At 39.8% G+C, this 69,724-nt stretch overlaps 4 protein-coding genes across 4 annotated transcripts; 3 read left to right on the top strand and 1 right to left on the bottom strand.

The window, feature by feature from the left end:
• Window positions 1-16,400: 16,400 nt before the first annotated feature.
• Window positions 16,401-34,463, bottom strand: dnai1.2 (dynein, axonemal, intermediate chain 1, paralog 2). Its single transcript, XM_062442713.1, has 20 exons — window positions 34,425-34,463; window positions 34,207-34,266; window positions 33,936-34,034; window positions 33,656-33,736; window positions 33,229-33,355; window positions 32,854-32,909; window positions 32,609-32,764; window positions 32,425-32,484; window positions 32,166-32,294; window positions 31,654-31,738; window positions 31,428-31,545; window positions 31,244-31,287; window positions 30,834-31,081; window positions 30,412-30,501; window positions 30,163-30,250; window positions 29,917-29,996; window positions 26,382-26,530; window positions 23,742-23,841; window positions 19,923-20,108; window positions 16,401-16,502 (listed from the first exon to the last, which is right to left on the bottom strand). The coding sequence occupies exons 1-20, from the start codon at window positions 34,461-34,463 to the stop codon at window positions 16,401-16,403; spliced, it is 2,097 nt and encodes a 698-aa protein (XP_062298697.1).
• A 699-nt stretch (window positions 34,464-35,162) lies between these two features.
• Window positions 35,163-43,696, top strand: fam219aa (family with sequence similarity 219 member Aa). Its single transcript, XM_062415693.1, has 6 exons — window positions 35,163-35,348; window positions 39,424-39,520; window positions 40,387-40,480; window positions 41,189-41,269; window positions 41,892-41,946; window positions 42,413-43,696. The coding sequence occupies exons 1-6, from the start codon at window positions 35,289-35,291 to the stop codon at window positions 42,569-42,571; spliced, it is 546 nt and encodes a 181-aa protein (XP_062271677.1). The 5' UTR covers window positions 35,163-35,288; the 3' UTR covers window positions 42,572-43,696.
• Window positions 43,697-46,709: 3,013 nt separating this feature from the next.
• zgc:109965 (Nicalin-1-like) lies at window positions 46,710-51,389 on the top strand. Its single transcript, XM_062416171.1, has 15 exons — window positions 46,710-46,857; window positions 47,495-47,685; window positions 47,945-48,089; window positions 48,414-48,511; window positions 48,650-48,727; window positions 48,868-48,971; window positions 49,295-49,383; window positions 49,492-49,631; window positions 49,723-49,901; window positions 50,013-50,100; window positions 50,220-50,258; window positions 50,648-50,820; window positions 50,921-50,974; window positions 51,057-51,135; window positions 51,293-51,389. The coding sequence occupies exons 1-15, from the start codon at window positions 46,710-46,712 to the stop codon at window positions 51,347-51,349; spliced, it is 1,662 nt and encodes a 553-aa protein (XP_062272155.1). The 3' UTR covers window positions 51,350-51,389.
• A 3,690-nt stretch (window positions 51,390-55,079) lies between these two features.
• On the top strand, window positions 55,080-62,254 carry myorg (myogenesis regulating glycosidase (putative)). Its single transcript, XM_062416442.1, has 3 exons — window positions 55,080-55,162; window positions 57,531-57,909; window positions 58,230-62,254. The coding sequence occupies exons 2-3, from the start codon at window positions 57,647-57,649 to the stop codon at window positions 60,019-60,021; spliced, it is 2,055 nt and encodes a 684-aa protein (XP_062272426.1). The 5' UTR covers window positions 55,080-55,162; window positions 57,531-57,646; the 3' UTR covers window positions 60,022-62,254.
• The last annotated feature ends 7,470 nt before the right edge of the window (window positions 62,255-69,724 follow it).

Raw genomic sequence — 69,724 nt, 5'->3', positions numbered from 1 at the left:
GCAGGGAAACATAAACATGCATTCAGGTGCCTCATACACAGGATGGTAAAGGTCCCTAAAGTTACTTTTTACTTTTAGGATGTATTCTACTTCTACAATGAAATAATGTCTATAATACAGATTTTGCTAGAATGACCTGAACATTAAGGTTTCCATCGGATGCTTTACCACAGCCGTTACGGTAGGATTGTATTGTGATATATGGGTGCCAACAGATTCAATACTGATACTAGATGTTGTTTTGTTGATGCAGTCATTTGAAAAACTGTCATAATATATTTGTAGCTGTCTGCCCATCACATGCTTTTCAGTTTCTTCTTGGTGTCAAAGTTATTTTTTGACTTATGTCGACCCATATCTTTGTTCTGTTGAAGTGGGGTCCGCTAATGATAATAATAATAATAATGTTTTATATCATAAAATATTCTTAATTGTATGAATTTAGGCAATGTATAACCTTAATATGATACTATCAGAGCCTCATTATGCTTTTGCTATAAGTTTGAGGATTTTAAAAATAGGATAAGACTTAAAGTCAAAAACCTGGATTTCAACTGTTTTCTGATTTGTCACTATTTCCAACACATTGCAGAATTTAAAAAACAACTGTGTAGTCTGTCTGCTTGTCCCCGGATGTCTTCCAGTGGCAGCTATGTTTGAACACTTGTGTGGCAACTCTGACTGATCCACGCTCTTAAGTCTATGTCTCAAATCAGAAGGAATAAAAGACTAAATAGTGATTAAAAATTGACATGTATTCACTGTGATCATCAGTGATAAACTGCTGTGTTTTTCTGTCGAGCCCCTTTACACACAAAGATCATTTTAAACTCAAGTTGAAACCATTTTGAAACTATCAGTTTTGTGTGGGAATGTTTTTGTTTCATTGTTTGTATCTTGTGGTGTTGTATGCCTTTACTTGTTGAGTTTTGTATATTTTAAAAGTACATCTAGGGACAGGTATTGCTAACTAGCTTCAGCTATAATGCTTTGGTATATATATAGCATTGTTTCATGTTTCTATACACACACACACACACACACACACACACACACACACACACACACACACACACACACACACACACACACACACACAGACACACACACACACACACACACACACACACATTTATTAAGACATATACAAATACTCTGCTTGGAACAGCAATGTGTGTCTGACATGGTTTTTCCACAAAAATGTAACTACTATCTATACTCATTAAAAACTATTCAAAAAATCTATGAATATGTAAATATATTCAATTTCAGCAGTTTAACTGCTGGACACAAAATGTCTCCTACTTCACTGGCATAGTTGCTTTTTGTTTATCTTTACATTTTTATGACCTTAAATAATGCATTATACCTGTTCAGCCTATTAGTCACAGTCTACTATATTTAAAAATGAGTGTATGATAGAGAGTAACCTATAAAGAAATGCCTTTTCTGGCTGTCTGCTGCAATTTGTCCTCCGAACATGAATGACCTTTGAAAACACATGTGTGGCAGAAACCTCATCGCAATAATCTGGGTCATGCGCATTAGAAAAGAATGGATGTTCAATCTTTGTCATCACAGAAATTACATCTGTAAACAAAAGATACCCCTTAATGATAATGTGATGACTGGTAATCATGTACAGTATGTAGTAATGGCATCGCTATATCTGTAACACGCTGTGAGAGTGTGTGAGATAGACTAAGCATGTATTCCTGCTGCCAAGTCAACAACACACTCCTGTCAGCCAGCTCACTGACTGATTTACACTTTACACTGAAGACAGCACAGGCTGAAGCCGAGCACACTGTTTCACACATGATCTACTAAGACTTTATCAATTCAAAACGTCTTCCTTTCTAAAAAGTTTCTGGGGTATTTTAGTTCCTTTTTGACAAGTTATGCTATTAAATTTACGTGTGTGGTTGTGTTTCATTCAAGTTCTCTTTACAGCAGCCACTCATGTCTGTTACAGGTATATTAATCAACAACTATGCTGTAGGGAGGAGGTTTAATTACAGGTTCACTGCATTCATCTAGTCAGGCTGTGGATTACAGCTCCGACAGACCTTGATGCTGATTCATTCAAGTTTGGATATGATATGGCACATGGTTTATGTGTTCTAAAATCCCTGAATAAATCCCAGAGATTTGCATGAGGAATTTTGCCATAATGAAATTCCATATCAAGCTACAGTTGAAAGCAAATGAATCACAGCTGTTTGACATAACAAGTAGCTTTTGAAACAAATACAAAAATGAAATTGTTAAAACAGTTATGAAGACGCATCATTATGCACTAATAAAAATTGTTGGCTGAGTATTCCACCACATGAGAAATAGTTGGAAAAATGACACAAATCACAAATCAACCAAATCTCACCATTTAAAAAAGTAGCGAAGTAGTTGATGGTCAACCATAGTCTCATCACGTTTAATCTATTCAAAGTATATTCAATAAAGAAACTAATTAATCCAAGACAGTGTTTTGATACGCATCTCAAGTTCATGAATGGAAAATAAATATTGGATTTTTAACTATTTTATTTGACTACTTGAGAGCTCTCTGATACAACTCATGGTAATGTGAAGCTCATGGAGGGCGTCACTGATCTGGTTGCAAAATGTGTTTCAGCCATTAAAGCTGTGGTATCTTTTTATTATGAAACTATTTGCCATGTTGCAATGTTTTGATTAGGAGAAGGTCACAGTTAAAAATCAGTGAATCTTGATGGGGCCTAGAATATATTTATCTAAATCAGGAGTCAGTGAATGAAGTAGAGATAATTGTTTATTGTAACAGATGATGTAGTTAGTAATTAAGTCAGGAAAGTCTCTGGCGCTTAGACTCTGCAGGGAGATTTTTAATCGAGGGACATTATCTGGCATAATCTGCTAAGAGATGAAATGTAATAATGGAACATTTAGAGCTTAAGTGATTGTATGTACACTGTGGTGCAGTTGTTAGCTCTGTCACTTCACAGCAAGAGGATTCTGGGTTTGAATCCACCAGCTGGCTGGGGCCCTTACTTTGTGTTGTCTGCATGTTCTCCCCATGTGGGTTCTCAATGGGTACTCCGGGTTGCTCACACAGACCAAAAACATGCAGGTTGGTTGAACTGGTGACTCTAAATTGCCCAGTTGTAAATATGAGTGTGAATGGTTGTCTGTCTCTATACTATATGTTAGCCCTGTGATTAGTGACCTGTCAAGGGTGTATCTCATCTCTTGCCCAATGTCAACTGAGATTGGCTCCAGCTCCCCCACGACCCTCTAGGATAAGTGTAAAAGAAAAAGGATGGATGAATATATATACAGTACCAGTATATAGTGTACCAGTATAAAGTGTACCATAAATGAATAGACAGAAACAAAATACAGCCAACAATGACCTGAATAGCTAATCATTTTAAGCTTAGCCAGCGATGGCTAGAGGTCAGAAATGAACTGTTTGTAATGTACGAGCCTTAGCCAGTAATGGCTAGTGTTTAGGATGGACTTAATTACTAATGATTAGGCTTAGTAGCAATAATACATAGATGACCTGAAATTCAGCAATGATTGAACCTGGCCTAAAAGGGTCAGTAGTGATCTGAAAATGAGTAATTAGGTGAGACAAAACACCAAACACAAAACCACCAGTTATATACATCTGCTTACCAGAAGCAGTGGCATCAGGACGCACATAAGAAGCATGGGCAGAATGTGACGATTGGCCAATTTGATGAGCTGAGTTGTTTACCTGTTGATAGACCTTGCATTGCTGCAGAGGTTTGCGGCACCTATTCTAAACGAATGCCCTGAATAATGCTTTGGGGGTATGTTACATCTCAGAAGAACCTGCTCTAAATGATAGCTCAACCAAGATTTGGACATGAGGGTTGTTATTTAGTTTCAGCAAGAGGGGGGCACACAAGTCTGTTTTTAATTTTTTTTTTAAAACACATTTTAAAGAACAGAACTGAGAATCAGTGCACGCAATGATTACAGTGCAGGCACCTTCAGCTTTACAGTGTTAAAAAAAAGAAGTCTGGGTGGGTTAAATCGGCAAAGGTAATATCTTTAGCTGGATCAAATTAATTAAGAAAAGTGGTAAATTCAGCACTCCACAACCCACAAAAAGCTAATAAAAAAGAACAATTCAAAAGAGAGTTGACATAGGGCGAAAAATTACCATGTTTCAAGAGTGATAGCACTTTGTGCAAGATGGAAAGAGTGATAGCGAGTCTGTAAACTTTTCAAATGCTTTTCAGTAACAGTTTAATGACAGAATTGGGAACAGGGCAGGGAAAAAAAGATAGATCAGAACATTTAACAGTAAACTGGATACCAGCAACCAGACCTCTTACATACCTTGGCTTAAAGTGACAAACATCCATGTAATGACAAATAAATGCATAAGCAGCACTAACTGTAGCATTTTTAGTGGCAAATTCAGAGAAACACAGAACATGGCAAAAGTTTTTTAAACCTTTTCTCACATAAAACCTGGCAGATTCTGAATATGACTGCAGGGAGAACTGGTTTACTAGAGGGCTAACATTTCTAGAGGGGGGTCTGCTATGGGTGTTGGGCTGGCTTCTGGGCAAAGACTCTTGAATACCAGGAAATTAAGGTATCAGCAATGACACTAGCATGACATGGCACATGATGGTCATACCAATGTAGCTGTTACTGTATCATAAAACTCCTTTATTAATGATGCCTACGACTGCTTCATTGTCACACTGGACTGTGAATTGTTTACCAGAGAGCAGAAAGACTCTGAATAACCTATAATGTCACAAGTAATGCATGACACTGCTTCTGAGCCACCCACTAGCATGACCAACAGGTCAGTTTCCAAGACAGACCAGTTCAAGCAGATTCTTGATTGAGCAATGTAGAGTGTTGCTTTGCTGAAGAAACCTTTGTGGTATTGGTTAAAAGAAGTTTAAGTTGCTTATCAGAGCCAAATATGCGTCTACTTCTTGTCTACACTCTGGGTATACAGAGCATTTCACATCACAATAAATACCAAAAGTAACTACAAATTCACCAAGTGAATGTCTCTTTAACATGCTGTGAATTTCTATCGGCAATCTGGGATCGGCAGATTTAATGACAGCTGTGAAGTTTTCCCCAGTGGAAACCTTGTTTTCACATTACCATGATGAGAGTGTCAGAGAGATCGACAAGGTTAATGTCTTCTCCCCGCCAAATGTTTTACCTTAAGCAAGGAGAGATGTTGGCTCTGAAAGGAATGTAAAGCTGACTTAGCATAGGAGCAGAGATAGAAGAGGCCAGGAAATGCTGTGGCACGTCTAGGGCACACAGGTGCAAGTTCTGATGTATTAATCAATGAGATTTGAAAGGTAATAAGCGTTGCAGAGGAAGATGATAAGACTTGGGCAATCTCTAGACACTGGATTGGAGCATCAACTGCATGAATGCCATTTACCAGAGACTGGAGAGTTGATATGAGGGCATTACTTTATGGATGAAGTGCAGCATTTGGTTGATCAGGATGAGCAGAGCTCAGACATTCTTATGTTTGGCTTTAGGAGCTAGACAATGTGTTTTCTTTGTGTGTTTGCGACCAGGCGCTGCTGTAGGGCCAGAGATGCATGTGGCTCATCCCAAACTGCTGTTTTTGCAAACCACTCAAGCTGCGATAGCTCCAGACCCCAAGAAATACCCTGAGCTTTTGACATCTCCAGAATTTCTGAACGTAATTCTACTTGACGAATAGCAATCCGTGCACTGTGCCAAGTTACCGATGATGAGGTAGAAGCTGATTCAAATAAGTCAGCATTCATCAGCTCTGTTTCTGTATCTGACATCATAAAATAAGATGACAGTCTAAGAATAAGAAGCAAAGCACAACATGAACGCACCATACTCAACTTGCACTGTGACAGATGAGCACATAAAAACATGAATGCACTATAGGCACAGAAACATTTTTAAAAAGACAGCAGCAAGATGATAGTCTAACAATTGAGGTGTGTTTCTTCACTACTGCTATTGGATAGATGTGAACAGCTGACAGCTCAGCTGACAGCCTCAAACAATGACAAGGCTAATTATGAGTGAGCCTGTGTGAGAGTTTTGAATGGCATAAAATGAGAAATATAATTACAGGCTTATGCATGCCAAAGATAGTGTCACACTCAGTTCTCATTAACTGCTGGTAAATTTCCATTCACCCCACCTCTGCCAGTCAGCCACACCCACCTCATCAGCCAACTCTGTTCACCTGGGCACTCAGCTGCAACTCATCTGTAATCAAGCCACCTTATAAGCCTGTCCTGCTCACTCACACATTGCCAGATTGTTCTTCGACTTTATGCCAGACTTTCCAGCACCTATTCACGGACTGATTTTCTCCTTATCTCTGCCCCGGTAAACGCAACAGCCTTCTGTCCATGACCACGAGTATTGCATGTTTACTTCCTGGTTCGTCTCTGTATGGCCTCCTCTGGCTTCAGTCTTGTCAGGAGAGCCCAGAAACTCCTGCCTGGTCAACCTCATCTCTGAGTGCTACTGGCATAACCAGTACCAGTTCTGTGTCTTCAGTGACCCTGAGTCCAGCCTGCCCCCCTGCGCGTTCTGCCAAATACCTGTTCAGTTACCTTACTGACCTGTATAATAAAGATAATTTTAAACTGCTCCCTGGTGTTGTGCTGTAATTGGGTCCAGCTGCCTGTTACAGATGGTCTTCCTGACTGAACTTTCACTGAAGCTCCATTTGTATGCATGGCAACATTGAGTTTCTGTCCATTTGCAATCTCAGACAAGCTGCTGAGCAGCAAGTGACATCTCGACACATATGTCAAACTCACTGGTCAAATAGCATCATATGAGGATTGCAGCAGTTTAGATGGAAAAAGAACTTTCTTTTGCAGATCTGAATTCACTGTGAAACACTTGATGTCTCTGGATACCTTTCATATCTAAGCCACAATGTGTCAGAGGAGTTGGTGCAAATTCAGTTGATCTCCCTGAAAACAAACCCCCTGCTGATATTGTTTTCTGCAGTATTACCAAACTAAGCTTTGAGCAGCTGTCTAAATCCAGCAGTGAAACGAGATTAAAGACAGGTTTCCCTCCCACATATTTTCATTTCTATTTTTTATGAATTAAATAATCATTCCACAAGTGCGTGGAATTTGTATTTATGGCAAACAGATGACATATGAAAGTGTTAGAAATTTTACACTCGGTTGTTGCAGGTGTGCACAGCTATCCTTTCTTTTCCTGGTTCTCTTTTGTTCTAGGAGAAGCTTCTCTTAAGAATATGTCAGTGTGCAGTGAAAATGTTTTGGGAGCTGAAAGAGTTACAATATGTCCTGCCTACGCACAGCCAAGGTGCCAATCTGTTTTGCATCAGCTTCTCTCTGTGATAACTTACTTCCAACTCAAATCCAGGCATTTTGAGTGATTTATGATTAAATGTGAGAGTGTGACAGTTTCTCCATGAAAATAACCTCAACTGTAACTCAACTGTCTAAATCATGCTTATTTTAGCACTAGTGTGTCTCTTCTGGGTTACTATGTCAATCACAGTTTTGTTTTCAATATGATTGAAGGATGTTGTTGAATTCATGTTTAACAGTACTTTTATCTTTGCTGCACTCCCACAGTGCTACAAGGAAAGCCTCTGAATATTTGTATTGTTACTGTGAAGCTTGTTAGTCAACAGAGTTCTTTCCAGAGTCAATCCAAAGTTGTATCCTAAAACTGCTGCACCTGCTAGTAATACTTTTCCTGGCCAGTAGAGGGGCCACAAGCAAAATGTTCCAAGGTGAACCCACTCCTAATCCTGCTTTACTCTGAGCAGTCAACAATCATTTGTTTCATTAAGCAGATTGTATATTTTCAGTCTTGTCACTGGGTTATGACCTATTTTCTCTTTCAGAACGTTTTATCTTTCTGTCTACTGAGGTTTGCTGGGATAAGCAGCTGTCTTGATGAGGCTCTGTGTCCAATGGCAACCTAGGTCGGGTGGAGATATGCTGTGCTTTGTGGTATCCTCATAGAATGGATTGCATGTGACCTACGTAGAGACTACGTGACTTAGTCATACTGTTAGTCAGCATAGTGTCTTGCTGGCATAGAGTAAAGAATAACCTTAAGTATAGGGTAAAGATTGTGTGAAGGGGTTTGCTTGTCTGGAGGTAGATGGCAGAATTAAGTGGCACTGCACAGTGTTTCACCTGTACTGTAACTTTGTTCTCCTCGACTGAGCTTCAATAAATGTTCTGCGTAAGACATCCTGATGTCCTCCTGACAAAAAATACTTTGGGTCTATCAGTTCCTTCATCACCATGGAGGTTTTTTAGGATATACAAAACAAAATCAGCTGGTTACACCTCAATAACCAGCTGGTTACACCTCAATATGAAAGTCTCTCTATTAGCAATCCATAATGCTACCGTGCTTTGTAAATTACTAAAGTCATTTACAGGACTCACTCACAAAAGTGAGATTTTTGATTATTTCATTTGTGCCTGAAACATCACTAATCCTATTTTCTTTGAGAGGACTGGATTAAATCTGTCATATCTGTTTGGAAACTTCTGATTTGACATTTGATTGATTTATTTCTATTTTTAAAAATTTGGCATTCTACTTCTTCCACACTAGCCTGATATATGTTCATGGCCTTACATACAAAACACTTTATTTTTTTTTCTCCCTCCAAATAACTTGGAGGAACAAAAAAACATTCCGTGAGAGATACCATTGTGACTTACAAAGAAGAACCATAAATCTACCAGAGAAACCTCAGAAGAAAACATCCCAGAGCTTTCATTAGCAAAAGACTACAGTCCACACATGCTGCAAAGCTAATTGTTGTACTCTCTCAGTCTTGAGTGTTTTGAAATCAAATTCTAAGTGTATGGTCTTACTGGAAACCCAACCGCTGCAATGACTCTTCAGCTCACTTAGATCTTAAACAGGCCTCATATTAGAGTATCGATCAGAGGAATTAAATAGAAGGCTTACTGCGTGTCCTGACTTTAGAAAGTTTATCGTGATCTAAATTACTTCTACTTTGCAAGCTTACATTAATGCCGCTTCATTAATATCTGAAATCTCACATAACATGATAAAAATGTCTGCAAATGACCCCCACAAGGGCTATCCATTCATGTGAGCGCTATCAAACCCCAAAGGGTGCATCAATAACAGGACCAAAGGACGCATTGTGGGGGTGGAGAAAATAGAAGCATCCCCAAAATGGAAGAACAAAACAGAACCAATCACCACACTTGGACAAACAGGGAAAAGTTCCAATTATAGAAAACACATAATTTTGCCTTTTCCTGGATGTACCATTTCCAAGAAGTAGACAAACAATTCCCTAGATTGAGCCTTAATTGAGGCTCCTTTCATAATAGCTCAGTGTGCCTTTCTCTGTTCCCAATCCTGTGCCGAACAGCTGAAATAATTTATTTGGCCATACACTGCACTGCAATGTGAGGCGGAAGTCATTGTTTTGGCTGACAGGCAGCTTTGCTTGTTCGCCGTAACAACCCCCCCCCCCCCCCCCCCCCCCCCCCCCCGATCCTGTCTGCAGCAGGAGCCCTGTGTAATTACATCCAAACCGTTCCCCTCTCCCATACGCTTGATATCACCGCTGACATCCACTAACACAGCCCCTCCTTTACTTCTCTCTCTCTCTCTCTCTCTCTCATATTGCTATTGGAGAGCTCTCTCACAAGCAGTGTGCAGTCATGCCTTGTCTTCAGTTGTGTGTGTAGTGCAGTGGAGCAGATGGGGAAAGAGAGGAAGAGAGGGAGACAGAGGCACAGATGACAAGAAAGGAGAAAGAGCATGGCAGACAGCTGAAAAAGGAACTTATATCCATGTCAACAGAAGCACCACAACGGAGACTGTTGAGCCGGATATTGATTCAGAGGACAAACTGCTGGCTGAGTCTGTGGGGTAAGAGAGCAACTAGTATGAATCTACGACTCTGCTCTGGAATGTGAGAATATGAACAGTAGGATAAACCAAATTCAGGATCTTGGTGATGTGAAGTTAACATTATTATTAGAAGGATTACAGAGCCTCATAAATTGTGGCATAATTAGACGGTGAAAGATGAACGGGGGGAATCTCTTGTTGTGATTGCTGCATCTTCAGACTCTCAGGGGAAGTTTTGCCATGAATAAAAATCCTCCTTAATCTCATAAGAGCGAAAGAACAGAGGCTCCTTTCTACCTGAGGGTTGAAGGCTGCACCACAGACAGATCAAACGCTCTGTGACTTTATCAAATCCACCTGTCACACTTTGCAGGCAGCCAGCTTTTCCATTACACCCTGTGAGGGATTCCCTCTGGAGTCGTATTAGCAGATCAGACTCATTGATAAGAGGTATGTGTGTGATTATGCTGTCACTTGCATGTGGATGTTATGTTTTTTTTAAGTATGGCTTTCTAGGAGGATTTACAAACAGTCTGGTGGACCTTTTTGTGTGCGTGTGACAGTGTGTAACCCAGATAGGGAAAGAGACAAACGGATTAAAGACTGGCTGATAGGAAGAGAGATTTAAGTGAGTTAAGTGAGAAATTCACTTGGGGTTATATCCTTGTGATAGTTTTATAGGGTTTCTAGAGAAGATAGAGTGTTTTCTCACAGCAATTGACCACACTCACTCCCACTGTTTACCACTGATATTAGAATGCAGAGCACATCTTTATTGAGAAGTAGGGCAGACCCTTTTTAAACAAACAAGATATTTAACGTCCTTAAAAACTCACCAATATATTTGTTACAAACAAAAGCTCCTACCCTGTGCAATCCTGCAGGTTTTCTTTACAGTCATTGAAGCTGTTTTTATGTCTTTATGAAGCCATGTTACTTTAACAATCAATTAATCCTAATTACATTACAATCTAAGATCATTTAATTAATCTAACCCGATAATTTATTTAATAGAATATGAAACATTCACAATATTACTACTGTTATTATAACATGTATTACAGTATCACCACATCAGTGATGTTAGAATAAGAAATATTTTGTCATTTCTATTCTATCTTTAAAATCCAACTGGTCACAAATAGCAAAGCATTTTTTTCTGATGTGTTTTTTTTTTTGATAAGCACTCTCTTGCTCACTCACTTTGACATAAGTTCATTGTTATTCACATTACAAGTACTATTCCAATGTAAATGTATGGATATGCTAATTTACCAAATGCAAAATAATAGCATTGAATTTTCAATCTAGTTCCTGATATTGTGCATCCCTTTTAGCATATGACCTGCCTGTGCTGCAGATGTTAATTTGAAGGATTTTGTGAAGAAAGGTGAGCACATCAAGTATAGAGTGGCATGGTGCATATACAAAGAAACCCTCGCAGCATCTGCTTTGACGTAGAATTTGGGCTTATTTTGATGAATTAATGTGCACAGAACAAGGTGCAGGCACACTTTTGAGGGATAAGTGAAAGGCTTGCAGTGCACCAGCAGCACACATAGAAAGTGGATAAGATAAGGAAGAATCTATGGTCATAGTGTCATCATCATTGGGTGTGCTAAGAACTGATTCAAGGCAAGTAACAATCACGGCTATTGGTATTACCACTTTAAAAAGCAGTGCATTCTCCAATCATATTCATAGTTATGCATCTTCTAAAAGTAAAAAATATTCTTGTCTGTCACTTTCCTGTGAAAATACAACAATCAAAATATGAATGTTACATTTTTAAGTAGTCAAAAGCCAAATTAAACACAGTGGATCCGGTCATTTCAACATGCACACTACACACTGCAGAGAACATACAGTATCTCTGCCTTCAAGTGGCTGTGCAGTCAGTCAATCAAAAGCGAAGGTCTTCATATAGTCCACAAGCAGCATGTCGACAACAGATGCTGCTAAGAATCTGCCATTCATCTATACCAATGGTGATCCAACCAAAGACTCAACCTACCGATCAGTACATCTTCAATTAAAGGTGAAAAAGTGGTGAAAATGATTAATATCATTTGATATGGTGAGTTGGAATGAAACCCTGCAGACGGTTGGCTGACCATGTCATATGGTTGGCCTCCCCTGATCTACTCTGCTCTACCGTTCCAACAGTTCCAGTAAGAACATTAAAGATGCTTGTGCTATTTTGGAGTGGTTTGCATTTAAAGCACAAATTGCAGTCGCTTTTTACTTCACATAATACCCGCTACTTTGCCCATACTTTTACGTCAGTGTAGGGGTGAGTTACTGAATCAGTACATAGGTGCAGACACAAAAAACTTTCCTCTAGAAATGCAAAGTGTCAACACAAAGATGGAGTTCATACATTATTTTACATGTAAATTAAATGGAGCGTTCTTGTGACTTTATGGTTAAGATTCAGCTGATTGTACGCATAAATGTCCAAACCAACAACAAATGAAATCAATAATGTATATCTATTAACTTTTTCATTTGGTCAATTTCTGTTTGACACAGAACATCAAAAATATATTTACTGAAAGATTTCTTCAAATTGATGTTTCATCACCGGCTCAGAGGAAGCCATGTGGAAGGCTAATAATGCTGTTCTCTCACTGTGCATCTGATGAAAGTTGATGCCTTGTGTCATGAAGAATGATATGTTAACTAGCTTGTTCATATATCCCATCTCACACTCCATTTGTGTTAAACTATTCCTAATTGTTCTGTTTGTTCCTCTCTTACAGACACTGGCAGACACCCACTGGAATTGAAAGCAGTGTTTTGATAGCACAGACTGCTGTTCCATCAACATTACCACAAAATGCTGCGAGGCTCATCTGTATGGTGGAGAGGTTGCGTATCACCCTAAAGACACTAAAAAGAAAAAAACAAAGGCATGCATGAGGAATAAACATTCATATCTGCGGTGAAAGGCACAGGCAGATGTTTCTCCTGTCATCTAATCTAAATATTCAGTAAAATCTGCACCGTGCCAAGGAACACTCCCTCTTTTACACACACAATACATACTGATTTTTTTTTTGCCTTACGACGCAAAATGCATTTAACTGTAAAATGGAATTATAATCCATGAAGTCAATCTCTGTACAAGTAATCATAAACCAATGGATTCAAGACTAATTCCTGATTCTAGAAATACATCTAAACTCAAAACACAGGTGGTGATCAGTCTCACTCAAGTCTCTATTAATGGACTAAATACATCATGGAACCTACTTAAAGCTAAACCATGGGATTTGTACGTATAAATGAACGTGTGTTACATCTAAACCCTTGCCAAACAAGTTGATGCTCCAGTGCTGATCAAGCCTGTCACTGCCAGCTAAATCTCTGTATTTCACAGTATACCAGAGTTTTTAATCTGGTGTCGGTGGCGACATTCCCATGCTGGAGCAGCAGTAGTGATGCGCTTCACATCATCCAACAATGATTGGTTTGCCAGAGCTGAAGGGCACACCTAGAGCATGTGCACCAGAAACTCCCAGTTTAGCCCTCTGCTAACTTGATAAAAATGGGATAAAATAATTTAATGGTACGGCCCTTCTAGACTTTCCAAACGTTACTGGACCAAACAGACAAAATTCCGATGGTGAAACGAGTCATTTCGCAGGAGCTGTGACACTGAAAACAATTTGTCCACTGTTTTAAAGCCACAACAGTAGCAACAAGGACAGGCTCACATATGTGCCTGAACTGTAGTTACTCTCACTGCCAGAAGGGGGAGACAGAAGTTCCACACTGCAGGTATAAAATATAAAATATAAAATATAAGCTAACAGACACTGCAGTCCAGTCTTCATCATGGAATCTGAAAAGAGTATGACAGGACTGTCCACAGCTGCATTGGTGGCCATAGCCTGCAACACATTAGTTGCCATCCTCCTCCTCCTCCTGTGTCTTATCCTTTACCGAGCCTGCAGAGTACCATCCAGCCCAGAGAGGCTGCCAGTGTTGGCTCCAAGTGAAGGAGAAACCCAGCAGATGAATGAGCACAAGTACCTGTTGACCTCCTGACTGCAGAGCGATGAGTCAAATGTAGCGATGAGTGATGGCCTGGGTGCAATCCCCCACAGAAGAGAGGACTGAGGAACTGATCGCAAGCAATCATCAGGCTTGTCCTTTATAGTTTTTCAAGTTAGCTGCCAATCTGATGGTAGAGCCCTCGGTTGTGATTTTAAAAATGGATGAATTGTGGCACAGTGAGCAAACTATTTTTAAGCAGCCATCACTTGTCAGATCTTGTCCTTGATTTTTGGCAAAGCGCTTGGAGGAGTGCTGATGTGAATGTATAAAGTTGCAGCAGTTACAGCCTGAGGAACAGGACATGGGCACATGGATGGATGCAGGTTACACAGAAACAGAGAGAATGAAATGTTCAGTACACAAAGAGCGGTGGGGCTGTTGTTGTAAGTTTCTAAATATATCCTTTCATTTCATACTTTCGTGAAAAAAGAGAAAACCAGTCTATTGCAGAAAACAGGGACGTAAGCCTGTATGGAGTGTGTGTGTCACTGTCACTCATAAATACCAGCGATCTGTGAGGCATAACGCCTTGCTGAGAGTGTTACATAAGGACTAGAGAGGCTTAGTTGAGATTTGTGTCCTCTTCGATACTGACATCTGCTTGTGGCTGTCCGCATTGGCCCACACACTCTGGACAGGCGAGAGGGCTCATTGGAGGGAGGGGATTTATTGTATGGAAACCTACAGATTGAAAACAAAATATCCAGATTCCACCACACATTAGCACCTAAACATTTTAACTGTATTGCTGGTTCTTCAACTTAGGATTCAACAAGGGATGCTGTCGAGATTTTATGATGTGTATTAAACTTTAGAGCACCTTTCAGGCATTTAGCTGAGTATAACACTGGGTGAGGAGTCAAACAGAGTTTCAGAATATATTGGTGCCGCATACATGTAAACAATTGTTGGTGAAGCTACTGTGATCCCAGCTGGTTGTACAGAAAGGACAAGGTGACAGACAATGACACACACCAGACCAAGACAATTTGCAAAGGAGAGTCTTGGTCTGTTTCCAAGTAGACTCTGGTGTGGTTTGTTTGTGGTGTGAACCAAAGGATTTCATGATGATAAAAATGTGATTTTAGCATGAATTCAACAGATAAACTACTATTAAATCTTCTAACCTGAACTTGTGTCCTACTCTGTGTGTTTTGGCAATTATTTAAAGTTATTTAAAAGTCAGTGACACATCACAGAGTAGCTATTTATCCGATATTTATTACAATAATAAATATTTTAAAATGGCCAAAACATAATTTGAGTAAAAGGTGACTTTCACTTCTCTCAAGAAGAAAAGTTTCTCTTGGCTTTATTGTGTTACTCACTGGATAAAAGAAGGTTATACTCCTCAGAGGAGGTTATTTGAAGAGTCTAGTAAAAGAAGAGAATCCTGAAGTAAATCTCAACAATAATACAAAATAATAATACCACTTCATCACAAAAATAACTGGAAGAGTGTCCAGTGGTATAATTTCCCAAAACTGTGACATTTCTTTTACAAGTACTCTCTTTATCCGCTTGACCCAACCCAAATGAGATGCATGTGGCGACAACAATCTATAAAAGTGCAACATAAATATAAAGACATCTGACAAACCGCAGAACAAACCCTGGGCTATGCTTCAAATTACTGCAGTAATGAGCTAACTGTCTGGCAGCTGAATTCTCATTACTATCATGGTCATTTGTGATGCATTATCTGTAAAAAGGATGTGATTGAACAGCACTTTCTTGCTAAACTTGTGGAGATGAAATAATGAATCACACTTAAGGGAGTGCTGCATGTGTTCGTGGGAAGACTTGAAGGGCAGAGAAGCTCTCTGTGGCAACGAGAAAAAGAAAGAGTGCCCTAGACACTATGCGAACATTTGATTCCAGTAGAGCAACGGCGCAATGGGTGGTACTTTACTGAAGGACAAGATCAAGTTCTCCACGTTGATGGGATATTAAAAAGCTCCTAGCTCATCTCTGGATGGCTGCCCAGGACTGTGTGTGCCAGCCAAGATAAGTCGTCTGGACATGGTCCATAAATGCTCAATCTATTATGCTAATGTATCTCCTTGTTCACTTGCAGTAACTCTCCCCCCCTTCACTTTTAGCTTTATCAACTTGTACAATACACACGGAATAGGTTTAATAAATCCCCGCAGAAGAAGTCAGCCAAATCTAATGTCGCCTGTCTAATACGTATCAAATACTTCAGTATAATAAATGCATTATTAATTGAACATAAATGATTTATTAACAGCTAAAGAGAGAGCAGAAGAAAACATTTTTAATAAACATATACACATTTTTTTCTTTTCATATCGATGTTGTTACTGATGCACAAACTGAGCAAAATAAGTGTGACTTTAATGAATGGGAGTGAGAGATTGTACCATTCTGCTGGGTTGGCGAGCAAAGCCATGGTGGCTGCTTTAAACTGTGCTTTGCTCTGGTTCCCTCAGCAGACTCAGTAGCTTCTCCATCTTGGCTACTTCCACTTCTGGACCCTTAGGTAGCTCCTGTCCCTTCTTTGCCTATAAAAACGCACAGACACACAGAAATCAGGATTTACTTGACCTTATGCTTACTGAGCACTGAGGGAGACCACAAACCCAGCAGGCAGTTAGCATGAGGAGAACACAATCAGAAATGGAAATTGATGCAAGGTCACCATCAGTAGCAAACTGTTTATAATACTCCATTATATAATCATTTCTTTCCATTACATTGCCATTATATTGCCATTCCATTATAATGTGCCTTGAGGGCACTGAGCTACTGCCTAAATGACACGATTGCAAACAGCAAAGGGATCTTCCAAAGCTGCGGTGTGAGTGTTAAATACTCCTGTGTGTAAAAAAAAGCACAGCTGCTTAAGAGCCGAATTATGGCTTAAGATTTGTCTTGTTTTGCTGCAGGAGTTCACTCTGCTTCTGTGAGTGGATATTTAACAGGCTTCAATATTGTTACAGGATTTCCTCAGGCTCAGTTGGACCTTGATTGAAGAAGTCTGACACAATCCACCACAAACCATTTTAATCAGGAAATAACACATTTGACATTTAGGACTTTAGGAGACAACCTGCATTACAGCTTGTATGAATTAATTAATAAAACTGTACAATCAGCTAATGTTTGTACGATAATTTAACAACTACTGGATATAAATATGTCATGGACTTATATTTTCAGAAACAAAGAGGCCATTTGTTTCTTGTATCTTTGCTGACATAATAGGTTACTAATGATAGTTAGCATGGCATTATAGACACTGGAGATTTCCAGGTTGAAGACAGCACAACAGCCTAAATCATTCAAAAGCAGCAGGACACTTAGACACTCACCAACTATTGATGCAAATCTTAAATCTGTTTATAATTATTGTCAAACTAGCGCACTATTAACATTAGTACATCATTTAGTGTGTATAGTATTAGTATAGAATTAGGACATAGTGACTGATGTGAAAAGGGTGTCCCAACATTTTTGTACAATGAGGGATGACATGCTAACTCCTCCTTGGAAGCTCTAAAAATTTTAAAGTGCAGCTTATATAACACACTCTGTTTACATTTATATTTATATTTTGGTTAAACTAATTCAAAGTTCTAAATGGATACAGCGAGGGGGCTGGTGCAGACAGACAGCCTCTACACAAATGAGCATCAAATCCCGATGAAACATAATATCGCTGCGATGATGTATGGCTCAATAAAGCTTCCCACACAGCAGAGAGAAAAGCTGACAAAGCACAAACCTGAACTTAAAATGAATAAAACCTTCTAAGTTAATCAAAATCATATACATTCAGTATAGCTCAACATGTCCACATGGGTTCTCATTTATTATCTAAAATCCTATGTTTCCCTGCTAGTTTGCTTACTGCAGCAGTAAAATCCTGGAGCTGCTCTGTCTATAGACTTCCTCTGTGTTAAAGTAATGCATACAGATAGGAAGCCCCGGTTGTGCTGTACGGCTCAGAATACTGTTTGCCCTCATTTTTCTGGTGCCCAAAATGTAAATGCTATGATAGAAGTTATCTTGTGGGAGGCAACAGTGATAAACAGATTATCACAAAACATTACATAACGCTGCTTTTATATTGTGCTGGTTTGTGGCAATAAAGAATGAGACCAATGAGACGAACACATTGATGTTGTCACATTTGAAGAGAACAGTATACAGTCAGGGGACATTTAATGCTTGGGGCCAAAGTACGCAAAGTACACATGATTAAAGTAGTGTGCAATTTAGTGACGTAATAGTGAACAAAACCTCAGACTTACAAACATATAAAGTACTGGTGAGCGTTGGGGGATTGGGGGGCAAATGGTCACACGCTGACCCTTCACAACCACATTACATATCTACACAATCCAATGTGTGCAGTATGACAGAACATAGATGTATCATCACCTTATTACTGACTTTAGCCCTCAGGCTTATAACTGGGAAATAACTGCTCGGATCAGCACAATGGACAGCACTCATGGCAAAGTACAACCTCCAATGAATTTCTGTTTCATGCATGAGCAACAACTCCAGAGCTCTCTGACCCTGGAAGCTCAAAATAATCAATTAAAAACTATTTGAGAGGCACCACAAGACAAGAGAGACTGTTTTATTGAGAGTATGAAAACCAGGGTGTTGGCTTGTATTGTCACAGTTTGGCTTGCTAGGCCACTGTGCCAGTGCTTTAGTTATATTAATGGACCACCATGGCAATCGAGCTGGTTTTAGTGGGCTGCAGTGCCAATTTTATGGAACATATTATTGATATTATTTGCTGTGGGTGTTTGAGCCTGATGCTTATTTGCCACACTATGCTGTTAGTGGTGCTGAACTGTGCAGTTATTCCCCAATTGTACGCTCGAGGGCTACAGTCTGAGGTCGCTAATGAGGTAGCACTGGGTTTGTGTATGCGTCGTTATGCTGAACTTATACAAACTGTGTCTGTGTGTGGTTGAAGGAGAATAGTTTATGTGTGTGGCACCCAGCCTGGCCTTGCAATGCCGTGTATAATAAAAAAAGACTTGTAGTGACAATAAATATGTATTACTCTAGTTATTAGAATTTCTGTCTGGTTAACATGCACTAACACAAACAACCTAAAGGACAATTGGGGATGCTGCAGGGATGACTCTAAATAGGCCCTGATTAAAGTGTTGTGACTCACTGTGCTATTTGGTTTCCTCCTGTATTTAGTAAGGCCGGTGATTACTCCACAGCTCATTAACCACTGTCATCAGTGGCAACAGTTATGTGGTAGGCATCTTAAACAGTGGGCCAGCTGAACACTCTGTTTCATCATAATTTTCAAATAGCTTTTTAGTAGAATTTCCAATAAATAATCATTTCTGTTCTGCTTCTCCTACTGGTGATATTTTCTAACAAGTTTATTTAATTACAAAGAACACTTGACTTCTCTGTTGCTAATTGTTAACTGGCCTAAATGAGAAAGGGAGAGAGAAATACAGGCGATAAGTGATGCTGATAATGAGCTGCTGAGGAGAGGGGGAGAACTGCAGCCTTCATTCCATTGTTATTTAGCGAAATTAGCTTGAGGTCAGGGCTGAGTAAAGAATGAATCATCCGACTGGCTTTCATTGATGTGGAACATCAACAAATTGTTTACAGATAAAACAGTATGTAAAAGAACACAATAGGCTGTACATGTGCAATGGTATCAGAAAAAGACACTACTCCACTGTGGTAGAAAATTTGGCACCTAATGTGTACAAGCTCTGTTTGTATGTGCTATAAGAGCCTAATTAAAGATAAAGAGGCAAGAATGACATGTAATGGTTAAGAAATTACATTTGAAAAAGAAGTTTATCTATTTATTATTTACAGGTAGGCTTAAAATATGCATAGCTCTGGAGTAAATAAACTGAAATCACTGTAATGTGATTGAAAGACAAAGTCCCTCACTGGTAACTTGATAAGAAACTTACCTTGGGTTTCTTCCGGAGGTTAGGAGAGAGTTTGAGGCTGGTAACATAGCCTCGGTCATCACCCACGATGACAATGGGATAAATGGGATTAAACTCGACGTGAGTCAGCTTGGTCTTCTTTTTGGACACCACTGGCTGCTGGCAGATAGCCTCATATTTGTTGATGTTGAGGTCAAAAACGTGAACCTGAAAAAGATGAGTGATCACACCACTTAATGTGTTTATCAATCTTTTTTCCCCTCATTTTTGATTTGACAGTAAGGGTCTGCCCTACACATGCAGCTGTCCATGAGTGAGTGAGTGAGTGAGTGAGTGAGTGAGCGAGCGAGTGAGTGACTGACTGATAAAGTTACAGCATTGGTCAGCTAGCCGAGCGATTGAGTTTCCCCATTGGCTGTTGCTCTTTTAAAATTAATTGTTCCAAACAGTGTTCTATTACCTCATCATGGGGTGTTAACAGTGCTTCCACTCAAAGCCCAATTTGCACGGGATTACCTGGGGAACTCATGATATTTAGAAATCGGCCTCCTCTCCTTCCTGTATCCTGTAGAACATGAGACTCATGTAGGCTGTTATATCAGTTTAGTGTAGGTGTGCTTGCTGTAGGCTAGGGGCAGTAACTGGGTGGAGATGAGCCTTCTGAATTTGCACCCACTGCTGTCAAAACTTGAATTTATAATTTCCACCACAGCCTCCAGATGAACATTTAATCTCAAGGAATTCATTTTATAGACACTACCACTGACTATCCGTGGAAAAAATTGGCCACAATTCTGCACACCCTTACACGGTCCAGCCCTATATTAAATTCTGACCTGGTCTTCTTTACATTTACAAACCTCGAATCAAACTGACATTTCAGGAGTATGGCAATAACACAACACTGACTAAGGATGTAAATAAAAAGCAAGTTAAGGCTGACCCATCTTATTGTAAGTCTTCAAAATGTGTCTCTACAGTGAGTAAGGGAAGGCTAAATCTGCGGTACACTGCCTTTTCTCATCATGTGAGCATGTCGTCTTTGATGTGAGAGGGAGCGCAGTGTAGCACAAGCCTCTGCAGTGATGCAAGCCTGACCATCTGGTGCAAGGAGGGTGTTCCCGGTAATTCAATGAGTGTACACTTCTGCCCATATGTGCGTATTAATGTGTGTGTGGGTGTGTGTGCGTGCATATTAATGTGTGTTTGTGTGTGCGCCCCACGCTGGCAGCCCCAATACACAATCACAGGCAACTTTATCCAGAAGGAATCAGATCACAGATATTATTCTTTGTGCCTAAGTGCATTTAGACAATCTGTCGACAACAAATGAGCCCACTGCAAAGCGCAGCCCACTCCTTTTATCAGAAAGATGACTGTGACCGAGCCGCTAGGGTTCACGCTGTCTGTATCAGCCCCGCACAAAGCATCACAGTCATCACTTGCAACTAATCATCATATTCTAACAGGGTATGACTTTCAGTAACCTCCATCACTATACCCATTAGCTACAGTGTTTTTGTTGTTGGTATATAAGCCCTATTAGTCACGACTGATTTCAGTGCACCGTGACTACGTCTGCAGATTGTGCAAGAATATAGATAGTAATAAATGTAAATGAAATGTATCCAAATTATATTAATACACTGTTGTAGAGGTTTAAGTTTAATATGTTAACAAATGTATTTAACCCATTGCAAACAGTTAGGTAGATTATGATATCAGTTGTGCAAAGTTAATTGTCAAAAAATTAGAAAAGCATCTTGAGGTTTTGTAGGTTTTTGAGGTTAAGTATCAGATCTTAAAATCTGTCATGAGCTGATGAAAGCATACTAACTGAAATATGTGGCAGTTAAAGAGCAGAAGGTGAAGGCGAGCTCTACAGTGAGAGTGAAATCACAGGGGGCTAAACCTGGACTTCTCATTATTTCCTCCTGACACTTTAGTTCCTCAACAGTCAGCTCAGATGAAGAGAATATAGAGATATTTGTTTGCACTGCACACCTCAGTGATTCTTACACCTCAGCCTGTGAGGCAAGTCATTATCCTTGTGAGCACACGCACGCACGCACGCACGCACGCACGCAGACACACGCAGACACACACAGACACACACACACACACAGACACACACAGACACACACACACACACACACACACACACACACACACACACACACACACACACACACACACAGAGCAGCGGGCCAGGTTGTCATCAACCGTAAATGCAAACACGTCAAGGAGTGCACAACTCACGATGAGTCACTCGAGCTCTATCAGACACTTGTCACAGATGTACTGTCAGGATTCTGCTATGATGGGGGAAGATTGTGCCAACTGATGATGAGTGATGAAGTTACATCACTCAGCTGACCCACTGATAAAGGTACACCATTGGCTGTTTAAGAAAAAATGGTACAACCACACTGACTAGATCTGTTCCATGTTAATATTTTTGTCCATCCTGCTCATTTGAAAGGAGAGGATGTTGTGCTTGTAGATTTTATGCCAACTGATGAGCTTTTAATGAGTTTTTTAATAAAAGTGCTTTTGATCCAGTTTAGAGACTAACTTAAAATACACAAGACTTAATATGTTTTGTAGCAAAGTCATTTCATGTGATTTCATTTCTTTAGAAGATATTAAAAAAAGTGCTGTTATTATTCTTCGTTGAAGCAGCAGCTGTTTGCGTCATCTGTTATTTTCTTACAACTTATACACTATAAATGGGAACGTTTCCTCGCTTCTGTGTCTTATTAAGACTGATGTTTGGCTGTGTAATAATTTGCGTAATGGTGGGTAAACTACCGTATCTATTCTGCCTGTGGTGACTGTAGACTGGCATTGGAGAGGACGGGACACACACACACACACACACACACACACACACACACACACACACACACACACACACACACACACACACACACACACACACACACACACACACACACACACACACACACACACACACACACACAATCACACAATCACATAAGGTGGCTCTCAAATTGCTCAGCTCTCATTTCCTCTCTGTCACACTCACTCGACTTCACTTGGCACACTGGACAGGAAATGTGTCAGACACAACACTGTGGACTTTTATAGCGAGGCACAGACTGGTGCATAGACAAACAGATGGGGACAGCTTGCAGCCATACTAAGAAAATATGTAGAGATAAGCAACACAGCGTCTACTGAAATTACTTTTGGCTTGAATCAATAACCACTGGCGGGGCGGGAAGCTGCCTTTGTTACAAGAAAATGTGTTTGAACAAACTAAATTGCCTGAGGCTATTCTGCATTAATCTGAGGTTTAGCCCTTGACCATGGCGAGGGTTTAGTCTGCTGAGTCCATAACTATATTATATGGTTGATAATGAAGTAGGCAGCAGGTGGTAGATGGTGCAGCTGTTTGTCATTTCATATGTTCTGTCAGGTAAATGTTATCCGCTTGTTATCAAAGACAAACAGCAGATGTGTGGTGGTAATAATCACAGCCATCAGACAAAGCATTCAATAAATCCTCATATAAATCAGCCCATATCACCTGGAGCCATGAAAATATCTTATATTTCAAATGTCATGATGTAGACACGTATCAAGAATTAAACATGCAGACATTAAAATATGAAAACAAAGTAAAATCACTAATAAGGCAAAACCTTTCACTGTACAATGGATAATGTCAGGTGTTTTACAAATCTCATGCACAGATTATGCACTGTAGCTTCGTCCAGACAATTCAAAAGGCCATAATAAGCACATACAGTTATGACTACTAAGCTCCTCAGTCAAGGTGTGTGTTCGAAAAATAAGGTTTAAAATGACTCTTACTGTTCCATCTGTGGTCACAGCAGCAAATACAGTGGAGGAGTATGGAGACCAGGCAACATCACCAACAGCTGCATTCAGGTCAAAGGTGAACATCGGAGTGCTGGAAAAACACAGACACAAAGTCAGACAGTAAATCTCTACTATTTCATTAAACTGCATGGAAAGCTACGTGCTTCTGAAAATGTATGTCATCCAGCGCAAACAAGAACTGTTACTTGTTAGGTAAAGCTTTAAATAGAGTCTAAAGTTTAGAGTATTACTGAGACTGTGCACAATCAATCTATCCTTTGTTTGATTCTGCATTATAGAAATAAAAACACAGAACACTTCATTTCTATGGTCTTTGCTATGTTATATCTGTGATTTCTTCCAGCAAGTTTTCAGTTTTTTGTCCATGTTGATCAGTTACAACATGGCGGTACAGTGATGCCTCATCAGGGCTTTACAGAGAAAAAGAAGGCTCTTGCACACTGTTTCTTCATATTATTATCCTGTGAAACACCACTGAAATCACCACTGAAAGCTAAATGTAAAAATGAAATATTTCTAGAAGCTGCTACCAGACACATACACGTCTTCTTCAAATATTAAGGAGTGAGGGTTTGTTTGTGTGTAAGAAAGAGAAACAGAGTGAGTAAAACTTTTTCTTTGATAGGTTGTAACTTTGGCAACACTGTAGGCCAGACTTTCATCTATGACAATGATTTGCACTGACACTCTGTGGGTAATTGGTGTTGGATTTACTAAGGCAACAACTAATTATGCAATCAACAACTAACTAAGACAGCCGTCAGCCTTCTAGGCACATTCTGCAAGCTAATGAGGAAACTCTTTATCCCCTCTCTGTTTGGACTGGAAACACATTGTGTTCACATTCATTTATGTGCTATTTATTGTTTTGGACCTATTTCAGTATAGCTCAACTGTATACTTTTTGGAGGTGTGCTCACACTCTCACCACTGTCATTGAGATTTCTACAGAATATTGTTGGGTTAAGTTTCATACCTACCCACCACAACTTCTCTTAAATAAATTATATTCACACAGTTGCACAAGAGTTGGAGTATTTTCAGCAAAAAACTGTATGAATCTCAGTAAACACCTGAATGCACAATCAGCCAACTCTTGCCTTTATTTGGACCGGCCTCCCTCATTGATTTTGTGCAAGATGTGCCTCAGATGACAGACAAACTGTGCTTGCATGCTGGAGAGCTTGTTTGATAAATAGCATGCCCACTGGTAGGTATAGAATGTGTCTGAAATTAGATGCAAAAGGCTGATAAATCTGGCCCTGGGTCTTTTATTGCAGAATGACACTGCACATACTATAAATCTAGTGTCAGAGCAATTGGGATTCATAAATTGTGCCCAAGTTATCACTTGGCAGAGGTGCCGATTTGTCAACCTAACCTTTTCTGTGATTAATAGACTTGATGCAACTCTCCTCTATTACTAAAAGCCCTTCAGTTCATTCAACACTGACTAACGTAGTCTGACAGTTTTACAGGCTATAGCAGCCTCAGCCATCAAACAAAAGAAGCTGTTTCTGGTATTAGCTTTCACACTTCTGAACAGTGGGGTAAAGAGTTTGTGAAAAGTTGTGTGATCCAGCCAGACCATCTCTGACTAACAATATGTCTTGTATCTGTGGGATGTTATGGATCATTCCTGAAAACCCCGACTCTCATTATGGGTGTATGGTTACTATCATTATTCAGTCAAGCTGTCTGTGCTGACAAGAAGTGGGAGGCACTGTGAGTTAGTCAACTAAGCCAGAAAAATCATACTGGGTCCGCAGTGAGAATAAGAAGGTAATGAAGACTAATATTATTGTGCAAAGATTATAAAAATGATGATTATCTTGTCCTTTCTTCACTGAATGTATAAACACATTTATACACAGAGCATTAGTAATGCTGCTAACAAAGGTACTGTGAAATCAACAAACAGTCCACAATACTGTTGATAAACTGAAATAACAATAAAAAACTTAAGGTTGCTGGAAATCTTGAAATTACAAATTAGCCAATGACCCAGGTCACTTTTTGACTATGTATTTTTATACATCTTTTCACTCAATTTGAAGTGGACAATCTCCCATGCACTGCAGTCGTTGTCACTGTTGAACTTCCACTGTCGCCCCAAGGGAGTATAGAGCCAGTCATAAGTCAAGTTCAACACACATGGAGTCATCAGCTTCTTCCTGTCACCCAGCACAAGCTAATCCCCAGAGATCTCGCCCTCCTCTGCAAAGGTGCCCAAGCCAACCAGCCTCACCATCTTCCCACAGTGCTGCTAGAGATTGAACCCGGGTCTCTGAGATGGCGGATAAGTGTTTTTACTGAATCTGGAATATTAACACCCTGCCACCCAAAAGCCACAATGTTTTCCTCCAGACTTGTAGATACAAAAAGTCCATAAATGCAGTTGTAGAAATGCAATAAATGTACAGAGATGGAAATAAAAAAAGGTTTCTGTAGATGAAAAACTAGAAAAATAAAAAATGAAAAATATAGATGAAAAATATAGATAAACTTGAATAATCATTTTTATAGCTGTAATAAAATAGATAGCATCTAGGCTGAATATGTCATTTCTAGCAGCAAGTATTCCCTCTTTCACTCCATCAGTTGTCTTACTTTATGGTATGGTCCCAGATCTTGACAGTCCAGTCCGAACTGCAAGAGATGAAAACCTTTGGGTGGAAGTGGTTCCACTTCACAGCATCCACTGCCATGCTGTGGGCATTGTAGGTCTCCAGGAACTGGCTAGAGTAAGTCTTGGAGCACTGGGGAATGATTGAAAATGATTAATTTGGACCAAAGAAGGTGGTGTAAACTCAAGCTTTCTCTTAATATTTTAAAGATATTCTTCAGCCACTGAATCCATGCATTACCTTCTTGTAGTACCTGAACCAAACACAGTTTGAAACACTAATTCATGGATTACCAGATTGTCTAGAAAACTGTCCAGAAGAACTTATTTTATTACAGTGGAACCATGTGCATGATAGTGCACATAGTAGACAGTGTGTAAATTATTTCATTATTTTTAAATTAAAGGGTGATGCAGGTAAACAGCAGGTTTTATCCTTAAGTTAGTTGAATTACTTCAAAGTTTTAAAACACATTTCAAATAGCTTGCAGATATAATAAATTATTTCTCATCATCCCAGCAGGTACACAATAAAGTTACTTAATCAAATCTTGCGATCCAAACTGTTATTGTTCTTTAAGTGGTTTTATTATTGGGTTAGTAAAAATGAAGTAAATGAAAAGAAATTAAGAAATGGAAGGAAGAAAGAAATTAAAAGAATCAGAAACTCATCAGATAATTATGCTAAATGCACAGGTATTAGTCCAAATAAAACAAAATATTTTCTAGTTTAGTTAAAAATGTTTTTTTCTGACTGACATTCTTTATTCTGGTTTTCAATGAAAACAATGTGAGCGTTATCTTTCCCTGTATGTGTTATTTCTCATTTTTATTGGGAAGCACATACATGAAGAAGAATAGCAAGGACATGACTTAAATTTATTCAACTACTTTTATCTTCGAAAGAAATCTGAAGGAATCTTTAAAAATATTTTCATAAAAATGCTTTTATGTTTCTAGGCATATGTAATTTGACAGCCGGCCAGAAGCACAACATGTTTGATAGTTTTAAAACAAAGAGAGTAATAAAGTCCTCTGTGGTTCAGTGTTGAATTGCCCTTTAAATTTGCACCGTTTGTATTGCAGAGTTAGATTGCAGGGATAAATTAACTGGACAATCCAGGACTAAACAAGCTTTATAGCTTGTGGGGACAGCTTTTGTATTACCAAGCACTGACAGTTGATTGCTGACCTGCAGCTACATAGGTGAAAGATTTTTTAATCAGTCCTGCTCTTGCCAGGGATTGTGTGTCACTGAGCCTTGAGGTGACAGACAGCATATTTCATCATAAACACCAGGTAGTGTGTCTGCCTACATTAGAGCTACGTGAGTACTATGAGTGCAGCCAAGGTGTATGTTCTCTCACACTCAGCATGTACCTAAGACACAACCATGGTAATAAACATATCAGTGCTTTCTCCACTGTGCACATTCCTGTCACAAAGTCCTGCAACATTCTTTTTCTACAAAACAAACTGTGACACTGATATTACTGAAAACACAAAACACAAGTACACAGAAAATAATGAGCGTGTCAAGTCCAGTCAATTGAGCACTGTTGATTTTAAGATGCAACAGAGTATCAGCAGGCAAGTCTTAACAAAATACACTAAACATTCCTAATCATAATTAATGAAAAGAAATACTGCTTATGCACCATAATGTGGTTATTTTATCTTTTTAATGTAATAAAGGGTCACCAAAAGCAATGGTTTAGCTCTTTTATATGATTTTAAATGTATTTGGGTGACAGTGAAATTCAGTGACACAGAGGTTTGCAGGGTACAGCTATTATTGGTTTTGGCCTCTTTTGTGGATCTTCTGGGTCAATTTTTGATAATGATAAAATGATTACATTACTACCAGCCAGGAATGCATAAACAAAAATTCCTTATTATTTTTATGGCCACAGAAGATAGACTTTCCTCCAGCATTATGTTTACTTTTATAAAGATCAGCCAATTTCAGGGATGTGCACATTAGCTAGTGAGCTATTTAAACTCTTTTCTGTTATTAAATCAATATAATGAGGGCACAGTAACTGTGAACAATTAGACTTTTATGAGTGTCTTTGAGGATAACAGTAACAAGAACACGAGCAAGAAAAGCGTAGAGAAGGTGGGAGGTCAGCCAAAAACTACCAGCTGTCTAATGTGGACAGAGAGGGCCTCTGCTTAAGGAGACTCATTAAACGCATAATGTCAAGACTGAGGGGCTCCCAGCGGACCACGTGGACATGCACGTAAGGATAACCACACATTCGTACAGACACACACACACACACACACACACACACACACACACACACACACACACACACACACACACACACACACACACACACACACTACACTACACCCACATGCTCACACATGCACTTTTAATGGAGCTCTATTAATGGAAACTTTCTAGCTTGTATACCCTCTGGGGTGCAAGTCCAACAGGATGGAAGTGCACCACAAACGAAATGAGCTTGTATTTTTCATTGCAGATTACTGAGAGACATCCCCAAGATAATACTAAAGCCATTAAGGGGTAATACAGAGAGACAAGAGCTAAATAGCATCAGCAGCATTACTGCATCAAATGTTTTTCAAATAAACTTAACCCAACCTTTGTTTCAGCAGTGTGTACAGTTAATCATGATCAAAACTGGTGAGTGAGACTTTAAAATATGTTTAAAATTCCAGAAGTTTATTGTCACTGCGTGGGTTTGAGAGACTTTTATTAGCATTGTCAATCAGGCCAGATGTAACCTTACAAGCCAATTTTGCTCAAATAAATTATGACCAAAATAAGGATTGATGTCAATCCAAACAATGCAATACTCAGACAAAGTCAAAATCAAACTGAAACATTAAATTATGGTCAACATAACAGATGAACAATATTAGCCATATTGTTCATCTGTTATGTTGACCATAATTTAATGTTTCATGGGACTCAGAAGATTCAGGCAGAAGGAATGAGAAAGATAACTAATTCAGACAGTTGTGTCTGAAAGACTGAAGGTTTTTACTTACTAACTGTTGAACTAGTGCAGTATAGTAGTGGTGCATGTAGTACACAGAATACAGATTACTTCAAGCATCTGCTGAAAAGACCTACGTTGAAATATCATGTAAAAAATACATAATCTGCACTTAAAGGGAAACTTTGGTATTTTTCAACCTGGCCTCATTTCCCCATTTTTTGTGTCTAAATATATAATGTGGACAACAATTTTTGAAAGTAGTCCAGTATTAAGTGACTAAAGTACTTAATACTGGTTGAGTTATATTATAGTTAATTATAGATATTTCATATCATTAGTACTATGTCAAATTAATCAATTAATAAAATGTAATAATTAATTAATTCAATATATCTGTTATTGTATCACAGATAATGCTGTAGTCCCCTCCGCATTGGAGATTTGACTGCCTAAGTGGATCACGTCAGTAACATGCTTGATGTTATTTTAGATGTGACCTATGTCATCCAGCCAAATCTAAGACAGTGGAATCCTTGATACTTACCTTGTGTATTTTCCCCTCCTCTGTGCCAACTAGGAAGAGATAGTCGATCTGTTTATGGAAGTCAAACGATGTACCACATGCTGCAGACAAGAGGCATGAAGCACTTAAATTAGCCACACGCTGTTACAGACACTGGCCCGATGTGCTGGACCAATGAAAATGTGATATTTGAAGTGCAGGCAGCACATGTGTACAGTCCTATATACATGCACAAGATGACACAACACAAAGTGACTGAGACCTTACCTATGCTCGGCTGCTGTGTACCCTCTGGCCCTTCGGGGACAGCACCATTCAGCGACAGTCTGATAATGTCTGTAAAGACCAGTTCATTCTGCAAGCAAGCAAACACACTATGATGAGTTGTAGATATTTACACATAGTGTCTGATTGGCAAGCATGTTGAAATTTAGAATATGTATTCTACTGAGATCAAAGCAGATGAGGGAATATCTGTAAATATACTGTATACTAAAGCAGATTTTATTGGCTAACCTTGACAAGTGTCCAAGACACAACTCGACCATCAGATGACACAGAATAGAAATTGTGATTGTTGTCCATGTCATCATTCTGCCAGCGCACCTGTATGAAAAACAACAGAATAATAAATAAATCTACTGAAAACAGAATAAAACGGTTGGTGTATGTGTTTGAGTTGTGTATTGTGTTTGTTCAAAATATTATCTGACATTATTTGACAAAGATGTTAAATTGATATGGTATTTGCATTGATGTCTACTTCCACTCACAAGTCCCTGGTTTGGGAAAGCGCTCAAAATGGTAAACCCACCATGAAAACACACACATTTAGAGAAGACAGTGCAAGGGTGGAGTGGCTGGAGTTGAATGAACAACACAGACAAACCCTGCACTCTAATCACCCTATCCACCTCTCCCTCTTCCACCCTCCTCACCTGCCAGACAGGGTCAGTGTGCTTGCCAGTCTTAGCAGTACTTTTATACACAGAGTCCAGTCCTTCCTCCTTCAAGTTGAAGACAGCCACACAGCCGTTGTAGAAGCCTACCGCCACCAGGTAGGAATGCTGCTCATGGATGTCAAGGCAGAGGACGCTAGAGCTTGTGGCGTAGATATACTCTGGGAAGGCAGAGTTCTTCAATGAGTAGAAGACAAGCATACCACGCCCCTGTTTATTGAAGTCATCTGGCCAGGAAAGGGACAGTGGACAAGGGAGAGTGGATGGGACATTGCAAAAGAGATCAGGCCAAATACCAACTATGCTTTGTAGAAAGTGACTACTAAAAATCTGATTTGATGTTTACATAACTGCTCACTAATGAATCCTGAACTTTCCTGCATACTCACAGGATCCCATTCCCACAGCAAAAAGATCCTGATATTTCTGATTCCTGTTGAGGACATATGCATATATCTGTCACCTTCCTTTCTTGTAGCAACAGTGGGGGTCGCAATGACTCAAAGTAGAGATATACAATAGAGATCGGGGTACACAAGCACATTTATTTTTAGAGTTGTAGAGAAAACCTACCAGCAGAGGGCAGTGACAGACAGTCTTTTGGCTTTGTCATACTGGAACTTCCAGAGAGGAAGCAAGGTGCCCTCCTGGTCCCTGAACTCATCAGAGGCATCCTCAAAGTATTTGAAATCTAAAAATAGGGTGGAGAGAAGAGAAGCACTAAGAAGTGTGACAGCTTAAAGCATCAGTGACATTGTTGTGCATTTTACTGTCACTTGACATGTTTATTTGAATATACCTTGAGCTATGTCATCAAATGTATTCTGATTCACCATTCGCTCAAAGATCTTGGTTGCCTTTGCCACTTTGGTGATGTCGTCACTCTATAAAGGAAACAAGGCATAATTTGGGATGGAATCCTGAAAGAAGACTTTGGCTATATTCTAAATAAATATTAATTTCTCATCAAAATACCATAGAATACAACACTACTATGAGTATAACGATCGAGTACTAGTTAACTCAAGAGTTAAAGGTAACAATAAATGTATTGTACATGCAGTGTGTTTCTAATCCATGATGCATGTCCAATTGGAAAGTCGAACACATGACAGCTTAAAGCGTTACACACTGAAATCAAATGTCACAGCAAGATGATGTATACAGATCTGTAATTACTAAATAGATTGATAGTTCTAAATATAACAGATATACAGGACAGGGTAATCAACCTTGATATAAGATATGGATGCATATATTAGATACAAAGGTACAAATAGAGTCAGGGAAGTTGGTAAGCAGTTAAGTTACCTGAGTTTCTGTCAGCATCATCCTCTTTTTACTTCTTTCACCATCTTTCTTTGATGGTGCAGCTTTCAGCTTCTCTTTGTTCTTTTCTTGTTTGTGCAGCTCCTCCACGTACACATCATAGATCTCCCACTGTTAAGAGAAAAGTGTTATAGAGTTATAACAGTCATACCATAAGAGCAACCATATCCACTGATGCTCAACAGTGTAGAAACAACTCTGACCTAAACATTTCTTTTAAACAAGTAAGGGAATTCACAACCTGATTAGCCGTGGCGGAGAAAATGCTGCGTGGAGGAGGTTCCGTCTGGCAAGTTCTCTCCTGCACAAAAATAAAAATGACTCAGCTGAAGCTCTTGAGGCACTAGGTGATGAATATTTTATTGTATGCCCATCAATATTATGTTTTTATGCACTTCAATATCAAAACTCCTGCTGATTCCTACCCTTAGAGGATTATTGAGGGTTTGGGAGGCCCTTTCACTGAAGTTGAACTGGTTAGTAACTTTCGGCTCCTTTTTGTCTGTTTTGGAGGCAACGCTGTCTGGTCTGTCCTCTTCCCCAGCTTCCTCCACTTCCCCTCCATCCTCTACCGGTGTAGCCTATGGAAAACCAACACAGGGAAGTTTTGTTGGTCAAATCACACTCTCGACCACTTGACCCTTGCCCATGCAACAAAACATATTTTTACCGGGGTTTCAGGTTTCTCCTCATCAGGTTCTGCTCCAGCATCGACTTTTGCAGTCTCTGGAGACATTGGAAACATCAAATCATAAAATGAGGGCCGAACTTATAAGTACCATTGTTAGACTTTGTAAAAACATTGATTTTATTTTTAATGCAGGGCACATCTTGAATTTATTGGCACATCTTGAATTTCATGGCACATGTTGAAAGTGACACCTTGTGGTACCACATATGCACTACACCAGAGGAAAAGAACCAGTATGTAAACAGTTCCACAAAAACATTATGAATATGCACAATTTTGAACTTGAATAACAAACACAAGCATTGCTGTGCTTTGTAAACACAGAATATTATTGTAACATGTTTCAGTATCTACCTTCAGCGAGACCCTCCTTGGCCCTCAGTCTTCGAGCCTCATCTGAGTCTTGATGCAGGAGACTGCCCTCCAAGACAAAATGAACAGCCATCTGATCCACAACACTAATAGGCTTGTAGGAACGTTCCTGAGAAACAGAACAAGCAATGATGTGAGTAACAGCAAGCAGAAAAATGTGTTAGTTTTGTTTGGTTATGGTTAGGAAAGAAGAGAATGTATATTAATTTAGATGGTATCAATGAAATCTATACAAAAAGCACAGGGACACTGGTTAAAGGTTACTGCTATTTTAAATATGAAGGGCTGACAGGTACGCAACACCATATACCTTTCTCATTCCACAATATGAGTTGGTTTCAGTATGGCAGTGATGCTTGTACCTACAGCCAGCGATGTAAGGTTATAAGCTTGGTTGTAACTTCCTCACCTTGAAGCTGTACCGGACAATATTTTGGGGGGCATGTGGGTTGTTTGCAGTCAATATCCTTGTGATTTCCTCTTTCAGCTCCTAGTGATATAAAGAGGAGACCTTACCGTAACAGCACATGCCTGACTCAATTGGCAGATATATTGCTGGCAAAAACAATGACCAAAATATGATAATGAGAATGTCAAGTTGGAAAAGGGAATCAAGCAACAGCAGTAAAGTCTACGCCTCATTTGGCTGACTTGAACGTGAGCAATAAACATCCCAGTTCTTCTCTTACAGTCTCAGTGAGCTCCAGCTGATCCGCAGGTTTAGTAAGTGCTTTCCCATGAGACCACTCATCCCATCCATCACCATTCTCCACACCCTCCTCCTCATCCTGTAACACATGAAAAACAGTTTCACGTCTTGATTAAATACATTTTAAAAAGTCATCATGTTGTAATAGCACATATGTTTTTCATAGTTAACCCATCAACAGCTGAACCGATACCACAATTCAAAACTGTTATGAGTGTGGTATGACTGTTGTGACTCAAGACAGTACCCACCTTCTTTTTGCTTGCAGTTTTGGTGGGCTTTGCACCAGGAGCCTTCTGGACATTTGAGCTCTGTGCGAAAACAAATGACAACCAACTAAATGCTTAGCTCTATCAGTGTGGGGAAAAACACTCTCAGCTTTCTTAGAGTCGATAGTACAACTTTTATTTAACTATTAAGTAACTGAGACATAGCGCTATCACTTTGCTAACCATTTAGCTAACGTTACCTTTTTCACAGATGCAGCGTTACTGCTCGGCACAGGCATTGTAAAGAGATCGTATTACTGACTCGACCAATAGTTTAGGTATTAGCTTAGGCTAATATGTTTTTAGTCGACATAAACTATAAAGGGAAGTTTAAAATAGTTAAAAACAAAAGAGACTTGCTTTCCAGCAGCTGCCTGTTGCTGTGTATAGGTTGCCAAGACAACCAGCCGTCCAGGTTGGTCGTTCAAAGAGGTTGAAGATGCTAATAAAGTCAAGATAGTACCCTTCATGTGGAGCTTGTTGGGTTCCTGTCGTTACGGTTTATCAGGAATAACATGGCATTTAAGTTGTATCAGTTAATGAGTCTGGAAGCTACTTACCAGATTTAACTTTTGTAATAGCGTTTTATTCCTCAGAATGGGGTTGCACCTATGTTTTAGAGTAAGGACCTTTGCTAGAATAGAGATAATTATTACGGTCCATTAGGAGAACGGGACAAACGCAGTCAATTGTGGAATTATGCAAATATTTTAAAACTATTTTAAATGTTGAATAAAGTTCTCGTGAATAATTTGTAAACAAGGACTTGTCTAAATGTCTTTATTACACATTTACATACACGTTTTCACTTCAATACGCATTTCAATATGATCATCTCTGTGATTGGACAGATTCGTCGTGAATATTCTATAGACCCGGAAGTGGGGCGGTGCTGCTGTTTTGCAGTGTCGAGTCACCTCTGTCAGGATGGAGGAAAACGAACTGCTACAATGCTGAATAATAACGAAGAATCCCGTCAACCGAGCATCATAAACCGGGACACTTAGACAAAAGTCGCTGTTTATCTTCACCGCTGTATCGTTTCTACCAAACGCTTTGCCAAAATGATGGAAGAAATCGACCGGTTTCAAGTCCCTCCAGTCAATGGAGAGACGCAGCCGCTGGTAAGACAGACAAAAACACATATGCTAATATATTCTATTGAAAGCAACATTTTTTTCTTGTCTAATCTCGTCTGTGTGCTTTATGGCGACAGATGTGCTACAATCGGCGTGTAAGCTAACCGACAGCTATCTATGGGATGCGTTCTATTGATTATCTGCAGATAAATTATAGTGGCTAAATCTCCTCCGCATTGAATGATTACACCAGTAAGCCATTCAATCACTGAATATTAAATAAGTTTCATTTTCTCTTACTGCATCATAGTAAATAAACTACGCACTTAAATTCAATGGATATTAAAAAATAAATCCCACGTCAGTATGCGCTTGTTTACATCAGTAGCAGGCGTAGCTCACGGTTTTTACATCTCGTCATTTGGTGACGTGTTATTTGGGTTATTTGGGTGTTTCGGGATACACTGCAAGCCCAAATGATCGCGTGAGTAGGAGCTCTGTGTCCAAACCCCATACTGCAGGCTGCAGCACTGATCACACAGGCTCAGGCAGGCCCACGGTTTAAGACCATGGGCCTGGGACCATTAAATATCATATGACAAGTTTCAAACATGCTGGGAAATTAGTAGTGATTGGTCCAAACGCTAGGAATTTATGTGTTTTTTGTGCTTTATTATTTACATCTTAAAGGTATGTCTTTCTGATTTGAATGCCATTATTACACATGCCTAATGAGCACACTGTACAAGATATGGAATCTTGTGTCATGGCTACTAAAAATGAATGAAATATGCTGCTCTCATTCCCTACATTTAATGCTGTGTTGATCTTTTTATTACAGCAATGCAGTTTATCATTATTATAGATTATCCACACTCCAAACAGAGCAGTCTCAAACAGCTGTCCCTTTTTAAGTATTTGCTATGGGGGGGGGGGGGGAGTAGGGAGTAGGGAGTAGGCAAAAAGCAGAGCTCCAAGTTCTACTGTTCATCTCCCACCCATACTTCTCCAGCCCAACTACCCCGAGGCTTAATTCCAGCAGAAATAACACAAGAGCATACTTATTTTTTTTCCAGAACAGATAGTCTGCTTTATTATGCAGCAGCAATTGCCTCTCCTCATGAAGATTTGATCAGTCTGCTCTCATGTGTCATCCACTGAGATTTCAGAGAAACTTGGGTCTGAGTAGCAAGTGGCTGCAGCGTGTCTGCTGTCAGCACGAAGCCTAACACTCTCGGAAACCGTATAGCCTAGTTTATATGCTTTACCGCTTCATGTAATTAGTTCAGAGTCCAACAGCACTGTGGGTCTCTTCAGCGTTCATATCATATCTTATTTGACACACTTTACATTTATACCATATCTGATTGTGTCAGGATCACAGTTGCTGTGGCACACATTGTGCATTTTAATGCTAATAACTTCATTGTAATTCCTAAACCGCATGAATCAACTTGGCACCTGCCCCCTTGTGGGGAATCAATTTCACACGAATCAAACCAGCTTTAAGCAGAATTTTGATTGATATGAATTATTGAAGTATAGCCTATCATCAATGAGAGACTAAGATCAAGTGTAAGATTAAGAAACTCAGTATATATGCCTGAAATTTCTATGTTAATTAGTAATTACATTTTTAATAAAAACATTGTATCCTAACAACTAGTTTTACAATGCGTTCCATTATATAGCACATGATCAGAAAACACAGTTTAAATCTCATTATAACAGATTGCATTGCAACACGTTGAGATTGTCATATAGCCCAGTTGCCATTGTCATGCACACGTATTGCACGCAAGTGTATTAATGGTCACCTGATCTATCAGTCTTCACTGCCATTGGCCAGCGGGAGGCCATGATGTATAATCCTACCAATCTCTTGGTGTCTGTGCTGTGTCAGCAACCTTGTGGCTCTTCATCATCAGAGGCAGTAAAGGAGTAGCTAACAGGAGGACAGGCTGATGAAACTGATTCAGAGAGAGGTCATTTCATTTATATGTTTGTGTGTGTGTGGGCCTATGAGAGAGTGTACAGTGTGTGTATGTGAATGCATGGGGAAGGTCAGGGCAACAGGCCATGTTTTACTTTTAATCCATAAAAATATATGTGGCACCCCAAATGCCATAAGTCAGGTCTTAATCATTTGTTAGTGACTGTCAACACTCAGCACATGTTTAACTATATTCTATTAATGTATGTTTTAAATGCTTGAGCCTAGTACCTAAAAGTAAAGTAAGTAATAAACCACAGGGCAACAAGGAGTTCATTTTTAAGTTGTTTTCAGGTTTAAGAACTTTTAAATCAAATCTCTTCAGGCCAAACTTTCAACTGATGTATTTTAAGCTGCTACAATACACATAACTTGTTTATTGGTGGAAATCCACTATTTGCTATCAGTAATGAAGCCAATCTTATGCTCAAGAGGTGTCAGGAAATTCTGTCACAAACAGCTTAATTCTCGTTCCTTTCAATTATTCACAGACAGTTCTGCATAACATTTCAAAGAGATGTATTTGACATACGACGTGACCCTGCCTCATCACAGTACCTTTCTGTGGTGGAAGGAAAGTGTGAAAAACAAGAATAAAAAAAACCCTGCTGCGGGTAAGCCTAATGATGCCAGGGAGAGGCCTGCCACATAACAGAAAGAGCTTGTGTTTGTGCTTGTTACGGTGAGAATACCTCATCTGTGCGCTGTGCTTTGCCACTGTATTCGGTGTTGCAGCTCTCGTTAATTATTCCAGCCAAGTGAATAATGCCTCATGATCAGATGAGGATGAGACTATTGTAAACAACAAAGGTGCACTTGGTTATTTCAGCCTGTCATTTTTTTTTTTTTTTTTTTTTTTTTTTTTAAACCTTTACAGACATTATGCAAACAGAATAGTGCACATCAATGCTGTTATACAAGACTGAGCTTTGGCAGCATGTTTTTTTAAGTGTTACTTGAAAATCGATATGCAAAACAAGCTTCTCACTGTCCCCGCTAAATACTCTTGAATTTTTAATCAGGCCCTGTGAGATTGATGAACGCATGGATTTGGCCTTAATACCTGTAGTACTTCACAATAATACCATGAAAAGGCTTTGATGAAACAAATTCACACTTATCTGTGTCTAGACCAATTTATGTTGTAAACCATTCACACCGTCTTCAAATACAGTTGCTTGTTTTTCTTTTCTTTTTTTTTTTCTATCATTACCAACTATGCCTGTTATGGAACACACAACATTTTGACCATACATTCATGTTAATCGACTGTAATATTCACACAGTTCAGTAGTGTGCTGTACTGTAGTGTACAGCTGCAGTCTGAACATAAATGCAACTTTAACTTCAAGTTTCAGCTCAAGCCATTGAAATCCTCCTTTAAAAATAGGCGCTTTTTCTCTGGTGAGAATATAGGGTTATTGAAAGCCGACTGCCTGGTAGCCTTGGTCCATGTGGCCTGTGGAGTCCTACAGAATGCAACAAGGGAAGGCCTGTAGGATAAACATAATGTGGAGCTGTGTCAGCAAAGCAGGCCAAGTGCAGCCCAACTCCCCTCTCTCAATCTGGGGAAACCTTGGCCGCAACAGCAACCCCCTCTGTTCTCCCATGGTCTCCTCCCCATGCCATCACTGCTCGCACATAAAAGAGACAGAGCCAGCAACATAGGCAGAACACTCGAGCCTATTGATGGCGCAAAATAGTAGTCCACAGGCAAGAGAAATCTCGCTGCGGTATTGGACACAAGCAGGATATAAAAGGAGTTAATTTTCTCGGCTTTCGTTTAGGCAACGTTTACTGTTAGCTTAGCGATAAATCAGAGGCACTTACGGTACTGAGTTGATTGTGCCCCCAGGACTGTGTTCAATTTTAGGTTGCCAAAGGAAATATGGCTCTGATAGGAATTGTATTACTAGAAAATAAGATTGGTTCCAGGTTTATTACTGAATTATCAAACAATGCAGCAGTGACAACACTAGGATTATGAAGACACAGGGACAATGGTATATACTGTAAATCTCATTTTTACGGGTTGAGATTATAACAAAATAAAATATCACTTATTGTTTTTGATTTTCTGGTTTGAATCAAAGCTAACATGCTTGGTTGTGTCTTTTCTTTTTCTAGGACCCAGCAGCATCCTCTACCTCAGAGGCAGACCCTGACAACAAGGGAGAGACTGTGGCTATGAACTACAAGCCCTCACCACTGCAAGTCCAAATAGGTATCAACACACTGCAAATCATCTTGTGACACAATTCTAGGCTTAAGATTTGATCAGATAACAGTAGCAAAAAATGGAGAGCCTGCCTGCCACAGCTACAACAGTGTACAGGTTTGCTAAACTCCATCATGAGGGGTTGAAATGAGTACAAAATATTCTGTTCAACATCCGTTTATATACAGAAGCAAAAGATATTCACTAAAGTATTGTATGAGAATGAAATTATATTTTCCAGCCTCCCAGTGGATCTCTTTTATCAAACGTGTTGAAACATTTCTGAGCTGCCTCTGTTATTGCACTGCCACAACACTGAAAGCCTTTGTCACACTCAGGATTCCTCATTTTTATTTAGTCCCAAGGCCTTGTACTGTGTATTTAGTCCCAAAATAGCTGGCTGAAAAATATTGCTTTCTGAAAAACCCAAATGGTTACATCCTCCAAACCTGTTTTGAAACCTACATTTTTAAGATAAGTGAGTCTAAATGTTTAGAACAGGAATTTTCTTGAACTCCATATTTTCATGATATCTATGAATAATCTAAGGTGCGAATTAAAAACACAATATCTGTGATTCAGCTTTTAGCAATGACTGCCACTGGCAATATACAAGATAGAGGTCATATTGAGGTCATGTGATAGTGACTCTTATATGGATAGTTTCATGTGCTGGCTATATAAAATGTACTCTGTATGGTTGCATAGCATGTTTTTCATAAGATGACTAAACACCTTTTTTGTGTGTAACAGTGTGTAAATGTGGTAACTTCTATCAGGAATCAAAATCATAACAATCTGTCACTGATGGTCATTAGGTTGAGGTTTATTTGATGTTTTTACTGATGACCTCACATCCTGTGGTTGCCCAGAGAAACAGAGGGACCTTGCCAGGAAGGGATCAGTGAAGAATGGCACTGTGGGCAGTCCTGTCAATCAACAACCCAAGAAGAACGCCAGGACAAGGTAACAGCCTCAACTGCCTGTTTGTTTCTCTGTTATGTTAACCAACTCAACCACAAATGTCACACTTTGCATTAATTAGCATCACAAGCGATATGTTTTTGTATCGTCTGCTCTCCATTCGATGCAAAACACCACAACCAACTGAAATGCAAAGCATGAGGACAGCTAAGCCCGCTACTGAAGGCTTTATTTGCTGCCATCATTCTGTGGACGCCGTCAGACTTTATAATGTTACAACCGAACACAAACAGTGCACAACAAGGCTTCTTCGAGAAGGAGAATTTGTTGTGTTCCACGAGTGTGGATGGTGATAATGGAGTCAAAGCACTGAGCAAAAAAAACAGTACAAACTCCACAGTATTGACAACTGGCTCATCTGTCTAATCCCACTCTCTGATGGATTAGTGGAAATATATGAAAGGCTACCAACTGGTCTGAACCCCGAGTCTCTGAAGCGTAAAGATAATCTGGCAACGCCTGCAGGCTGAAGGCCACAGATTTGCTCCAATTTTCCTCCTTCTGTGGCCTTTAAGGAGAATACCATACTCAGGACAGTTATCAAGTACATGCCTTCCAAGATTTGAAATATTTTTCAAGAATATACTATACTACTTTGTGACTACTGTGTACTGTGTTGTTAGGGTTTATTCAAGGTTTGATACCTTGATAGTTTGCACTTTTTCAACTGTTCTCTTTGTTCTTCTTCAGGTTGGTGGTACCAAACAAAGGCTACTCCTCCTTGGATCAGAGCCCAGATGAGAAGCCCCTTGTAGCATTGGACACTGACAGGTATATCATTTCTTGAACTTCACAACACTAAAAGATAACGCAATTCAAAGAACTAATATTTCAGAAACTGAAGAGCTGGCGTAAAAGGAGGAGGGGAAAAGCAGAAATTGGCTAACTTGTTGTTTTGTACATTTCACACTGTCATGATGGTACATTAATCCATCGAGTAACTTGAGAGAGTTCTTAACAGAGGGATCCTAAAAAGGGGGCAAAGCCTCTAGCAGGGCACAGGATTAGAGGATAGCGGGGTGAGGATTTGGATGGGGAAAAGCGGCTCAGAGGGAGCGCTCTCTTCCGCACTGTACCAGCAGGTCTCCTTTTGACACAGATGAGTCCCACCCTTTGTGCTACATGAGGTAGAGTCTCTCGAGTGAAATGAGCCCTCTGGGAACCGGTCGAGCTTACATCATGGATTGCATCATATAGTTTCTGTCACAGGATTTCTGACTCACAGCCACACAGGACACCCATTTGTTTATTGTCCAATCTGTTTACCTTGGAAATGTCAACACCTTCAAATATGACATACAACTGTGTGCATTTTTTACCATGTATTACAATTATTTCAACCTTCATCTTTTGATAAGCTTGTGTCTAACTGCTGATGTCTCCATTTTTACAGTGACGATGACTTTGACATGTCCAGATACTCGTCATCAGGATACTCCTCAGCCGAGGTGAGATGTCTGAGGGACCAGGTATCTATACACACATTATATTGTAGTTGATATATTGTGAAACCACAAACATCACCACCTGATCATCCAATCCCATCGTCACACCGGTTCCACCAGGTACATGTGCACCCATTGCACCATTGTAATATCCAAGTATTTAGAATCACTGAGTGTCATCTGTAGTGATTTAGCTGTCATCCAAATAGGTTGTTCCTTGTTATTTTTGTCCTCTTGCCTCCCTCCATTACCACCAAAGACCTGATTGAACTCTACGGTGCTTTTTTTCTGTTTATGTAAAGATATAATTAATTGGGCTCTCACAACGTTTTTGAACATGTATGATGAATATATTTAGAATCAGCATTCAAACTAATTTCACTAACAAGCTCATTCCTACCTTTAAGGATTTGGCAACTGGGTTCTGAAGCTCTGCTGATACTCTATCTCCTCCCTTTTGCTTCTACAGCAGATCAACCAGGACCTGAACATCCAGCTCCTGAAGGATGGGTACCGGCTCGATGAGATCCCTGATGACGAGGACCTGGATCTGATCCCTCCGAAAGCAGTCAACCCCACCTGCATGTGTTGCCAGGCTGCTCCCTCCACAGCCTGTCAAATCCAGTAGCCCCCCGCCCCTCCTCCAATCCCCATCAAAAAAAAGAAAAGAAAAAAAAAAAATCTCCTGTCTGCCACCTGCACTGAAGCCAACTTCCTACTAGAGCGGCAGCAAGGAGGAGTTGAAAAACTATTGGCTGGCACCGGCACAAAGGGATAACAAGGGGTGTGTAAATGTTACAGTAAGCAATGGAAACAGGTCAATTCTCGAGAAAAGTGTCCATATGTACAGTATCTTGTGCACGTTCCTCCTATGGTAGGATCTGTGCATCTTACTTCTGCGTTGTTGGTTCAGCGAGGGCTCGACTGATGGCAGGAACATTACCTCCAAGGAAAACATGTTACTTTTGCTTCTCCTTCGCCTGAACTCCATCCCATGGTTGTGGATATTTTGGTTTACAACCACCATGAAGGATTGTGCGACGTTGCAGAAGAACGGAACCAACAAAATGGCATGACAGGAACTCGACAAAAAACCTGTTATGATGACAAGGCGTTATTACTGCTGAAGTGCACCATTCAAGGAGTCTATTACTCTGCTGCTGGTCACATTCAATGGACGAGAAGCTTAGGAGATCGGAAGTTTCTTAGTGGCCATTGTCTTTTCTCTCGTTTCTTTCAGCCGGTCTGCTTTGTCTTCCTGTGTACATATGTGTCAAACATGAAAATGATGTGTGTGTGTGCGTGTGTGTAATTATGTCCAAGAACATAGTGCTAAACCATCAAGCTACTGATAAAACACTAGCGCTTGCAAGTCACGACACTAAGGTAGTCAAATCCAGATTTTTTTTGTAATGTCTGTCTGTTACACCGAGGTTGTACTGCTCATTGTTTAATATTCAGTTAAAAGAAACTGAAAACAAATCATTTTGCATGTTGCCTGTTAACACTGTCTTCTAATGACCAGCCTGTGCAGATAATTTACCAGATTTTATTGACCCCTAAACACATCTTTGTGCTGATGAGACATTGTGTGAGATGTGCTTTAAAAAAAGATAAAATTAGCAATATTTAGGTTCACCTACCGTAATAACGGAAGATGTAGAGAAACATTTATTTAGAAATAATGGCAGAACAGCTCATGGATTAGTGTACTTCCTTTATTTTTATCCATGTCAGCCATGGACATAACTGGGTATCGAAGGACGTCACCACCAGTGAATGTGGTAACAGAAGAGTAAATGAAAAAAAAATGGTTGTACCTGGTGTAGAAGAATGTCATTGAAGTTATTCCATATTGCCTGGATGGAAATTAAATAGGATTTTTTTTCATATCAAGGGAAGTTTTTTATTAAGTGTATTTGTTTTGTATGATCATATATTTGCGCAAACTTAATTTGGGGGCCTGTATATGTAGCACCAGACACAGCTGTGTATTGTCAAGGCTTTATACTAATGGATGTTTTCCACCACGTTGAAAAGGAAGTAGTTCTTGCTATTTAGAAGTTCTGAATTCATGCGATTTATTAATCATGTTTACATCACTCTAAAGGCATCTGTGGAGGTTCACAGACATCAGCTATTTCCACACTTGTCCGTGAATCTGCTCAGAAACAAATGACAGTGGAAGATGAGTGGTGGGTTTCCCAGAAACACCTTAACTATGAGAGTTTATGCCACTTCATGGTTATGCACATTTTGACACCCAGAAAACAAATTTCTTTCTCTTTAAAAAATAACCTAAATTTATAAACGCTTATATCTAGCTTGTATGTGTACACTTTACACTGTGGTACAAGTTATTCTCTTACTGTAACATTCAGATTGTACTGTACCAAAGGATTTGATCAGGATGTGAAGATACTTCTAAAATACTGTGTGCCTATGTAATGAATGTTATTTTGATTATCTTTGTAGATATATTAGTGTTTTGGGAAACCTTGCATTCACTCTTCAGCTGTTCACATCTACATCTACATTTTAGGAAAATCCATACAAAAACAAAATATTTTGGGATTCACTGAATGGAAGAACAGTACATAATCAATGATTCCTTTTCTTGGAGGTTTTTTTTTAATTATTTGGAGAGGTCTGAAAGATCTGCAAGCATATGTGTGATCAACAGGAAGAGATATAATTTAGCTTTCATTAAATGAATCAATTGTACTGTGTGTACTAAAAACCTACAGGGAAAGAGAAAACAAAATGTTTATTATAAATGTCGAACCATTATTGGCTAAGTAAACCATCCAGACAAGTCCGTGAATCTGTAAGAAATAATGTCCTATTTCTCATCTCTGATATCCCTGATACAGCCTGATTGTTTCTACAGCATTTGAGTTACAAAAGCACACAAACATGAAAAAATCTACATTTCTTTTGCAAATGAGGTGCCATGTGTGTAGATGATATTACTTGCATTAAGCTGAAAAAAAGACATGATTAGGAGTACAGAAGTTGGTGTAAGATAAAGTTGTCGGGACAGCTATTTGCTGGGGAGAGAGTTGGCTCAGTAGCTGTGTACAGCTGACATTTACATTTAGAGACTGACTGTGTGATTGACTATGGTGCTGGATTTTGTTTTCTGTATCATAAGCATCATCCTGATAGATTCACACGGTCGTCTTCTATTTAGTGCGCTACTTCTGGCCAATGTCCTTAAGCTTCACTAACCTCTTGAGTTAAGAGTCCAAAAGTAATGCATTGTAACAGAAGATATTTATTTGCAGTTGTGTGTTTTAACTTATTTTTCAAGTATGGGAAAAAAATTCATATACAGACTGATGGTTTTTGTTAGTCAGATGCTTATTATGATGATTGTGAACTGGTCCCATTTAGATTTTAACAGTGTTAAAAGTTCTGTGTATAGTGCCGAAATATCAAAAAATAAATATTAGATATCTGAAAATTTTGATGTTGTCATGTTTTTCTGTGATTGTAATTTTACCTTTTTTTGCTTGGTGTCATATATCAGCCATTTATTTTTAATATTTTTTATTTTTCTCAGGGTCAGTGGGAACTTGGAGCCTTCGTCATGGACAGATGATGAGTCAGTAAACATATTCACACCTACAGTATGTGCAGGTCCTACTTCAAATGCCTTTTGGAGAAAACCACAACATCGAGAAGAGACACATTAAATTAACTCAGTTTATCACTACAATTGATTGGAAGGCGAAATGTATTTTTTTAAATATAAAATTGCTGTTTTTCATCAACCAGAAATACCGAAGCATGGAAGAAGATTTGTCACATTATATCTCAACATCATCACCCTGTGTTTCTCAATCACTCCCAGTCCGACACTTCTTCAGACTCCTTCCAACTGTTGTGCCAGCAGCAGATTAAACAAATAGCTGCTGTATGAAACAGTTTGCCTGCCTCCCACACAGAATCTCTGCTGGGGATGTGTTATTACCCACTCAAGTGGCCGGGCAGGAGAGGATGGGGAAGAACGGATAGATAGATAGATAGATAGATAGATAGATAGATAGATAGATAGATAGATAGATAGATAGATAGATAGATAGATAGATAGATAGATAGATAGATAGATAGATAGATAGATAGATAGATAGATAGATAGATAGATAGATAGGTAGATAGATAGGTAGATAGAGGAATAGTGAGTGAGAGGGGTGGGGGGTTGGGTGTTTGTGATTAGCTTTAAGTTGATCCCTTGGGACCAGATGGTGAATGGTGGCTTACCTAGAAGCCTCAAGTCCCAGGAGCTAGTTTGTGACCACGCTGCAAGGAGTAGCACTGTAGCTGAGAAACACGTAGTAAAACAAGCTCATGAGACAGAACTACAGGAAAACAGGAAACAGGTGAGCAGCATTTTCATACCTCAGAATGATGTTGGTTGTGTATAGTGGACTTTATGGTTGTAGAAGTGTTTTACTGTAAAGTGGCAGAGTCTCCTTCTGGACAGTTGGTTGAGATTATGACATCTTCAGCCACCAAATCCTAATGTTTCTATTTCCAAAAGGATATCCGTAATAGGGTCTCTAAAAAAATGAGGGATTATTATGCACAAATGAGGGATTATTACATATAAGATATTTTAGCATATAGCATTTGAGTGAACATGGTACTGTCTTAACTGCTCCACCACTTGTATGCTACCTACCTTGTCTGAGCTATGAAGCCTCTAACATCAACCTTCCTTCGTAGACTGACATAACAAAATCTGGGCCGGACGTGACATCATGTTTCTGAGAGACCTGAGCTTTTCTGCTGTTCTGCTGCTGCTGCTCTCTGTCCAGTCTCTTCATGGCTCCGCTCTTCCTGCTGTATCCTCCTATGAGTTCACCGCCTACAGGATGCAACAGTTCAACCTGGCACAAGAAAAGCATGGTGAGTTGAGAGATAGATTTCTGCCATGAGCTGTACTGTTGCACAGCTGGACATATTCTATTTCTGAAAAAGTTACACCCTCAATTTGAACTAAACTTTTTTTGTGTTTTCATGGTGTATATTGAAAATGGACTGTACCAATATAGCGCTTTTCTAACCTTTTGACCATTCAAAGCACTTTTACACTACATGTCACATTCACACACAATTCATACACTGATGGCAGGGGCTACCACGCAGGGTACCAACCAAACCCAACAACATATTCATATAACATTAGTGCAGTCATTGGGAGCTGGGTTAAGTATCTCGCCCAAAGACACATTGACATGTGGACTGGAGGAGCCAGGAATTGAACCGTCAATCTTCTGATTGGAGGACGACCGCTGTACCTCCTGAGTCCTCCTTAATATCATATGTACATTTAGAAACACCAAAAAGTCTTAGGTACTGTCACTTTTCCCTATTTAAGTTAAATCATAGACTGAAGAAGGTTGGATTTTCTGTATTAATACATATCCCACTTAAATGAACATTGACACCACATGAAGTTTTTACATTTTTGTGACCTCTTGAGGCTTTCATTACAAATACTTCTCATTCTCCCCATGTCATTTTTTTGATTTTGGATGTTAAGGTTGCCGTGGAGCCATTGTGGTGGCAGAGGCACGCTCAGCAGATGAGCCGGTGCTGACACGTCGCTGTGTCATCATGAAGGTGCCAGACTTCACAACAGAAAAATACCTCGAAGCCCAGAGACAAAATGCTGCTGCCATACTGATCCTGCTGCCCAGAAATATCTCCAATGTCCCCCATGATAAAGTACAGGTAACAGATTTATCCCAAAACATTCTCTGTGCTCTAGCTATGAGGGAACAAAAAAAATAAGAATTACAGCATCTTTTATCAGGCTCTTATCATATAATGTTATGTAAGTGCTCCAGGGAATCAGTTAAGAGCTTGCAGAATTATAGTCATAGAAATCCTTCCTGCTCTATTTCAGTGATTTGTACCATATAAAATACTTTTATCTATACAATTGTGTCTCTTCACCTAGTTGTTTCAACAATCCCTTTTTCTCTCCCAGTCCTTCATGGTGAGTGAGAGCGAGGCCTTGCTGAAGGAGACCCTCATGCCTGTGTATGTGGTGCCTGAGGATGAACAATTGCTCTACATGTATGAGGAGGTCAAGCAGGCTGCAGCTACCCGGACCTCCTCAATATTTGTCCGAGGTGAGAAATACAAGAGGATATGTGGATGTACTGTGTGCTACTTTAGATGGATGGACAATTCATAGCTGGTGACATGATTATTTGAATGAAAGTGATAGTTAAGTTAAAAAGAATAGATAAAAAAGGATGGATATGGATATGTAAGGAATGTATATTTGATTAAAAATGTAATCAAAGATTAAAGAAAAAAATCTAGGAACGAATGTTAACAATGGGTAAACAAAACAGCTAAAGAGATACTATTAAACAAGCAGACAGAAAAAAACTGGGGAAAAAATGCAGCCTGTGTGTTTTATTCAAATTTTTATGATGTATTTTTGGCAGTTCTTCGAAGTATGGTCACAGCTACAGCCTTTCAGATCTTAGTGAGCAACAATGCCCCTATCAAGGCCATCACGGACAACGCTATAGTCACACTGGAGGTGAGTGTGAAAACCTTTGATGCAGTAGAGAGAAGTAAAAAGCCTACAATGACATTCTCAAAATTTCGGTCAAATGCATTATTTTGACATGGGGTTTAATCATCAATTCTGCACTATATCCTGTTATGTGTATTCCAGGGAGTGCTTCCCGGAGCAGGGGAGGATGTGCCCACTATCGTCATCACCGCCCACTATGACTCCTATGGGCTAGCACCGGTGAGTCAGATAAAAACAAAAAAAACACTTCATCGTGATGTATGTGGAACAGTTTCCCAAGCTCTACCCTGTTAATTCCATTTCTCTCTCTTCATGTTCATGTTCATTAATGTATGTGTTTGTATTTATGTGTAATACAGTGGTTGTCTTATGGAGCAGACTCCAATGGAAGTGGGGTCACCATCCTGCTAGAGTTGGCACGTCTCTTCCAGAAGCTTTATAGTAGCCCAAGCACCAGGCCACCGTGAGTTACAAGTACTTTCTGCAGTAGCAAATAATGCAATGAATGAAAATTATGCCTAAAGTGTATTACTAATTACAATAAAGTAACCACGTGATGCTTTGCAAACACACATTTCTATTTTTAGAACATAACACCCCAAACTGTTCTAGAAACAACCTGTTTTGCATTCTCAAGTGAGCTCCACACTATCAAAGTCTGAATTAACAAACTAACCTAAACATGTGATTATCCAATAAAAAATGTGTCCTCTCCGTTTGGCAGGTAAGATGTCCACTATTGGTTGAAATGTTTGATTGATTTTGATATTTCTTTTGGTGTTTTAGATATCATTTAATGTTCTCCCTAACTGGAGGAGGAAAACACAACTTCCTGGGCACAAAGAGATGGATTGAAGAAAATCTAGACCATGCTGGTGAGTTTTGGGGCTTATGCCTTGTCGAAAGTAACCTGCACTAACATAGACCTAAGTGAACATGAGCAGCCCCGTTTGATTTATTTTGTCCAAACTTTTTCTAACCAGAGTCTAGCCTGCTCCATGACAATGTGGCGTTTGTTTTGTGTTTGGATACACTGGCTAATGGCGATGAGCTGTACATGCATGTGTCCCGCCCTCCTAAACCTGACACTCCCATGCACTCCTTTATTCAACAGCTGGAGGAGGTAAACAACTTCACATATAGGTGAAAAATATGGATATATTTGATCTGGCATGCACTGACTTTCGCACTTACATTTTTGGGATCTTACCCAGGTGGTGTCCTCCAGATTTCCCTGGGTGAGGATTGGGTTGGTTCATAAGAAGATCAATCTTGTGGAGTCCACAGTAGCCTGGGAGCATGAGCGCTACAGCCTGCGCAGGATCCCAGGCTTCACTCTGTCTCATGTGGAAGACCCTAAATCTGAGCTACGTGGCTCTGTACTAGATACCATGTGGGTATTTTAGCTATTTGAAGGCCTTGTTTACCCTGAGGGAATATAGAAACATAATTTGAGGAGTTGCCTTAGTTTCCTGATTATTCTTATGTGAACATTTCCTCACAGGTCACAAGTGGACTTCAGGAAACAAAAGCGTAATGGCATCATCATAGCAGAAGCATTGGCACGGTATATGTTCAACCTCTCAGACAAGGTGCATGAAAACTTAATACATATACTTGAATACAGACACTATGTTTTTATCATTTTGTTTTTATTATTGTCATTTTATAACATATTAATGTGTGATTACTCTGTGTTATCCTCCCCAAGGGTTCACCAAAAGATGTCCAGGTTTTCAGGGGTCAAATGGTAAGATCCCAGTTACATTTAGTCGGTTGGTAAAGACTAGTGCTGCCCTCTGGTGTTGGCTTATGGGCATTACACAGTATTTGTGTCTTGTCAATTTGATTTGCTTGGAGATTTATTTAAAAAACAAAACAAACAAACAAAAAACCCTAACATTTATTTAAAATATATATTTAGGAGTGTAAGGTTACAACTTAATGAAAACGTTTTTAAAAGACACATTTTTTCTGGTAATCATAATAATGATGTGAATACTAGTTTTGATTGTTTATGGTTAACTACAATCAGACTCATATGGAAATTCTTAGATAGTACCTTTTATTATTATGTGATGCTACACATGTTTCCCAAGTGTTTCTTTCTGTGAATTCACATTCACATCTTTGATACAGGACTTCCATGACAGTCGTTTGTCCAGTCTGATGGCCTTCCTGACATCAATCCCTCGGGCCACCCAGCTGCTGGATAAGGAGCCCAGTCACATCCTGCTCGTCAATTCACTCGAGCACGAGTTCAAGCGCTACTTACAGCAAGTCCACAGACACAACTTCAGACAGGACAAGAGGTAACATTTCATGGTAGAAGTAGTAAACACATAGATTATCTTACCAGCACTCATCTGTGTTTTTGCTATTGATTAACTATATTTAACACTTTTGATACAGGGACCCTGACATTACCTTTTTTGATCAAATGAACCAACCAATAGTGATGTACAGGTAAATATCTGTATTCATACATCCTTTTGTTTGTGTGGTAATTTCAAAAACACATTTGGACATTTACACTTTTTTCTTTCAGAGTCAAACCTGCAGCTTTTGATCTTTTCCTGGGTGGCTGCATTGCTGGGTATTTGGGGATCGTTTATTACGCAATCCAGGTTTGTTAATCTAGTGTTATGTTGTTGCATTACTTCCTTGCATAGCATGTTGCCTTGTATGTTGTCATTCTTGAGCAAAGCCCAGGCATTACAGCAGGTAGACAACACTTGATATATTGCTTGTTTTCTTAAAGATTCTGTCTGTTCTCTCTTACAGAATTTTGGCTATCTCTACACAAAACTGAAAGCAGCAGTGAAATCCAAGCACCAGTAAATAAGACTCTGAATACTGATTCTATGACAAAGCCTTTGAAGTCTGCCTTGCACATGTTAGACTTCTGCTTCACTGGCTGTGCAGCACATGAAAGCAATGAAAGAAGAAGACTGATCATATGCACAACTTACGAACACTGTATTTGCTTTGAAATGTATATTGTTATAAAGATGTTTGTACCTTTCATTATTCATAAATCCACTGTATTGTAAATCATGTCCTATTGAAACCAACTGGACTTTGTTGTTTGGAAGACATGTAAACAAAATAAATAAAGGACGAGTTTGGGGATGTGTCTCACATCAAAGTATACTGAAGAACTGAACACGAACCAAAGCTTTTTGAGTTGAATTTGATTTGTGCAACTGTGAAGGACGTTCCTGCCACATCATTACTATGATTCCCCCTGTCCTCTGCTCTGCATCCGTTGACATGGATTTGACTGAGCTTAACATGCCTGTCAAACAAGGCCCAGCCATCGCAGAGAGATGAACAACCACTTCCTGTCACAGATAACTCAGTGCGATCGGTTGAGACACAAAGGCACCCTACAGCGTTTGGTAAATTATTGATGCTCGTGTGGCATGCTGACAGTGAATAGAGGTGACCCTGGATGGTGGTGGGATATTCTGAGAGATCCCGTCCTTCTGGTGGTGTGTTCCAGTTCTGTAGATCTGATAAGACTGAGTCTGTTTTAACTACAAGGAGGCTAAACAGCTGGGGGCTGAGCATAGTGTTTCATATCAGTGCTGGCTAGTTTATGAAGGCCCCTGGGAGGGAAATAGGTCATGGATAGTGACCCCAGGTATGTGTGTCTCTGCAGGGGGTTTAGAGGGATTAGTGGCTGAGTGCTCAGGTAGCACAAAGAGTTGTTCTGGTTCAGCAAGGATCCTCTTCAGCAGTCTCTATTTCCAATATACTAGATTGACCACAATAGCTGCAGGTTAAACAAAAAGTTTTTAACATGAATTTTACCATTGACTAAGATCTAAACAGGATTTATAGCTACTGATGAATTTAGAAAATATTATAAAAGGACACATGAACACACAGAAACAGTAAATGATGTCAGCAAAATTGGTGGCATGCTCAAGACAGTGACAATTCTGAACAGAAAAAAATAAACCATACATACTGGGTAAAATTTGCAGAAAAGGAAAATGTGAAAATAAAAGAACTACAGGTACACATGAGTGAAGGGAGGAGCCACCAGGTGACAGGGGAGGAGAAGGATGCTCATGACTTTCAGGCAGACTGCAGAGAAGCACTGGAAAATAAGTAGACTTGAAGCGAAGATGGCTCCCCAGCTTTACATCACTATGTACAAAGAGCAGTTCACCTCTCCATGCGGAGCAAAACGGGCACAACTTCGACCCACGTCTGCACACCGCAGGAACAACCCTCAGCCACGACCGGTAAGATGCAAAGCCTGCTGTACCACACGTGAACTTTAGGAATTTTAAGGTCAGAGTAATGATTTGTTTATTTATTATGCTGCAAACTGGCTCAGAAAGGAAAGATGCAGATTAAGATGTCTTGACTAATAATTTGCCTACTGAAATCATGAAAGTGACTGTCCTTCAATCTGTTTAATATAACAAATACTGAAAAAATATTTACCAAACAAAAATGAACATGTTCGCATTTCGAATGCTTTTTACATTGTTGCTGTGCAGTAATAGCAAAGTTGTAATGGCAGAGAAATAAGAGGACTAATCTTTGATGAGGTGTATTGAATGAGGACAAAGAATGTCAAAAAATAAGAATATTAGCTACACATTAAAAATGCCCTATTATATGTCATGTAACACACAGTGCCCAGTAGAAATAAAAACAAATGTTCAGTTTTGCTAACAGTGAGGTGCACAGATTAACTGAATCAGTGATACCCACTTCTTCTTCTTCTTCTTCTTCTTCTTCTTCTTCTTCTTCTTCTTCTTCTTCTTCTTCTTCTTCTTCTTCTTCTTCTTCTTATCTTCTAATTCTTCCTGTTGTATTTCTTTTTATGCTAATCTTCTTTGACTATCCAGGACTTTCTGTTTCCCCGGAGTCTTCAGCCCACCTACAGGTCATCCCAAACAATGGACATTGGCCGTCCTCTTTTCCCCCCTGTCAAACAATTGTCATTCCATAATCCATTTAGGACTGACAACTCTCTGAACACTGTAGACACAACCAAAGTACAGCACATGCCCCCTGTCAACACATCCACAGCACACGTTCTGCCCTCTGCTGATGGACTGCACACACTACAGCTCACTGAGACTCCTGCTGGCACTGGCACTCAGCTCTATGCAGCATGGAAGAATCCACCAAGGTGACATTTGATTAGATCAATCAATGGCTCAAAGATAACTCTAAAGAAATACTCATACTGTTTTTATTTGGTTTAGAATGGATTATCAGAGGAATGCCCATCCACTTTCAGCACAGCAGCACAGGTGAGAGACTGGCCTCTGACCTCTTCTTGTGGCCTTTGAGCTTTATTTCATCACTGAAACAAAGCTACTATAAGCTACTCTGGTAATACAGAGATAAAAGAAATGTCGAACTGAGTGATTCCATGAGTCCCATACTGTGATGATATACTGTACATGTTTTTGACAGGCAATATGCAGGCCCTCACCTTCGGGCAAGACCCCAAACCAGCAACCTTCTTGCATCTCAACACCACCTTCCAAGAGCACAGTACAGGATGTCTCGTTCTAACACTGTCCTGGATTATAGGTGCATATTGAACTTCCTTTAATAAAAAAAATATTATCTTGATGAATCACTCAAACACATAAAAGGATGACAGGAAAATATGTTTTTGTGTGCCATACGTAATAACCACTTTTACTCCTATGGTTACTCAACAGCGGGTGCTACAGCTGTTTCCATGTGGTGAAGCCCTACCAAGCTGGACACTACATAATACACCCAGAGTTTGTGTCTGAATGCCTTCGTTAGGACCATTAGAGCAATGTCTTCTGAAGTGGGGACTGAGGACCTGCAGAGGTCCTTGAGGGGGCTCCAGCAAAATGAGGGCTCATTAACCACACTGTTGTTTAATTCTCCAATAATTAACCCAGTGAGACGAGGTGTATGAATGAATAATGTAGCTGTAGGCTGCACTCTTGCCACTATTATCTCCCTACATACAGCATGGACACTTTTACAATTCAGTACTAAATCAGCAGCAAGAAATCTTCCATTAAGGGCCTTGTGGTGATCAAATCAAATGAGGCACTTTGGCCCAAATGTGTATCCGTCTTTGACATAAATCTTTTATCCTGCTATTAGAGGAGGTAATTTTCCACATGTGATATATGAATTCTTTATTACATGTTTGGAGAGTTAAACAGAAATAGTATTGCAAACAATGAAATTTTACTCAGGGGTATTACAGACTCATTGTAGTTATTGTGAAAGGTATTTTCTCAGGATACTATATAGCAGACACAATTTACCACCAGTGCAAACAAAGGTCATTATAATCATATTATTACATATAAGAGTCCCCATAGAAATATAGCCTTTATTTTTTTTATTTCTTTGTTTTTTCAGTCCTTTAAAATAAAGTTTTTGGCATATTCCTCCTCCTCCCCCCCACTATACCACCAGTGTTCTATGTCAAGTTAATCAACCAGTGTGGTGTGTTATATCAAACTGTAATCTGTGCAAAATGAGAAAATAAAGAGCACTACTCCAACTGGACTACATTTCCCAAGCTGTGGTGGGCGTAGACAAGGCGGACACGCAACAACATGCCTTCATACAGTTTTTTCCTGTAAACTGTGGCAAACAAGTTGTGCCTGGATCTGCTGAGAGGTAGGGAGAAACTTTAAAAAAAATTAATAACTGAAAATAAAACGGGAAAGGCATAAGCAATTATCACAGGCGGTTTTACGCACGGATTCCTTGTTATTTCAGCTCCGTTAACTTTCTTGCACCACCCACCGGGGCGCACGACATCGACGTTTCTATACATCAGACCATATGTAACCTAAAAGTTGTGAACACTGTAGAAATTTCTTGCACGGTTCTTATCTTGTAAATGTGTTTGTGTGTATTAATTGTGCGTCTGTATGTTATAAACGAATTATACAAAGTAAAAACGTGAAACATCTTAACACATTATCTATCCATGAAATAGCCATGCCAAATGTACAGATCGTGACTGTTATATTGAGGTACTGTTCGCCTCTGTAGTTCTGTCGTTACATTTAGCCATTATCAGCAGGCTGCCACGCGCTACACACATTCGCACGCACGCACGCACGCACGCACACACACACACACACACACACACACACACACACACACACACACACACACACACACACACACACACACACACGTTTTTTGAAGGAGTGGGCCTTTCTCAGACTTCTGTTATGACTGTATCAGCATTTCTGTGTTTATTTTTCCCTATGTCAGAATAGATAGTGAATCGGCTGAAATGGCAGATATTCAACCCCTCTGATCGCATCGTAAACAAAGAAATGCCTTAGTCTGAAAATGTTATGCCCTTTTCTCACACTCTCAATGACAAAAAAATTGTTGAGTAAGAGCTTTTTTGTTGTTTTGAAATGCCACTGTGAAAAGCAAAAAAAACAACAACAACCCTGCATTTGTAATCAGTTTGTGAGATGGAATTGTGCTGAAATTTAACTTAACAATCTGAAAAACAATCAGCAACATGTTTAATAATCACTCAATCATTTTTAATGCATAAATTAAAATAAGAAAGTTTTTGCCTCCAGCTTCTGTTCTGGTCCAAATGTGAATATTTGCTGTTTTTTTGAGCCCTTCATGATAATAAATTGAACATTTCTGGGCTGCTGGTTGAACAAGACAAGTAATTTTCAGACATCACTTAAGGCTCCAGAAAATTGTAGCATAAATTAAAATGTATAATATCATCAATTAATAAAGAAAACAATCATTGAGTAAATTGATAATTAAAATGATCAGTTTATTGCAGCCCTGTAATAATACAATAGATGTTTCATTGCTTGCACTTTTCAATAAGAAAAAGGAAAAAATGACCCAATATTCAGAATAGATCCGATAAACAGTAAATCTTCTTCTGACTTCCCTGGTCAATTTTTCTACCTGAGTCCAGCAGTTGGAGTTTGTCTCCAATGAACCAGCAGTTAGTTCTCTGTTAATTAATGACAGGCTTATGTTATCACTCCTGTTGTTGGGGGAAATCTATACTAAGGGTGGTTGAAAACAGAATTAGTCAATTAGATTGCTAATTAATAGCAAGCATTTTTTATTATCGACCCCTGCTGCTAGGGCATACCATGAGGGTCAATTGCAGTTAGGGCCAGTCAGCAAAGAGGGACACTGGAGAGGACTGAACTCCCTTCAGTCTTCAGTGCATTCAAATCTAATCTATTCTGATTAGTTGAAGCCAAAATAACTGACATCAACCAGTTAATTACCCGTTTCTTCTGTGTCCTTGCTCAGAGGGATGGTAAGATCCCCATGCAACAGATATGGATACATGTCTTTCTGTTTGTGTTTGATTTGTTGCCAGGGTTGTCAAAATGTCTGGTTTTTGGCTAGAATGAAACAGGTTACTTCCAGGTTCAGTTAGTCTTAATAGAGCACAAAGTTTAGTATGCTTCTCCTCCTCCTCCGACATTGGCAAAGCTCTAAGGCCAAAATCCCCTTTTTCTGCTTCTCCACTTCCTTACATACAAATGAGTATTCAGTTGAACTCATACATTAGAATTACTTCTGGGAAAGTCCACTTTATCCTCTTATGGATAATTGGCAGTAGATTTGTTTTGTTAAGTCTTAAACACATCTTTAAAGTTTACATCCTGACAGCATAATACCTCTAACTGCTGAAATCACTTTGTGCAGCATTGCGGAGCATGTAAGAAAATTCTAGAAATGTAATAGAGGCTTTGAACTGACAAGGAAGCAAAATTGATGGTGAGACATTGACATCTTGAATGTGTTCAGATCTGGCTGGGGCTGTTTGCTTGGATGTCTCTGGTAGTTGAGTGAGTTTAAGGACAAACAACAACTGGAAGTGTACTGTACAAAGTTTCCAGCACCAAGGAAACTTGTACTAATCATAATGATTAAAATCTGTGTTACTGTAATACCAGAAGAGAAAATATTGTTTGAAGAGCTTGACAGAGAATTTTAAGAGTCTGTTATCTCTCTCTTATGACAGGCAGGCAAACAGACATAACGACGGGGCTGGAGTGCAACAAAAGAGATTCCCTGGAAAACATTTCTATGTTCTGCAGAACATCAGCTGAAGTGTTTTCCCAGTGAACAGCACAAGTCATGTACCAAGTTGTACCAGGAGGAGCGGGAGGCACAATTACAGATGTTATCCCCAAGCAGAAACACAACAAGGACACTCGACCCTTAGTCGGAGCTGGAGTAATCGGCCTTGTGCTGTGGATTGCAGCAGTGACTGCATGGTGTTATTACATAGCCTCTCTACGCAAAGCTGAGCTGCTTAAGACTCAGCTGCTGGATCTGAATAAAGATGGCTACATTATCCGCAACCAGGGAGGGTCTATTGTTTTCAGAATGGATTTCAGGTTGGTATTTCTTACTGGTCATTGCAACCTGATATATATGTGTGTGTGTGTGTGTGTGTGTGTGTGTGTGTGTGTGTGTGTGTGTGTGTGTGTGTGTGTGTGTGTGTGTGTGTGTGTGTGTGTGTGTGTGTGTTTGTATGTATTTCAGAAACATCATACAGTTAATGTAAAAGGTGAATGTAAAAATTCCAGCAGCAACCAAAAAAGGTTTTTGTTTTTAATAATTCAACTTATGTTGAATACAAGTACTTATTTTAAACATATCTTTTATCTTCTATTATCATAGCTATGATAATGTAATTATGTTTGAAACTTGGCAGGTCAGGGACATTGGATTTGGATTCTTGCTCTAAAGAAGGGGAAATGCTGAGCTGTGGACACACCACTGACAGAAAACTGAATTTCTTCATTGAGACAGTGCGACCCAAAGACACAGTACAATGCTACCGTGTGCGATGGGAGGAATTGGTTCCTGACATACCTGTTGAGCATGCCATGACATACAAGTTCGCACACTGGTATGGTGGGGCAGTGTCAGCAATTCAGCACTGGCCTATTTCCATCTCTGGCCAACAGGCTCCCAAACCTTTTGTTACAAGTGATATTTACTCAAACCGCAATGAATTTGGTGGAATTTTGGAGAGTTATTGGCTCTCATCCAATGCTACGGCCATCAAGATCAATAATTCTGTGCCCTTCCACCTGGGCTGGAACGACACAGAGAAGACTATGTCTTTCCAGGCGCGATACAATGACAGTCCGTTCAAGCCAAACCCAGGGGAGGCTCCATGTGCTGAACTTAGCTACAGAGTATGTGTGGGCTTGGATGTGACATCCATACACAAGTACATGGTCCGCAGATACTTCAACAAACCAAACAAAGTGCCAGCCAAAGCCATGTTTCAACATCCTATTTGGTCCACTTGGGCATTGCATAAGACTGACATTGATCAAGAGAAACTTTTGACATATGCTGCCAACATACGCAAGTATAACTTTAACTGCAGCCACCTGGAATTAGATGACCGCTACTCCAGCCGCTACGGGGAATTTGAGTTTGACACAACAAAGTTCCCCAATGCCTCAGCTATGTTCCAAAAGCTGAAATCAGATGGATTTCTCATGTCACTCTGGATTCACCCTTTCGTTAACTATGACTCTGAAAACTTCCATACCTGTGTAGAGAGGGGGCTGTTTGTCCGAGAGCCAACAGGCCGGCTGCCGGCCTTGGTGCGCTGGTGGAATGGTATTGGTGGCATTTTGGACTTCACAAATCCAGAAGCTCGTGATTGGTTTTCCTCACAGCTGCGTTCCCTGCGCTCAAAGTATGGAGTGTCATCTTTTAAATTTGATGCAGGTGAGACCAACTACTTACCATGGAAATTCAGTACCAGAACTCCCATTCGGGACCCAAGTTTTTTCACAAGACGTTATACTGAGATGGCCATTCCCTATAATGATAGAGCTGAGCTGCGTAGTGGCTACCAGTCTCAGAACATATCCTGCTTCTTCAGACCTATCGACAGGGACTCAGTGTGGGGCTATGAGTTGGGGCTCAAATCTCTTATTCCCACAGTGCTCACCATGGGCATTCTTGGCTATCAGTTTATTCTACCTGACATGATCGGGGGGAATGCCTATCTGAACCGCACTGATGGAAATCATGCATTGCCTGATCGAGAACTCTATATCCGCTGGCTGGAGCTGTCAGCCTTCATGCCCTCTATGCAATTTTCTGTTCCACCATGGGAGTATGACAACGAGGTGGTTGAAATTGCACGTAAATACACAGCTCTCCATCAGAGCATTGTGGCACCACGGGTCCTGGAGCTGGCTGGTGAGGTGCTGGACACCGGGGACCCAATCATACGGCCTCTGTGGTGGATTGCCACAGGTGATGAGACAGCCTATAAAATAGACTCCCAGTTCCTGATTGGGGATGACCTCATGGTAGCACCCGTTTTAGAGCCTGGAAAGCAAGAGCGTGATATCTACCTTCCAGCTGGCAGTTGGAGAAGCTACAAGGGAGAGAGATTTGATATCAAGGAGCCACTGCACCTCACAGACTATCCTGTAGACCTGGATGAAATTGCTTACTTTGTTTGGGTGTAACAAAAAGGGATTGTAAAGCTGAACGGGCTGGGTTAGCCGATGCCCCAATCTGCTTGTGAGACAAGCTTCACAAATTTAGCTTTTATGCTTGACAGAAGAGGCATTTGAAAAAGGCTGTTTTTTACGGAGCTTTTTTGCAACAAAATATGGAGACTTTTAAAGCAGGTTTAAATTGAACACTGCATTGCATCACACATATGAAATTGTGTCTTAAAAATGCTCAAAACCTCATCTTAATTTTTCATTTCATTTAAACTAATTGGTGCTGTGTTTTCTTTGCATCTTTTGTGATTTTAATGTAAAGCTATGTTAATATCATGTATGAAAGCTGAACAAGCCATGTATGAATTTTCTGATGAAAAGGGAATAGGTAAACTGTGAATTGAATAAGGCATAATCGCTATAAAGTATATATGAAATGTTTATAAAAATGTCCATATAAGAAGTGTCAGAGCACTTTGAAGATAAATTTAAGCCAAACAGATTGTAATATGGGTGATAGAAGTGGTGTCATCAGGCAGACAATAGGCTTCATAAAACCCTCTCTATATACCATATGTATATATCAATCAATTCTCAATTTAACTGAGCTATCCTCCTTTTCCTTTGACACTGATGTCTCCTCTTCTGTGCTCCGAGTTGCTTTTCAGGAAGTTCTGGTCTTATGCTTCACTTATCAGGATGACTGCTTGAAGTTTAATCATTACATACTGCATGTGCTCTCATTTGTGAAACACAGTGTCATGTAACTACTCTTAGCGTAGAAGAAGATGGATTTTATCTGGCACTAAATATTTTATGCTCTCCCTCAGGTAACAACTTTCTCAGGCTGTAGTGTATTCGAAGTGTCTCACAACTATTTTCATTGTGCTTTGCTGACTCCAAATGCAGCTAAATAACTAATAATGTCTAATGACCACATCCAAAATAAGGAGCATCTCTTTAGAAGGATTTTTAAAATGTTTGGATTTGTGTTTCTTTATATCTGCTTAAAATGTAATATGGAAGTCCATACATTTGGTTAATATAGCAACATTTAATTATCAAATTAAATTGTACAGTGTATTTTGTCATATTGTGCTTTGTTAATGTGAATGTTTTGTAACTGCAGTGATATCTCGTGCCATGTGTTATCTGCAACCATTTTGTATGCGATTTGTTTTTATGCTAAACATTTCTTATTGTTGTTGATTATTATTTAATATAAGTGGTGAGTTAACCCTTTTTGGACAGAGTGTACTACAAATGCCTCAGAAGTTTATCTTCTATAACATCTTTAACTGTAATATTTTTTTTAAATGTTCCATTGCTGCACAATATCTGAAAAACATCTTCTCCATAGTTGTAGATCAAAGTACACCAGTTAAGTCATGTCTCTTGTTATCTTGAGACGAAACTGATATTGATCTTTTCATCAAACTCCAGGAAAGGCAGCAAGCATATTTCTTTGAGTGACATCTCACAAAGTAAATTCAGAAAGAATATTATACAGTTATACTTGGGTTACGAATCTAAAAATTATACCATTATATCATGTTTTTTTTCTTTATTTTTGTTGTGAAATTGGTGAGTTTTATTGTCATGCAGTGAAGCCAATAAGCTCATATTTTACTTAAAATATTTGACACAAAATAGGATTCTGAATCCTTTTAATTCTATCATCAAAATGAATAAAAAGATGCATGTGATTACATGTAGTTATGTTAAGTTTTAATTTCCTGTGGTTCCTGTGTTAACATTTTTTAAATTTGTTGATATGGATTCTGATTGCTTTTTTGAAGCTGCAATGGATAAATATTGCATGTGTGATTTATAGATCAGGCAATGTCCACTAATGGTGCAATGTGCCAATTTGTCAGTTTGTTTTAGTGTTTTCTCACCTATTGCGGAGTTGTATGGCGACTGTGTGCTTTGACATGTGGCCTACATGTTGACCTCAGTGGATCTGGTTTGTGCCTATTAGTTTCATCATATCAACTTTACCTATTTATAGCAGTTCTCACTCAGCATCTAAGGCTATTCCTGTCTTAGAGGGTCTTGCTTTATGACAAGACTGCAAAGCTGTATCTTGGACTGAATATTTTTTTGCTTTTGGCTCTTTTGACCCTGTGTGTGTGTTGCTTCCCTCGTGTTATTATAACGAATGGCAAAATTTGCATGTGACTAAAGGGCAGCATTCATTTCAGCAAGCGTGCGTATTTTGTATGAATGTATTAAAAGAAATCTGGTTTGACTTTTGTCTGTTTCTTAGCATTTCTGTTCTGCATTAATCTCTGTTTTAAAAGTAAATGTCACATGGCACACAAAGCTCAATTACTGCTTTGTCACCACTGCTACCATTGCCAGACAACTTCTTTGCTCTAAAGCGGTCAATAATACATGACTGTCTTTTTACACACACCAAAAAATGAAAAATGAAAACAAGGGAAAAAAACAAGGATATGAAATTCAGGTCAGTAAGCTGACCGTGCAATCAGTGAGCCAATAACAACCTGTAACCTTTCATGAGTCTGCAATATATGAAAACTAATGTGCCTATCAAATCAGTATTGAAAGATACACCCCTGAGGGACTTTTCCAACTTTTTGATGCCCAACTCATCACAGGGCAATAATGACAAGGTGATGAAACAATTGTGCAGGTTATTTGGAGGCGGTGTTCAGATCAATAAATCATCTGCTGGTTCATGATGTGAGGCCAGAGAGCAACTGATATAAAAGTGTAAGACTAGACACCGAGAATAAAAAATATAAACGGGCTACGTAGGCGAGAATAACAATATTAGAATTACAGCATTAAGCATGATTGTGCTTGTTGAGTTCAATTGGCCTAGCAGCACCATTTCTTACAGCTATAGTCGATCTTTCATGTGTTTGGGGAATTTATTCCATTACACAACAGCGGGATATGCTTCAGAAGTACTCCACTTTATTTGCCAATGCCTCATCTTTCTTCAAAATTGATCTTGACTTGCAGCCTGTGCGGGGAGGACATACATTCATTGATTAGCTGTCTGTGTGTTGCAGAGATCAATAATATTTGTCGGTTTGCTTTCTGCAATCATATTGTTTGGTTCTACCCATCTTTTCATAGACTGGACAAATAATTTATGTAGGAGCTTTAGGAGGAACTGGGAGTTTTCTAGATGGACAATTGGAAAACAGGATAGAATTGTTTAAAAAGATCACTTTATGCCAAAACAATAGTTGATTAATTATATTAGCACTTACTTCAGTGTGGGACTAATTCTACTTTTTTATGAATCTGTTGATTTAAAAAAAGTAGAAAATGCACATTTAACTGTGAAGAGAATAGTATGGCACTATAAGAGATACATAAAAGGTAAAAATGTTTCAGTGTCTAATAAAATAAATGTGAAAATTCATAGGTAGATTTGATCAAGAATTGATATTTAATTTTCACAGATATTGTAAGCTTACTGATGACAATCTGTAGTTGTTTGGCCACATGGTGCTACAGACGTCCAGGAGGGTGCAGTGTAGCTTCATTGATGAATTTTTTCTCTGACATGTCAGTGGACAAGGGTCCAGATGTTATATGCACAATACACACACACACACACACACGCACAGGCACAGGCACACGCACGCACACACACACACAAACACACACACACACACACACACACACACACACACACACACACACACACACACACACACACACACACACACACACACACACACAAAACAAGCAGGACACAAAACTGGCAGAGCACTTCCCCCCTTCCTTCCCCACCTGTGAGCCCACCTGTGTGTCCATCTGCAGAGGAGAGACGCCAGTTGTTCTGGTTAGGAGCCAGTGTGTCTCAAGTACCTTTCCATATCCTCCTTCTATGAGCCTGTCTGCTGTCTGTCCTGCCCTGTAAGGCATATGTATTATGAAGAGAGAACAAAGTGGAGCTCTGAAGAACAAACTTAAAAACACTGCTGACTCAAAAAAAATATGTCAAAAACAGATGCATCATTTGCAATTTCCCACTCATTTTCCCAACCGGACTAATCCTGACAAAATTCCTACGAAATGATTAGCATGATCAAGAAGGACTGCAAAAAAGAATTATTTGTATAATATACAAATGAAAACATTTAACATTACATTGAATGCATGTAAGCAAGATAGCAACCTAATGTGAATCTTGTATAGCTAATTAAACTGTATTTGAAATAACAACTGCCACAAATAAACCAATTAATGAAAGATATGTATAACAAACCACAATTGTGATCACTTGTTTGTGATGATAATATAAGAACTGTAGATGATCACTAAAACTACTTGAATACATCATCAGAATTGTTGTTGGATCACAAATATAAAACCAAAATGAGCAGTAGACAAACAATGATAAATAAGCTGCCGGCTCTAGGAGCTAAGTATGAATGAGCATTTATTGTAGATATCCACAGGGGAAATAAAACCCCACGGCCCTCCTGTGTGAAATGAGAATCTTTGTCCTTAACCCAAGATTTTAACTCCGTAACTAGAATGACCTCGCATCTGGTGCTGCCTTGGCTTGTCTGACAGGAATATGTCTGTCCTCGCCAGGTAACAAATGAACCCAACCAAGCCAAGAGCGTGCCTCTGGCATTACAGAGACAGAGATAGTTGCTGCTGACTGGTAGAAGCATTTGTTAACGTTACGACTGAGTATTAAAGGATACTGAGATGGTATAGTTCAGTGTCTGAGTTCACTTACACATTTGTTTTTGTAACTTACAACTCCATGTTTTTACTGCTAAGTTTGAAATTAGTGTTTTTTTTTCTCTTGGTATATACTAGTACTTCTTTTTTTCTATTTTGTTATTTTTTTTAAATTTTGCATATTATCCCTTTGCTCACTTTGCACCCACCCTGCAAATTTGTTTTTTGGAGACAATGACAATTGAGGTGTCTTGAATCTTAAATGGAGACAGATATGCAGACACACTTAAATCATAAAATTGAAGACTGAGGTGAGCAACTTAGGAGGACAACAGGCAGGGCACTTCCTCTGTGCCTTTAAGGGGGTAAGAGGTTGAACGAAATGTCAGGCACCAAGGAGCAGATGCATAATTGAAACATTGCGTTGCGGCTGCAGCCGTGCACAAGGTTGTTTGATTGATACCGTTTTAGAACACTCCTGTCCCCTCATGCTCATGGGGTTTACCTGGGGAGAAACCGGGGGAGGGGGAAAGGTGCTTAGGTGGCTCATCTGGGTTTTGGAGGAAAATTGGTGCCATCCATCAAACACTGCATTTAACAAACGCTAACGCAGGCCTGGCCAACAAAGGATTCGTATATAAGGCAGCGAACCGGGAAACATGTGAGGTGCAGGGACTGGTGAGGGTCTATCAATCAGCCAGTCAGCTCCTTTATTTAACAAGTGAGGGCCACAGACCCCAAGGGCCACACTCCATATTCTGGCTGGTTGGGCTTGCAGTCTTCCCCTGTAAAAAGAATAAAAAAAGGGGAGGAGAGGGATGAAGAGAGGAAGGAAAGAGGGGCATGAAGGGATTGGGGTTGGGGGGTGATGGAGGTGCGGAAGGGTTTGGCCCATGTCCCCTGGCGTGCCGGTGCGCTTCATCTTCTCAGTGCAAGGGCCTGGAACTGCAGCTTGATGGGATTTTCAGCCCTGTGGCCTCCGCTGTCCCAGCATCCATCTGGAGGGTTGCCGTGTGCACAGTGGAGAGCCAGCCACTCAGCGACACAGCCATAAAGAACAACCCGTAGGCCAGCCAATGCCACTGATCTGAGGCTCGCAGCTCTGTTCAGTGGACAGGCCAACACTCAGTGGCACACACTCCTGTCAGGGACACAGGCTGATCCCTAAGCTACTGTGTGCTCAGTGGAACAGAAGACACGCTCTGTGAGGCAGCCCACATCCGTCCACTGACTCCTTCAAAGCTTAGAAAATTGGAATGGAACAAGCACTTCACTATTCAGCAGCCTTAATGGTGTGGATAGGACTATCTCCCCCTCTATCATTTTTTCTGTCTCTGTGTGTGTCACAGCAATTTAATATACACTTCTCCTTATTTTTACATTATGCAACTTTTGACTTTTTATCATGATTTTTAGAGTACATTCAGTATCTGATCAAGAAAAGCGGCAGAAGCCATAGTGGCCTCTTGTAGGAAATGAAATGGTTACAGTGGTTGCACAGATATCAGATATCTATGGTCGGCTATAATAAAGGCTTGCCTTAAAACAATGCTTCCTTTGCATGTTCAATAAGATACAGAGTCCATTTCTACGGAGAAGTTCAATTTAATACCGCAACGCACAGCATCCAGAACAATAATATCAGCGATATATAATTGAAAATCAAGACCAAATATGCAAAGACAATCATTACTGCCTCTCATTATTGGATCCAATTTATGTATGCCCCCGGGGACAGAGTAGCAAATAATGGATTGGTACTGTGGAGTGCCGAGATACTGTATGCTCCATATTGGTGGTGAACGTGCATGAGATTCAGCCTGATATAACTGATATGACCATGGAAAGATTTGATAGAAAATGTTTTTGTTTCTCCTCAGGGCTACGTGGCATCATTAGCATATTTTTTCTCTCCTGATGACTGTAAATTCAGTTAATGTAGCCCTGTCGTGGGTAAGGTGGGCAGACGGTAGACTGTATAAATAAACAGTCTGTGTGAGGGCAGCACTGTGGCCCCCACCTGCCCACCATCAATCAATATTACAGCGGCCACTGGCAGCCCAATCGCCCTTTTATAGGCCTGTGAAATGATCAAACATCTGCTCATAACCATGCTTCATATATAGATGGATCATACATACAATATCAAATCCTGCATGATGTCATCCTGCACAACAGGACGTAACAATGACAATACAGTACATTTATCCGAAAGTGTGTACAAAGTGTGGCGGATTAACGGTGGGTAGCTAGAGGGGGGATAAGCAGCCTTGAGGCAGATCACATCAATAACAGAATCGACAGCGGACTTTTTAAGGCTCACCAAATACGGTGGGTCAATAAAGCAAAAATGGATAACAAATTTCTGATGCTGTTCGTCATCTTGTTTCCCAATAATTATATGCAGTCCTGTTTTTGGGTTCCCAAAAGACTTAGTGGGAAAACACAACTCAGTGTCAACTATTTCCATGTTTACTGTTTAAAAGTCAGCCATGTTGATGAAAGCTCACTGAACATGATAAAAGTTAAGGCCAGTAACTAGTTTGGCAGCTGTAGTAGACAAAGGTTGTGAGGGCCTAGTCCATGGAGAGGGGGAATGAATCCAAGTGGTCCAAGGTTAATGTTGGCTTGGAACAAATGGATTCAGTGCCACGGGCGTGCTGACAGGTGATTTGACGTGAGTGAAGGTGGGCCATCAATCTCCTGTTGGCCTATTTGACCCTCTCCCGCCCAGCTGTAGCAGCTAGGGGGCGCCAGGTGTCACGGTGCCCTGACCTGTTCGGGTCTCCAGATAGCCCACCTGCTGTCTGCCTAAAGCTCCCCCTACGGCTAGAAGAGACTCCCATCACTTCATGCTTGGCTGGCATGATGAAACTGTGATTGGAAGATAGAGAACTGTGACAGGCAGTGGTAGACTCAAAGTCTTCAAGCCAAATTCAAACCACTCGCTCCAGGTTTCCTTTTACAGCCCACTTTTCTCTTGAATTGTTCTGACAATTTAATGGTGCACAAATGATAATCTGTCAGCCTGTCTTTAATATGCTTTCATACCACTTGTGGCTATTTTCTCGTGTACTGCAGAATAAAGGGATTTTGTAACTCATTCAACCCAAGAAGAAATATCACGTAAGATATGCTGAGGCAAAAACTACTGTGTGCAGGATGAGTGTGATTATGTGAATGTGTGTACATGCACTCCACCTGGCAACCCCCCCCCCCCCCCCCCCCCCCCCCCGGGAGGCTCAGCTTCACATTTAAACCTGACATAAATTCCCTGTCACAAATCCCTCGGGCAGCCAGGCTTGTAGGCACAAAAGCAAATATTTCCGCTCCTGATCATGGCCAATCCCTTTTAACATCCCCACCCAATGCAGCCTCCTCCCCACCCTCCTCTGAACCTACCCTAGCACCGCAAGCCAGCCATTTGTCACAAAGTAATTATAGAATTATCGATTGGCAAGCAATTAACACCTTTCTTCTCTTTTTCCACCCTCCTTGCTGCCCCACCCAAACCCCCCCACCCCCACATCACACCCCATTCTTTAATTTGAACTTGGAGAGAGAAAGAATAAGAAGGGGAGAAAAAGCTGTGGGAGTAACACATTTAATCCTGCTGGCATTTCCTAGTTCTACTCAAATTAATAGGGCGACAGGGACAAAATGGCTTTTCTCTTTTTTTCTTTGTTTCTTCTGTTATTCCTCTCCTTGTCTAGCCTGCTGATCTATCTTTAACAGACAGGGAGCTGCTTAGAGTACAGCCAAACACTCTATTCTCGCTGGGATGAATGAATACGCCATTAAATCTCATTTTGAAAAGAACACCTTACATTCTTCATAACAGCCACATATTCTAGCTCCTGATATGATCGCAGTATCACTGCTGTTGAACTCTAACCATTACAGACTATTCTTTTCATATTTGGCAGCCTTTACTTTCACTCCTTTCTTCTTGTGCTGTTCTCCAGCTGCCACCGGTAGTAGTGGACCAGATGGACGTGTGAGGGAATAGTGGCAGAACCTCCGGCTGGCAGGCGTCTGAGTCAGGATGGATGTCATGGAACATCACCTTAGTAACATATGGATAGGGACAGGGGAGTTGATTCCCCTTCTGGCAAGTTTGATAACACATCTTCTATTTCAGTTTATCCGCTTCTGTCTCTCAGCATCTCCCCTGACTTTAAGATTCTGCTGATGTCTCTTGTCATGTCCACTAAAAGAGATTTAATGTCATTGATATACTTGATTTTTAAGATTTACCGTTTATTTCTTATTTTTTGTACTGGTATATTTTGTCTCAATGGAGCGTAATATGTATTCTTAAACTATGGAGCAGATCCAAAATGGGTCACGGCTCCACTTTTAGTGTGTTCCCACAAAGTAAAAGTACCAATAAATATTAATGAGTCTGTATCCTTGGATGAGAGACTAAATTTCTAATTTGGGTCCTGCACTGAAAAAGAACCCCTCACTTACAGGATTTCATTTTCCTCTGCCTTTTCCAATTCGGGGGCAAAGCTACTTTTAAATTGCTATTAGTTTGTCATCACACCAGTGTTGGTTGTGCATTGTTATGTTTTTCTGTTGTGAGCAGATGAGATAGAGCTTCTATTGTCACCAATCACATCAGTTTCGACAAATTAGTCATCATATAAATGGTAGACATTAAGTGCAGATGCATTTTGGCAAAGAGCTGAACTGTGTGCATGCAGCTGATAAGAGGAAGTAAGTTTTAGGCTGAATTGGACTAGCTTTTTTTAGTCTGGGTTCTGAATACCCCTGCACACATGAAAACAAATGCAAAAAAACCAACAAACCCAAACATATTTGCAAATGCAACCATATAATCTCACCCGAGGCCTTCCCTTCCCCACTGAAATTCTGCTAACCTAATGTGAGTGGCATTCATTTGACAGCAATTTAGGAACAATTTGAAGCCATTGAGGAACCTTTCTCTTTCATGCTGTAGTGTTGATCAATAACTCCCCTCAGGATGTTATTCAAACACGCATAGAGCAATATTCCTTCCTGAGAAACACTG

This window comes from Scomber scombrus, chromosome 3, assembly GCF_963691925.1.
Source record: "Scomber scombrus chromosome 3, fScoSco1.1, whole genome shotgun sequence".
NCBI classification, from domain to species: domain Eukaryota; kingdom Metazoa; phylum Chordata; class Actinopteri; order Scombriformes; family Scombridae; genus Scomber; species Scomber scombrus.
This window is presented reverse-complemented; position numbering and strand designations above follow the sequence as displayed.

Coding starts and splice junctions, on each gene's coding strand:
- dnai1.2 (XM_062442713.1), bottom strand. CDS start 34,463: ATGCCTGTGCCGAGCAGTAACGCTGCATCTGTGAAAAAG. Junction 32,910..33,228: donor CAAGGAGGGTCTCGCTGAAG/GTAGATACTGAA, acceptor CAATGTCTCCAG/AGACTGCAAAAGTCGATGCT. Junction 29,997..30,162: donor TACACAGCAGCCGAGCATAG/GTAAGGTCTCAG, acceptor TCTTGTCTGCAG/CATGTGGTACATCGTTTGAC.
- fam219aa (XM_062415693.1), top strand. CDS start 35,289: ATGATGGAAGAAATCGACCGGTTTCAAGTCCCTCCAGTCAATGGAGAG. Junction 41,270..41,891: donor GTAGCATTGGACACTGACAG/GTATATCATTTC, acceptor CCATTTTTACAG/TGACGATGACTTTGACATGT. Junction 41,947..42,412: donor CAGGATACTCCTCAGCCGAG/GTGAGATGTCTG, acceptor TTGCTTCTACAG/CAGATCAACCAGGACCTGAA.
- zgc:109965 (XM_062416171.1), top strand. CDS start 46,710: ATGTTTCTGAGAGACCTGAGCTTTTCTGCTGTTCTGCTGCTGCTGCTC. Junction 46,858..47,494: donor CCTGGCACAAGAAAAGCATG/GTGAGTTGAGAG, acceptor TTGGATGTTAAG/GTTGCCGTGGAGCCATTGTG. Junction 49,902..50,012: donor GGCTCTGTACTAGATACCAT/GTGGGTATTTTA, acceptor ATTTCCTCACAG/GTCACAAGTGGACTTCAGGA.
- myorg (XM_062416442.1), top strand. CDS start 57,647: ATGTACCAAGTTGTACCAGGAGGAGCGGGAGGCACAATTACAGATGTT. Junction 57,910..58,229: donor GTTTTCAGAATGGATTTCAG/GTTGGTATTTCT, acceptor GAAACTTGGCAG/GTCAGGGACATTGGATTTGG.